The sequence below is a fragment of the Anthonomus grandis genome, chromosome 15 (assembly GCF_022605725.1).
Source record: "Anthonomus grandis grandis chromosome 15, icAntGran1.3, whole genome shotgun sequence".
Taxonomy (NCBI): Eukaryota; Metazoa; Arthropoda; class Insecta; order Coleoptera; family Curculionidae; genus Anthonomus; species Anthonomus grandis.
Window position 1 is genome coordinate 14,715,704 of NC_065560.1, and position 72,089 is coordinate 14,787,792.

General features: G+C 33.5%; 2 protein-coding genes across 2 annotated transcripts in view; one reads left to right on the forward strand and one right to left on the reverse strand.

Moving 5' to 3' along the window:
• The first annotated feature begins 4,786 nt into the window (after positions 1-4,786).
• On the forward strand, positions 4,787-54,820 carry LOC126744910 (uncharacterized). The gene is made up of 10 exons (XM_050452502.1): positions 4,787-5,097; positions 5,227-5,318; positions 6,635-6,744; positions 17,724-17,978; positions 37,283-37,412; positions 43,129-43,284; positions 43,358-43,502; positions 53,865-54,055; positions 54,105-54,305; positions 54,369-54,820. The coding sequence occupies exons 1-10, from the start codon at positions 5,019-5,021 to the stop codon at positions 54,600-54,602; spliced, it is 1,593 nt and encodes a 530-aa protein (XP_050308459.1). The 5' UTR covers positions 4,787-5,018; the 3' UTR covers positions 54,603-54,820.
• Positions 54,821-59,596: 4,776 nt separating this feature from the next.
• Positions 59,597-72,089, reverse strand: part of LOC126744916 (trypsin-like) — a 12,910-nt gene continuing 417 nt past the window's right edge. The window contains exons 2-3 of the mRNA XM_050452511.1: positions 64,899-65,154; positions 59,597-60,050 (exon numbers count right to left, since the gene is read on the reverse strand). Of these exons, the coding sequence (XP_050308468.1) occupies positions 59,693-60,050; positions 64,899-65,154 (614 nt within the window). The 3' untranslated portion in view covers positions 59,597-59,692. The remainder of the gene's footprint in view (positions 60,051-64,898; positions 65,155-72,089) is intronic.

Consider the following 72,089-nt stretch of genomic DNA (forward strand, 5'->3'; position numbering starts at 1 on the left):
CCTGAACATTTAACAAGACATGTGACTAATGAAGAAGCCGCTAGAATCATTGCGCTCATAGAAGATGACCGCAGTCAAAGATACGTCGCTCGGATAATGGGAGTTCAACAAATCACCATACCCGGAGTCGTTAATCGCTACCAAGAAACAGGACAACTATCCTGACGACCCGGACAAGGCCGCAGAAGGGTAACTTCGGCAGTAGATGATCGTTACCTAAGGTTAACGGTTTTAAGAATTAGGCATACCACCTCTAGAAGACTACAAACAGATCTGTTGGCTGCTCGTGATGTCCGAATAAGCCTACAGACAGTTCGAAATAGGCTGAGAAGAGCAGGTTTACGAGCCAGAGTGCCAGCTAGTCCACGTCTTACCAGAGAACATCGAGTAGCAAGATTGCAATTTGCTAGAGAACACGCAAATTGGAATATTCAAGATTGGTCCAATATTTTATTCACGGATGAATCAAGATTTTGTCTATATTCATCAGATAGGCGTTTACCAGTATACAGGGTGTTTCAAAATTCACTACATATATTTTAAGGGCGTATTTCTGAGGTCAAAATAAGACTTTTTTTTCCTATAAACATGGGTCCTAAAATGCACACCCTTCCAGCTACAGCCATCGCAAGAAGTGTAAAAAAAATCGATTTTTTAAAACTGTGTCTACAGTTTTGCATCAAATTTAACGAAATTTGGAATACCCCCGTTATTTTAGGCGGTCTATTTACCCTTTATCTTAGAAAAGGCGTAAAACTAATTTTAAGGGGTAAACTGAGGGGGTGCACACTTTTGACGGGCAAAATTTTATGTACGCATACATTTTTTTTTAAATTAAGCTTCACCAGAATATGCGCCATAAAATCTAAATTTTATGTTTCTTACATTTTTTTGATAATCGTTTTTGAGAAAATCACCGATTAATAAAAGGCTACCAATAACGTAATAATTAAAATTTAAACAGATAATATTAAGTAGTAGGCTGTCACTATTTGTTTTAGGACATTTTTTAAGCGGCACGACATTTAACAATAAATATGTAGACTGGTTTTGCTATTGTTGAAACTTTGATATTGAGGTTTTTTCAATAAATTGATGAACAATTATTTACATTAAAGAATGACGGTTTATAAAAATACAAAAATTGGTTAAAAAACTATTTAACATTTATTAACATAATAATTAATTATTTTTTAAATAAACAATAAACTTCTGAGAAACAAATATTTTTTTAAATAAAAAATGCTCGAAATGCGCACCCTTCGCTGCAATACAAGCCTCCATTCGTCTTCTCATAAATTGTCTTACTCGCTCTAAAATTCCGGGAGTATTTCTTATTGTTTCAAAGGCATCAATAATTCTTTGCCTTAGGACCTCGAGCGAAGGCACTTGACCAGGATTAAAATAGACGAAGCTTTTTACATATCCCCAGAAAAAAAAATCCAGAGGATTGCAGTCCGGGGAGCGTGGAGGCCATGGTAAGGGGCCTGCTTTAGCAATCCATCTCTCAGGAAAGACAAAGTTCAAATAGTCACGCACTGTTATACGAAAATGAAGGGGGGCACCGTCATACATAAACCACATGTTCGCTCGCACATTTAAAGGTACATTGTCTGGTAAACCATTTAAATGGTGCTGTAGAAAATCTAAATAAGTGTCGCCAACTAAAATTCTAGGAAAAAAGAAAGGGCCAATTAGCTCATCTCCCACTAAACCTGCCCATACATTAAGGCTAAAGTGCTCCTGGTGGTAAGATTGCCTAATTTCGTGCGGATTCTCTGCTGCCCAAACATGCACATTGTGAAAATTCACCACCCCTTCCCGCGAAAAATGAGCTTCGTCTGTGAATAGAATACTCGATAAAAAATTATTATCTCTCGCGCATCTTTGAAGTAACCACCTTGCAAACTGTAAGTGCCTTGGGAAATCTTGAGGTAGCAAAGCTTGAACTCTTTGAATATGGTATGGATACAAGCTATTTTCGTGCAAAACCCGCCAGACAGTTACATGAGAAACATCCAAATTCCGAGCTATTTGTCGGGTGCTTAGGCCAGGATCGTCGTCGATGGCATTTTAAATTTGCTCCTCTGTCACTGGGTTTCGTGCTTGTTGCGGTCTGCCTGCATTGTTCCTGGGGGTCCGAAAACTACTGTATTCCCTAAGATGCCGATGTGACTCTGAAAATGTTCGTACATTCGGGAGTCGGCAATTAGGAAACCTTAACTGATACAATCTTTGAGCTTCATACGCGTTACCATCAGCCATAGCCAAGACCATAAACAAAATGGATGTCTGCAAGATGTTCGAATGAATAACGTACATTTTCCATTTTAGCAATGCAGCGTTTAGAAATAAAACATGGGAATAAAAACTACACTTTAAATCTAAAACGGGAAGTAAACTACTGAAATTAAACAAAGTCAACAATGACAGTAAATTTATTTTACACTAAATGTCAAGCAAGTTAAAAAATGTCTAAAACAAATACTCACAGCCTACTACCAAAACCTCAAAAATAAAAATGTCAACAATTGTGAAACACAGCCTACTTCCTAAATTTTTTCTTTGGTTTTTAATTTACGATATTGCTATCCTTTTATTCACCGGCGATTTTCTCAAAAGCTAATAGTCGTATAAAAAAAATGCAAGAGACCAAAAATTTAAATTTTTGAAATGTGCATCCCCTCAGTTTACCCCTTAAAATTAGTTTTACGCCTTTTCTAAGATAAAGAGTAAATAGACCGCCTAAAATAACGGGGGTTTTCCAAATTTCGTTAAATTTGATGCAAAACTGTAGACACAGTTTTAAAAAATCGATTTTTTTTACACTTCTTGCGATGGCTGTAGCTTGAAGGGGGTGCATTTTAGGACCCATGTTTATAGGAAAAAAAAGTCCTATTTTGACCTCAGGAATACGCCCTTAAAATATATGTAGTGAATTTTGAAACACCCTGCATAGGCGACGTGGTGATCAGGTTAATTTTTGTCAAACTGAAAGCTTTGGTGGATGGCTCTATCATGGTTTGGGAAGGAATTACTTTTGAGGGTCGCACGGAGCTAGTACCAGTGAATAATGGAAGACTAAATGCTGACAGGTACATAACCGATATCCTAGAACCCCATGTAGTGCCCTATATCCAATATATCGGTGATAATTCTGTGCTAATGCATGATAATGCTCGTCCATACGCTGCTAGAGTTGTTCGGCAATACTTAGAAGAGGTCGAGATACCCACCCTAAATTGGCCTGCACGTAGCCCGGACCTTAATCCGATAGAACATGTCTGGGACCATCTAGGATGGCAAATTCAGCAACATCCAGCACCAATAAGAACACTAGATGATCTTCAAAATGTTCTTTTTGACTTCTGGGCAAACGTGCCGCAAGAATACCTATCTGTTTAGAAGCCTTCGAAGACGAATGGAAGCTGTAATTAGAGCCAGGCTAACACACGCTATTAGAAATTCATTGGCTTAAAGTTCATTTTTTTTGTATACATGTTTTGTACAATTTTTTTGATTTTTGTATGTTTTGGTAAGTCAAAATGTTTGTCTATTGTAGATTATATAATATCAATAAAATTTTAAAAAACAGGCAAAAAATTTAAAATATTTAAGAAATAATAAGTGATGCGATAATTTTTGTAGGGTGCGTATTTTTAGCGATTAGCAGCGTTGCCGCTTATATCAAAAAGTAGTAGTAACTTTGTTATTTGAAATAGAATACCCTGTATATTATTTTATTTTTTGATCCGCTGTCGTTTATGATTGTTTTTGTATAAGGTTACTATACCTATTTTTAGTGGTTTTCGAGAAATTAATTATTTTCTTTATTTTTTGACCAAAACATAGCTCCAAATAAATGTTTATTTCTACGGCACTGGAATGCACAGAAAATTAAAATTAGGAGCGTTATTTACAAAAGCATTGTAATAAAAATTTGTTCTACATTATACAGGGTTTAGAAATGTGATTTTTTAATTGATTGAAGTTATTTAAAAGAGATCTAACATTAATATGAGGCTGAGCACAGTGCATTCCACAAGAAGAATTATAATAAAAAGGAAAGAAAGAAAAATAAATAAGTTATATAAAAAAAACTCTTTTCACGTAAAAACACCCAACACCAGCTGCCGCAAAATCATTATAAGCCAAAATTCATACAGATTATTTGTTAAAGAGTCGATAAAAAATAAAGTTTATACAAAAAAGAAACTAAAACCGTTCCTCAACAAATATTAATCTACTTTACCGAAATACCAACGAAGGAATTCGTGGTGTTTGACAAAACAAAATAGAAGATTTAGATAAAACAAAATAAAGTTTGGGTATTTATTGGAAAAAATGCAAAAGTAGCAGTAATAACGGATTTCGACCTATAGATGTTTGGCTTAAAGTGTTCTAAATTAGGTCAGCTTTCATCCCCTTAAAGAATTGCATCTACCTTCATTGCAAGTACCTTCCGGACAGTTGTATATATATCGATATAAGAAGAAAATTTACGCATTTAAATAACACAAGGCAATAAACAAATCATAAGTAAATAAATTATTTCGGGAGTTGCAATATTTTTATCAAAAAATTATAAATAGAACCAGGTAGGAAGCATTCAGAGAAATATTATAAGCGAGTGTCTAAGAATGTGATCCACTCAAAATAGAAATTGTGGGTTTTAATGCGTACCAGGGGATCCGTAAATGCGGTTATTCATTTAACTGTGGCCCAGTCTAAGCGTGCATTCCAAAATTTATTATTATGGCGGGAATCCAACAAATTCCGAATGGCGCAAATTGCAACTGGTGTAGAAGAGAAACCCGCGACGCGTACAGGTGAAAATGTGACAGTGATAATTAAGAAAAAAAAACTATGAAAAAATATTGATAACAATTTGGCAATGTTGCGTTTGCTAATAGCTCGTCAACTGTCAGTTAAATACAGCTGTTTTTGACAGTTATTTATTTATTGAACAAATAAATTCACTTTTCAATAGTGTAACCGTTTAGGTGTATTTAATTAAAATGGACTCTCACAGGGTGGAATTGTACATTTACGACTTATCTAAGGGAATGGCCGCTCAACTCTCTCCTATACTTATCGGTAAGAATAATTTCTTAAGTTAATTTGTGTGATAATAATTTGTTTTGAGGTTATACTACAGGCCAATTTTTATAATATTGTAAAGTCACTTAGTTAGAAGAACTTAGTTTGAAGTCTTTATTTTTTTAGGAAAAAAAATTGATGGCATATGGCATACTTCCATTGTCGTTTACAATAGAGAATACTTTTTTGGTTCACATGGTGTTGAAAGCTGTAATCCGGTAAGTTTTCACAGGAAGTTTTATAAAATTATTATAGAGAGTCACATTATACATATTATAGAGAGACACACACATTATAATTTTAGAGACAGTAGTAATTTAGTGAGATTTGATTTATTTATAAATTACAGTTCATATAAGATTTCAAAAAAGTTGCAATAAATACAGGTTTATACAAGAAAAGAGGTTGAAAAGAAGCTACTTACAACAGCAGAAAGAATAAAATATTCTGGTAGCACTGTGTGGAATGAATAGATCTTTAAATATCTTTAAGACTTTCATTTTGGATACTTTCAAATCATATTATTTGGATAGCTTTAAACTCTATTGTATTTTGGAAATATCTTGTGAAAATGATCAAATATCTTATAGTATTAAATCATATATTTAATATGTATTCATAAATTGAATATTCTAGAAAAATTTAACCTACAAATTTTAATCAATATATTATGTGTTGAGGAATATTGTTATTTTAAGTATTAGTAACTCTAAAAATAGTATAAAAATCCAAACTGAAAAGCAATAATATACTTTATTTTATTACCTTATTTCATGAAATATAAAAAAATGGAGATTATAATATTAATAATATTTCATAATTTGAAAATTATGCTGGTGCACTTTATTTTATAGGGTAACATTTGTTATACTTGAAAGACTCAAAGAGACAGTTATGACATTTTTAACATGTTTTTTTATATAAAATTTCTTATCCTCTAAAGCTAACAATCAAGATAAATGAAGACATATACATTATTATGTATATATTTTTTATAATCTTAGAGGTAACTGTAACTGTTAAAATAATCTTATAAAAGCTTCAAATTTCCCTAATAGCTAAAAGCATACTTTACACTATGCCTAACAATCCTTTTAACTATCTTATTCACTACAAAATAAAAGAACTAAAAGGAGCACATATTAGACTATAGGATATATTTATCTCAGCAAAATCAGGGATTTATTTATAGACAACATTTGAAGAGTAGGGTTACAGGATGGCTCTGTTGTGTCATGCCTTTCCTCTCAGTTTAGTGCTTAATGTGAATTTCTTAAATTGGGAACAGTCTATAAATAGGGAATATTTCGGTGTGGTGTGGGATTTTTCTAGTGAATTTAGAGGTAAATATTATCAATTTTAAAGTTTCCAAAAAGATTTTTAGTTCAACTGTAATATATGGAATATGGGTTTATTATAATTTAAATTAAATCAGATTTCCAGTCCAATTTTTAATATTTTCATTTGACACCTTTTTAGTAATTTCTTTAGGCAGTTCAAAAAATTGTTTTCATTTAACTGTTATTTTTTATAGGGTACAACAGCCATAGGACCACCTAAAGAGATCAAATATCTAGGAGACACACAAGTACCATATTCTGTATTTTTTGACTATTTATCAGGACTATCTCATACTACATTTACGTAAGTATTTATACTATAAAATAGTTAGGCTTTTTAATAGTTAATATTTATGACAGTATTACTTCTTGTGCTTTTCCCTGCAATCATATTCAATGGTTGGTACCTTAAATTTTATTTATACTTTACCAAATTCATGAAAATATTTTTCACCAAATTTAAATCCTCACTTTTAGGCTTTGAATAGTTTATGTCAAACATGCTTTATTGTTTAAAGTATAGAAACTTATTAACAGAGCTGAAGGAAAAATTTAACATGAGTATGCAATAAAACCTTAACACTAATTTTGCCAACGACAGATTTCAACTTAAAGCCACTCTATTATATGAAGGTATCATCTTGTTGAGAAAGCATATAATAATAAAATAAACAAGGGTCAAAAAAAATGTTTACAAAACAAGAATGTATAGTTACACCGCTAAACTAAAGTGAAAAAAAAAAAGAAAATCAAACAAATAGAAATACCTAGAGACAAACAAGCAACCTTGAAATATACAGGGTGTCCCAAAATTAGTGGAGGAAACGCGAACCCTGTATTCTTTTGTCAAAAATAACCTCACTTTTTCCTATAAACATATATCGGCAAACGCCCCCCAAGGAAGCTACGCCCCTTTTAAAGGGGGCACCTGAAGACGGTTTTTTCCACTTATTTTCGAAACGGGTAAATATAAAAATTTTAAATTTTGGTATTCTCCCAATTTTGATATGCTGAATTTAGTTGTCATTTCATAATTTTCATTATTTAGTCAGGTGCGTATCATTTAGGGGGTGAGCCTAAAAAAATACTTAAAAAAATTGTTTGCAAAGTTTTTGTTTTTTTTTTCTTTAAATTTTTAAAATTTAAAGCTTTTTATGTAAAAAAGTACCTCTTGGTCAATAACGCTAGGAATTACCATTTTCGAGAAAAACGCATTTAAAAATAACGCTGCATAGTATTATTAATAACAATTTTTATTAAAACTCAATAGCACGCTCCAAAAGTAAATTGACAAATAAAATTGCAAACAGATAAAAATACTATTTTATTTGAGGCAAATGTTCAAACAAGTTTCCGTTTTCCTGAATGCATAACCTGGATCTTTTTTGAATGTTTTGGGTCGATCTAAGAATTTCAAATCAGTTTTCTCTTAGTTGGCCTGCAGCTGCGAGAATTTGCCTCTGAGTATCAATTTCGGTGGCATAAATAATATTGCACATATTTCCCCAAAGATAATAATCCAGAGGATTAAGGTCGGGCGATTGTGCAGACCAGTTTATTGGACCACCTCGGCCTATCCATCTGCCTGTAAAATTATTGTCCAGCCAGTTTCTCACCAGTTTGTCGGCTGTAGTGAGCTGGTGCCCCATCGTGCTGAAAAATCATTTCCAGCCGAGTTTCTATGGGAACATCATACAGTAAATCTCTGAGATTGTTTGGAAGAAAATTTAAATAATGACGACCAGTTAACCTGTGTAGCAAAATAATTGGGCCCATCAATTTATCTCCTATCAAACCCGCGCATAGGTTAAAGGAAAATCTATGCTAAAAGTTAGTTCGTCAAACTACTCTCGGATTCTCGATGCTCCAAAAATGAGTATTACAGCTGTTAAAGCCCTTACTCCTAGAAAAAGTTGCCTCATCTGACCACAAAATTTTTTGACGAAGATTTGGGCGATTTAAAATCCAATGACAAAAGTCTACTCGAGCTGGAAAATCTTCTTCTTCTAACTCCTGAACCCTTTTATAATGGAAAGGATGGTATCCTAACATCTTAGTCATTCTTCCAATCTGAAATTATTTTTAAATATTTTAAATTGCATAGGAAATAAGCCTAAACCTTAGTAAGCCACTAAACATTCCAGTTAGTCGTCAAAAGGATTTGTTTTGGTGTGTTTGATGTTTGTTATAAGACTTATCCAAGTAAATAAAGTAAATAATAATAATAATAATAGTAATTAGAGTATTTTGAAATGAATTTAATGCGATCCGACGATAATAATTAATAACAACACTATTTATACCAATCACAATTTTCAGTTATAAGTACTTTAAATTTAATTTTTTGATAACAAATTAGGTACTTAATTATTTATTTATCATATTTAATTTTACTTACATTTGACTTTGGGATATTGGTAATCTCTTCTAAGGTTCTCAATGATATTTGAGGGTTTTCTTCAATTAAATTCTTCTTACAACTTCTCCATAACCATCATTTGCAATTGGTCTTCCTTGCCCTCGAGCACGTTCGAAGGATCCATATTCAAGTAAATTTCTATGAATTCTAACAAAAACTTTCCAATGTGGAAGCCTTCTTGCAGGAAACCTCCGCCGATACTCTCGTGCAACGGTATGTGCGTTTCCATTGCAAAACCCATACATAAAATGAATATCTCCTTTTTCACGGGTCGAAAAGTCTTCGATAGTTAAAAAGATATTAACAATTTGAATGCAAAATGACAACTAATCAATTACAACAAATGTTAATGTCATTATGCAGTGTGTCAATTTTTTCCAAAGCCTGCTACTAAGTTTTCATAAAAATTGGTAGTGAAAATAATACTATGCAGCGTTATTTTTAAATGCGTTTTTCTCGAAGATGGTAACTCGTAGAGTCATTGACCAAGAGGTACTTTTTTACGTCAAAAGCTTCAAATTTTTAAAATTTAAAAAAAAAAAACAAAAACTTTGAAAATTTGAAGCTTTTTTACATAAAAAGCTTCAAATTTTTAAAATTTAAAGAAAAAAAAACAAAAACTTTGCACACAATTTTTTTTTAGGTATTTTTTTAGGCTCACCCCCTAAATGATACGCACCTGACTAAATAATGAAAATTATGAAATGACAACTAAATTCAGCATATCAAAATTGGGAGAATACCAAAATTTAAAATTTTCATATTTACCCGTTTCGAGAATAAGTGGAAAAAACCATCTTCAGGTGCCCCCTTTAAAAGGGGCGTAGCTCTCTTGGGGGGCGTTTTCCGATATATGTTTATAGGAAAAAGTGAGGTTATTTTTGACCAAAGAATACAGGGTTTGCGTTTCGTCCACTAATTTTGGGACACCCTGTATAATAAAACTAAAAAAAGTAAAAGTAAATTCATTTGCATATTCAAGTTTGTTTGTGGTGTTGTCCACTTTCTTGTTATTGTAAAATTCAGGAAGGAATCTACTTTTATGAAGCTAACTTAATATCAAAAGAAGTGAATTAGCAACTGTGCTTTTACTGTACTCCATTGTCTGCTAATAACCCTAAATCTAGTGGTATTAAGATTTCTTTCTCTGAGTATACAAAACTTAAAAATGTGCAGAGAGAGTTAGGCAGATTGTTAGCCTCAAGGAAGAACTTTTTGAACAGCATCAAGAAAAATCAGGCTGAAATAACCAAGCTTTCTTTAGCACTGCAAGAAAAGGGAAGGCATATTATACATCTAAAGAGAAATCTACACAGGACTTTGAGGGCGAAGTTTATTCCAGCAGAAAGCAGTGTGAAACAATTATTAGATCAAAAGGAAGATATTGTGAAACTCAACAAGTAGGTTCCACAGGTTCTGGAAACCACCAAAATACTCTCAGAACAGATTGATGAATTAGAAATAGAAAAAACAACTAGTAGTGATAAGCTTCAAGACCTTATACATTTAAAGGACAGTTTAATAACTAGCATTAAGTTATAAGAATATCAAAGAAATCATTAATATGTTGGATCTTAAACAAGCTATGTGTAACTTAAAGGCGATTAGGGATACTCAACAAATAAAAGTAGGTATGAATACTAATTCAGAATTATATAGCTTAACCCTTTCGTCTCTGAATTAAAATATTTTAGGTTAAGTAATAAATAGTGTATTATTGTTAGGATGCCTAACAATGAGTTTTTATTAATATAAATTTTTGTTAATAGTCAGGGAATAGTGGAGGGGGTGGTTCATATATGTACCAGCAGGTATTTATGGTGGTACACATGTGTACTAACAGGTATGATCGAAAATTTCATAAAAACAGAAAAAAATGCTATGCCAACATTTATTTAAAAAAATAAATACAAAAACGGCTTTGCAAAGTAGAAAATGAACCTAATTAACTATTCGGTATGATATAACATAAAACAGAACTTGTACAATGGAATATTGCACTCTCGGCAAAGAGTTTTTGTTCTTGTTTGTTTTTTCTCTTTAGAACATCTAGTGCATCTTCTTCTGGTTAATCCCTTTACAGGCAGATGTAATGCTGAAAATCCGTATAATTTTCTTTTTCTTGAAGGAGCGCCTTGTTTCGGTAATGGTAAGCTTGTATATCGTATACCTTCTGCTACTAATTCTTCTGCAAGTGTGGTAAGGAAGGAAAGAAAAGAAATGCTCTCATTTTTACGTCTCAGTTGATTATACATTATCCACGAATTTACTGCACACATATTGAGAAATGTGTAAAACACCTTTTTCCACCACTTTGCTGATTTTCGATCATGATCATATAGCCCAATAAATTGATCAGCCCGATCAACCCCTTGCATTTTTTTTCTGTAAAAAGAAATGGCCTCTGGACATTCGATATTTTGTTGTTCACCGGTTTTGCTTTTTTTGATAATTGTTGTCAAATTGGGCTTATGACAGTTACTCATTAGCAAAACTTCCTTTGTGTCCTGCCACTTTACACAAAGTAATCCAGAAGAAGTGCATCTAAATTGAGATTCCCCTTTTTGGAGTTTGTCTCCCATAGTTGGTACATTCTTGCGATTGGACATGCAAGTTCCCAAGGCTGCATAGTCTAGTGAAAGTAACAAATTCACAGTTGTAAAAAAGCGATCAAAACACAGCACAACATCATTTTCTTTAACTGTAGACGCAAGAGCTGTTACGACTCGCTCTCCTAAAGTTAGGGATTGATTTTTAGCGGGAATTGGGTCCTCTTTTCCAGAATATACATTGACATCATACGTATAGCCGGAATCTGCATCGCAGCGAAGCCATAGTTTTATGCCCCTCTTGGTTGGTTTGAGGGGCATATATTGTTTCAAAGAAGATCGACCCGTGAATTTGGTCATAGATTCGTCGATACTTTGATACTGGCTATCCTGGCGACATTTTGGAAATGTGAATTTGAAACAAGATAATAAATCTTCAATATAATATGTTTTTAAAGCATTTGGGGGTTTTTGAGAAGAAGCAAAGTAAATTTTTGAGCTTAAAGTCATGTAACGATCTCTTGAAAAAGTTTTTTGAATTGTGCTATTTCCCATTGACTCCTTCTTGCTCCAATAATTTTTTAGGCTTGGAAGGCGATTGTAGCACATAATGAACATGCAGCCAAATAATTTCTGTATTTCTCCTTTGTCAGTCATTTTCTCATTCCTTTTTTTTAATTGGTTTAGGATTTTCAGACGTTTATTTGTACAATTTGCAATGTGCAAATAAAGAGAATGAGGAAATACTCTATGAAAAATTTGCATAGGTGTCAACTGCTTGGTGATATCTGGAGCCAGCATACACTCTCTTTCAGATGGAAGGATTTTAGCAGGCTCAAATTTTTCGTCAGGAGTGACCCAGTCAAGAACTAGGTTTCTATCAACAATTACCTGTGGTGGTTGCGCAGAGTTTATGTCTGAGTTTCGATGCACAGTGGTTTGCATTGTTTCTGATAAAGACGACGAAGACATATCGGACGTATCACTGCCAGCTTCTTCATCGGAATCTGGTTCATAATTATCAGTGGAGCCAGCAGAAAATGGTTCCGAATCTGAGGATTCTTCAATAAGCTTTTACAGCTCTTTTCGTGAAAGCGGACGGCGGCGATCCATATTGAAGCTGAAATCAAATAAATGTAATTACAGACCTGTTGGTATACATGTGTACCATCATAAATACCTGCTGGTCCATGTGTAACAGCACTGCACTTGCAATTGAATAATAAATAAAACTTAATAAAAAAACTGCATAAATAAGCACTTTGAGTGTCCTAAATAACTAATTTTATTGCAGCAATACTGCCGCTACTAAATACACCTGCTAACTAAATCCACATAACCACACATTTACCACAATGCATATTGTAGGTACACTGCGGAAGCCTGATACACCGGACCGGTACACATTTATACCAAATAAAACGCTTTATTTTACAAACAGGAATTTTTAAATTTGCCTGGTACATATGCTATGTTAAACTAATTTTATTCCTAAATGATCAAAATGGCTACAAACTGGAAAGTACTTTAAAAAAAATATCATCAAATCTGGAAATACTGTCTTTTGTTAAATCTTATGCTATACTTATGAATCGGGTAGAAAACATTGATATTTTGACAAATTATTTTAGTTTAGATGATCATGTTATTATTGTAGTTGTTGTGAATTATTTACTTCAAAATAAAGTGCCTTTTTTAAAGGTATTAACAAAAGATTAAAGCTTTTGACTCGTACCAATATGTTTTTCTGTTGCACATTTTGAAACCTTCAAAAATAGTAGTAGCAAATCTCTACTAAATGCATTAAGGTTTAACTATACCAATAAACTGGAATTTTTTTAAGTAGGTTCAGCAGAAGGAAATTGTAAGGAAGGAATTTTCTGATTAATATTGCCTAGAACTTTCCTAGGCAATATTAATAAAAAAAGTATTTGCAAGAAAATGCTTTCCAAAAGAAAAAACAAATATTTAATTTTTATAGATCTGAACCAGGAAGTCTCAGCTTCATTCAAAATGCTACTACTAGATGTAAAGCAGTTTTAAATTTTAATGATTCTTAAGAAGAAGTTAATGATCAAAGTATTTATCAGCCTTCTACTTTATCTCTCCTTTTACTTCAGATACTAAGAAACAAGACTGATTGATTTTTTTTTCTTAACCTATATAATTTTCCTAATTTTTTAATCACTGAACACTGATTAAAAGAAAAAGAAGGAGTGAATTTCCTCAACTATACAACTCTAGTTTCATTTTCCATATCAATATCATCTCATGGGGAATGCATGATTTTAGTTAATAATTTATTTTTAAGTGCAAATTTATTCTCACACATTAACAATTTTAATAATCTGCTTGAGGAAAAGTCCAGACCCTACACGGATTTCACAATTTTCATTTACTTTATTTGATTATGTTTGTTAAAATGTACTCAGATCTATTCAGTGTTCAGTGGAAATGCCTCATTTCGATTCCTTGCAATTTAAGTATAATTCCCGCAATTAAGCCAATTTTTAGTAAGTGGAACTACAATAAGTTTTACCAATTGTGTAAGGCACAAATAATGCTTGATTGGAATAATGTTTTTTTGTCAAATGATCTAATTGAAGATTTTTATACAGGGTGTCCCAGCGAAAACGAAACAGAGCTATTTTCGGTATGAAAAAAATTTTTTTTCGTCAACGTCGATTTTATTTTTGAGGGGGACAACTTTTCCTTACCAAGGCACCCTCATACCAGCAACCCCCTTCGAGGGGGTGAAATCACCCCTAAAATCCTAAATGGAAAGAGGGGTCGTATGATACCTTATTTTAAAGGTCTTTTAATTCTGAATATAACTGCCAAATTTGAAGTGGCTAAAATTATTTCTCTGGATAAAACAGCTTGTCAAAATTGCGGAAACAGCGAAAATGAAAAAGGTATTATGGACTCTTTTTTGGATAATATTTTTAAAAGAACAAGGAAATCCTATTTTCGAAGGGGTCACTTATTAATTAAGAGGCCACCTAATACCTGGAATCCTTTACGAGGGGTTGAAAGCACCCCTTAAATCTTAAACAGAAAGAGGGATAGTGTTATACCTTATGTTGAAAGCGTTTTCACTTTAAATTTAAATGGTGACTTCTGAGTGACTGATGGATTTCTTCTGGATATGAAAGCCAAATAAAATTCTGGAAAAAATGCTTTAAATAAACCTTTATGCCTAAAACCCTTTCTTACAATTTTTTTTATTGGATCATTAAAACATGATTAAAAATTTATTAGTATTGTTAATATTATTGTTATTACACATTATCAGCATATCATAAATAAAAACAAAATACCAAATAAAATGCAAACACAAGTATTTAAAGAATTTATTTAGCTTGCTAAATATCATTGGTACTTTTTTCGTAAAGCAGCATTTATTTAAATAGTTTTAAATTATTACCCAGTCTTTTACGTGTTGAAACACTGCTAGCAATGGTTTATTCTACTGCAGAGAGGGTTGAGATGATAGAGTTTTTCTTTCGGGATAACAATTGTGCCAATAGAACGGTACAAGAATTTAATGACCTTCATCCAGAAAAACAAGTCAACAGAAAATACGTTCTAGAAATAGTTGCTAAATTTAGGGAATCTGGCAGTGTCTTAAATAAAAAGCGTGAGGTTCAAAATGCTGTTGTTGTCAATGAAGCAATGCAAATAACTGTCCTAGGTCAACTTCATGCCGAGCCAGGAATAAGTGTCAGAAAATTGGCGACGAGTACAGGAGTAAGCAAAAGTAGTGTTCATAGGATACTTAAGCATAATAAATTCCATGCTTACAAAATTCATCTGGTGCAAGAACTGAATGAGGACGATTTTGACAGACGAGTGCAATTTTGTGAATCGCTTAGTGATATGATAACTGTTAATCCGCGTCTTATTTACAACATTTGCTTTTCAGATGAATGTACTTTTTTTCTTAATAGCAACGTAAATTGTCATAACTGCCGCTACTGATCAAATGCAAATCCGGGCCAGTTTCGTGAAGTTCATACCCAGTTCCCTGAGAAGTTAAATGTTTGGGCGGGAATCTTGGGCGGCTCCATTGTTGGTCCGTTTCTTCTGCCCGGAAATTTGAATGGAGAAATGTACCGAGATCTCTTGGAAAATGCCGTATATCCAAGAATAGTAAAAATAATGGAAGGCGGAAATCATTCTGATGATGATCAAGTCGTTTTCCAACAAGACGGAGCGCCTCCACATTATGCTGCTGGTGTGAGGCAATATCTTGAAGAGATATTTCCTGATCGTTGGATTGGAAGGAGGGGACCTTTTATGGAATGGCCAGCTAGGTCACCCGATTTAACCCCATTAGATTTTTTTTATGGGGGCATTTAAAAACAAAAGTTTACGCTACCCAACCAGACCCTAGAAGACTTACGCCAGAGAATTATAAATGAGTGTCAGATGATAACACCTGAAGTTCTACAAAACGTCAGGCATCGTTTTGAGCAAAACCTGTATTCCTGCATGGAAGTAGGCGGGGCACAATTTGAACATTTAATAAATTGACGTAATTTAAATATACTTGTTTTATTTAAAAGACACAAAAGGAAAAGGGTAGGTATGTATCTCTTATCTCTCCACTTTTACTGGCAGTAAAGATTGTATTTCTTGCTATTTTTATATCCACAAGATATCCATCAGTCACTCAGAAGTCACCATTTAAATTCAGAGTAAAAAGGCCTTCAAAATAAGGAATGACACGACCCCTTTTTCTATTTAAGATTTAAGGGGTGCTTTCAACCCCTCGTAAAGGGTTCCAGGTATTAGGGTGGCCTCTTAATTAATAAGTGACCCCTTTGAAATTAGGACTTCCTTATTCTTTTAAAAATATTATCCAAAACAAAGTTCAAAATACCTTTTTCATTTTTGCTGTTCTACAATTTTGACAAGCTGTCATATCTGGATAAAAAATTTTAGCCACTTGAAATTTGGCAGTTATATTCAGAATTAAAAGACCTTTAAAATAAGGTATCACACGACCCCTCTTTCTATTTAAGATTTTAGGGGTGATCCCACCCCCTCGAAGAGGGTTACTGGTATGAGGGTGCCTTGGTAAGGAAAAGTTGTCCCCCTCGAAAATAAAATCGATGTGTTCGAGATTTTTGTAAAAAAAATATTTTTTCATACCAAAAATACCTCTATTTCGTTTTCGCTGGGACACCCTGTATAATTATGGTACAACTTTTTAATAAAGCCTTCCTCATCAATTAAAATTAGAAATAGTATGGTGTTCCATTCTTTAATAAATACAAGTCATTATATCGAAAGCCCATAAGGGAAGCCAATATTTGATATTATCGAAATCGTTTTATAAATTCGGCAAACAAAAAGAAAATTGGTCTATTGTAAATGACATACACTTAAATAATTATCCATCTTCCAAAATCAATGAAGCCGATTTACCGTCAGACTTAATCAATACATTTTACTACTCTATCGCATAAGACTTTACAAAAGATATCATTAAAAATTCTAATTCTGTTGAAAATTTAAATATAAGGGTTGATAATTCTTTTTTTTGCAGCTACAGATCTGATTGAATTAAAAGAGGTCATGTGATGTATTTAAAATTAAAAAAAATTCTGGAGATGATGGTCTAGCATTAATTTTTTTTTTAAATTACCTGATATGGTTCTTCATATTTTAATATTTACTATAAATTACTGCTGTTGGGAATCAATAATTTTCCCTGATTGTATGCAGTTGGCATAAAGGTGGTGACCTAGAGGACCCATCTAATTTTATGCCAATTTCACTAGTATTCATTCGATCTCTCTAAAATTATTGGTAAAATAAACGAATATGTTGGATAGAAACAAGGTTTTATGTACTCAACAATTTGGATTCCAAACAAGCTGCAACACAAATGATGTCTTTTTTAGGTTTTTAGACAGCTTATATCTGAGTATTAATAATGGGGAGATTGGTGCAGCAGAGGTTTCTGTGATCTTGTGTGAAAAATTTTTACTATGGCCCTTATGCTATCTAGGATGATATATGAAATTTGCTTCTGGGGACTTTGTAGCCACTATCTTTTTAATTTTATATTTTTAATTCAAAAACGTGCTGTTAGATATTTGCAGATGTGGTGCTAGCAGTAGAGATTCTTGTCGACCTCCAAACAAGAGAACATTTTAACTCTGTGTTGTTGGTTTATTAAAGAAACAGCATCACTTATTACTTTTTACACCACGAAACATGACTTTCCATTTTATTCTTAATTGTTCCACTTAAATTAATTTCCTTTAAATGCCTTATAATTTGAAACGCGATTAATCTTTTCAGGGCCGAATCCTACCAATTATTCTCACACAACTGCAACAATTTTTCTGAAGAAATCGCTCAATTCCTGTGTGGGGTAAGCATCCCCAAATATATCTTAGAATTACCCAACGAGGTTCTAAACGCGAATTTGGGTGGGGGAATCGCTGCCCTCGTTGGTCAGTTAGAGCGTAGCGCCCGCCCCTTGGAGGAGGAGTCACGTCAAACAACCAATAGGGAAACCTCGCCTGACTTGTCGCAGGAAATCGAGGAGGCAAGGTCAGAATCTGAAAAAAACTAAATAAGGGAAAAATTGTGTGTCCATTTGTTTGTAAATAACCTGCAGTGTTTTTAAATTATTTGTGTTTTTAAGGTCTGATAAAATTAAATTAAATTAAATTTGCATTTGCCTTGGTTTATTTTTGGTGCTTTTCAATTAACCATTGCTAATGGAGATATCACTGCTTCATTATGATGGTGATAGTTTTGTGTATATTTTTTTAATTCATTGGTAGCATTGCTTTAAACAATTAACTATTTAGATAATTTAATGACGGATTGATTTAAAAGTTCTAAGATGACATCAATATCCTTTAAAAACCGGTTGTATATTGTTATACTGTTCTTTTTTTAGTAGCATATAATTTGATTGGGAGCAACAAGAACTTTATGTAAAATTATTTTATTGAATAATCGTAGTCGAGAGGTGCGTGATTATTTAAATTTTACTTTTCTAAATAGAAATAGGTAGGGGATTCCCTTGAATGGCCAGCTAGGTCCCCAGACCTCTTCCCCTTAGATTACTTTTCTTGGAGCCATTTGAAAAATAGAGTTTAAACTTTAAAATATAAGTTACTATTTAGTTATCTATTTGGTGTTTTTATTATCTGGTATAAATACATTTTAAATACCTGAAGGGTTCACTAAAATATATTTTAATAAATTATTTATTAGATAATTTGTATTGTTCTATTTAAAAATTTATTTCAGTGGATTACTAATAACATAGTATTTTTATGAGGTATAAGACAAATAATAGATAAGACAAAGACCATTCAAATTTATCATAGCACAACATTGAATTTAAATAAAAAGCTTTATTTTAAGGACTAAATATTCTTCAAAATGGCGCTTAATTTGAGCTAAAGATTGCCAAGAAATAGAAATTAGTTTTATTGACTATTAATTAGGTTATGAATTGGAAAACGCTTCCATACAATAGTACTGCAAATGTTCAAAGTGTGTCATACATTGTAAAGAATATCGGTTGTAATTTGGTGGCATTCATTAGTGATGCGCATGTGCGAAGGATTCAGGCTGGGTGTCATACATTTTCGATTTCATTCATTAGCATCCCTTTTCCCATTCCATCAACATGAATACAGAAAGATGTGTAGGAAACAGAGGATAGCAAAGTACTGCAGTCGCAAAGGTCTTTATTAATGACCTAATTTGCGTCACTACCTGTCTCACTTACCCTGCAGTGGTATTTCTGAACAGATAATAAACGTACATGTAGATGTAAAGTCTGCCCAACCAATCTGTAGCTAAGCGGTATCGGTGCGGGGAACGTGGTTGTAGACTAGACCCGCCTCATTTCATTCATGAAATGGCCAGTGACGTGCGAAATTTTGTAAACCGATTACACAGATTTGAATGTATTAAATATTAAAAAATATGGTTTGGTTTTAATTTTAAAATAGGTATTTGTAGGTAAGATATTAATTTGGAAATTAAGGTCTTCTAAAATATTTTATTTGTAAATATGTAATAAAAAAATGACAGACAAGATTAGGGAAGTTTGAGATAAAAGTAAAGTAAAGAAAACACAAAATTTGTAATACACCTACTTAGTTTATTCACTTAAAATAAGAGTGCCGTACTCGATGCCTGGATATCGCGAGGGAAAGAGCACGGCACATAATCCGAATTATGCTGTTTAAACATTGAATTTACTACATAATATGTATAATTTAAATTATTATTTAAATAAGCATAATCAATTTGTACCTGTTGAAGAATATATTGCTAACCACTCCAGTAACAGTCTCACTCTGCCAGCATTTTTTAAACATTAGGTCATTGTCTATCCAAGTTTCATCTAAATAGACAATATTGCGACCTTCGGCTCGGTGTTTTTTTATTTCTCTTAGGTATTTATACCTTAAAGATGTTATTTTTGGAAAATTTTTTTCTTCTGGCAATTTTTGCAACAGCTTTCTGCTAGTAGGCACAACTTTAAACCCATATAAATTCGATTTATTAGGTGTTTAACTATTTGAAAATGAAAGTTGTCGTCTTGTTCCACCTTCGTCATTCGCGGTCTTTTTTTGCCGGGACTAGAAAGCATTTTGTTGGGGTCCGTCCGCATTCTTTCTTCATCTTCTTTGTGAATTTTTTTCACCATTGAAATGCTTACGCCAGTATATTGACATACTCTTTCAAGTTTGCGCTTTACTGGTAGATTAACGAAGTTATTAGTAGCTTCTTCATTGCAAACCCTAAGAATTTGTACAAGAAGTATATAATCCTGATATTCGATTTTTTTAGCCGTCGTTCCAATTCATATTAATTATATTTATAGACATTTTATATTCAAAATAACCAACATTAACTTTGAATCTTTTTTGTTTGTAAAGCAATCGAGCTTGGTTTTATTTTATTGAATATGATTTTTATTTATTACAACATTAGGTACATAATTTTTGGAAATTTAGTGTCGCATAAATTATGATTTTATTTTAATGTTTTTTTTTTCATAACTGTGCTTAGGCTTTATAATTCTCTTATTATCATTTTACTTACCTATAAACATTCGCAATCACTTCCCTTGCCTGGCTATGAATAAAGTTATTCATTTTAACGTAAATAACACAAAAACTGTTAAAAATTATGAACTTTAACAACAAAGAAACAAATAACACAAAACAACAACAAAACAGCAACAACAATAATAGCAAATAAACTAAACTATGCTACACTACTCAAAAGTCATAGGTCAGAAATTAAGTAGGTACCTAAAAATACAGCAATAAAAACAGTTTAATAGCTCAAAAGTATTAACATACGCCGCCGCCACTGAATCCGCAAGAAATCGATATTATTCCGAAAATTACACAAAACCTGGTAGGATGCGATCCAATAAGATAGAGAAAGACAGAGAGCTGCATAAAAATAATAAATTAATGGCCGCGATGTCATCAACCAATCACCTGTCCCCAAACAGCGAGATGCTTCCGCGAAAGCACGACGTTGCCGGCTTTGTAAGTTTTATTAGGAATTTCGGATAAATGTTAGTCAATATTGGATTTTATAATATGCAAAACATTAGCAAATAGAACTAAAAAATATGGTTTAAACTGCATTACATTATTTATTATCTTTTTTATGATTAAATAGCTTAATTTTACCATTATATTTACCTTTTATTCAATACTATTTCATTTTTGTAGTAAGACGTGACAACGCTTCAAAATTTCGCCCGCATTCTTTTCGTAGACACAGATCCGATGGTCAAACTGTACGGGCGGAGTTGAAGAAGGCTATTTTTAGGCGCCATGTTTACCCAATTTAAATAAATTATTTAAATGTAACTACTTTTCGGGGAACAATAATTAATAAAAAGTAAGAAATTAAAATTAAGAAAAAGTGTATACTAATCTAATTCAAAACGTCGTATCAAGAATGAGGCAGCCAATTTAAACGTTAGTTGCGACTTAATTAAGTTTTATTTCGTTTACTTTGACTGTACAATTATTAACTGGGCTTAGAGTAGAGGCGTACATTTAACTATGTACTAAAAAAATACACTCCTATTGAACCAATAATCTAGCAAGTATCGTACCATTTTGAAATCTAGATTAGATACGCCAACTTTTGAAATCTTGCTAAACAGTGAAGTAATTTTCTTTTCCAGGACAGTTAGTTAAAGTTGGGAAATAATGGTCAAAAGACACAAGTTGAGCAAAAATCTGATAATTCCTTAAAAAAGTGTTTGAATTTAGTTTATCGAATAACCATTATTCAGGGTTACATTAAGAAAAATTGTTAAAAAAAATCGGAATTTTGTAACCACAGTATTAAAAAGAAAACAAAACAACACTAGGAGCGTCATAAAGATGTGATTTCAGCACGGTGCTACTGGTCACTATGCCGGTTGCCCAGTGTTGCCAATTTATACAGTGCATCCCAAAAGTTATGTCTAAATTCATTTAAAATTCAGGGATGTGTTCGAAAAAAAAAAACGCTCGGACCCGTCGATTGTTATGTTGTTGCGCAAGTTGCGCATTTTTGTACGTGAAGTTTGTAAAGGAAACATACAGCAGCCTTGTATATTGTTTCAATTGTCCCGGAGACGGGGACAGTTTAAACACATACCAGGGACAGTTGAAACACCATTAAGAATAAACAAAATATTTATTTTAATACTGAAATAACATTCAATTTAGAAATACGAAGAAAAAAACATTGATACATATAATTTTTGCAATTAAAAAAAAGCAAAAATTTTTTATTCAAAAGTTTTAACCAAGATAATAATTATCCTAATGCTGAAATAAAGATAAATTAGCAAAGTAGAATATTTATTCTGACATGCAGTTATGACAGATATACAAATCTTCTTGACGAGTGCATTCTACATGTGACCATTGGTGGCAATCAATGCATTGCACCCATTTTTCCCCTGAACGGCTATTTCTATACGATTCCAAACATACTAGACAAAAACAGTCTTCATTGTCACTGCTGCTATCGTCCTGACTATTCTCTTGAGTTTTTTTGGACACTGGCGCTTTTGATGTATTTTTTGGATCACCCATTTTTTTTCACTTTCTTCTTTTTTTTTTTTGCTTCATATTCTTGTTGAATAGCATCTTTTTCTGGTGTGTCCGTATAAATGGTGGATTTTCTACTTTTGCGTTTCCCTGTAGTTTTCCGAGGAAGAGCTTTTGGTAACGGCCTTTTTAGCTCAGGTGAAAACACATCCAAAGAGAGGTTAGATGCTGACTGGACACTTGTAGATGCAACTGGAGGCGGGGTGCTTGGTGGCTCTAACGAAACAGTTCCGCTCGTTGGCGCTCTTGGAGAGTTAGAATTTACTAATTTTGGAAAAAAATCAGTGCTGCTTAAATCTTTATTCTCTCTTGAACCTACTACCTGGACTTCTTGGGGGATATTTAACTGCAAATTTTCGGGAGCAGGTCTGTCAGTTACATATGATGGAGCAAAATCTAAAGCCGTAAAAATATCTCGATTAAACGGCCATATACCAGTGCACTGGAATCTAGCAACAATATTAGATTGTGTTAAAACCATAGAGAGACTCTGTTTAACGATGCTGGGGATGTCATAAATTGTCATCGTTTTGCCTGGGTTGTTTGTAGTTTATGTGAACAGTGTGGGGGAAATGAGAGGACAACAATGCCGTTTTCTTTGCAAAAGTCCAAGCATGGTACGCTTACATGAGATTGATGGTTATCTATTAAAAGCAAAACTTTATTTTCAATTGAACTGTTGGTATGTGTTTGAAAGTGTCTTAAGTATAGCAAGAATTCATCTTCTTGCATCCATCCACTAGCATTTCCTGCTCCAATGCACCCAGATGGACCGTCACGAACGAAATGATCCTGATATCTTAATCTTGGAAAGATAAAGATGGTGGGATGCTATTTCCAATTGCATTTACCGCTATTGCCACTGTAACCAAAGTGCCACGTTCTCCTGATGTAAGTGCCCCTACCTGTTTGCGTCCTTTTTCCGCTACGATTTTAGCAGGTTTTTGTACCGTCGTAACACCGGTTTCGTCCATATTATAAATGTCCTTGGAATTATATCTGTCTATTACCGTGGCAAGATTGTCAAAGAAAAGTTGTACATTTGTTGGGTTAAAACTGGTCGCTCTTGAAAGGCTTGTAGCCTGGGGACAACGGATTGATAGTCCAGGATTACGTTTCATAAACCCGGAAAACCAATCTTCTCCTGCCAATCAGTTTTTAGTCCATGTATTCGGCATATTCAATGAATATTTTACAGCTATTTGGTAGGCCAGTTTACGTATTTCTTTTGGCGATAGACCGTAAAATATTTGAGATGCCTTTATTATGTATTTAACAATGGATTTTTCCTGCTCAACGTTAATTACTCGTCGTACGCACCTATGAGTTTCAGTCATTGTTATAGTTTCAGTGTACCCTTGTTCAATAGATTCTTTCTTTTTCTTAATAAATCTGCCTAATGTAACATTATTCAGTTCAAAATAATCTGCCGCAGACTTTACGGATGCTCCCTTTTCAATAACCTCGCTATACGCATTTTCGTAAACCAAGTTGGATTTGGTACCTCTATTTGTTTTTCTGACCCTTTCACGTGTCATTCTATAACAAAATAATAGCCCTGATAGAGTTTGTTACAATCAGTTTACGCAAAAATAATAGCAAAAGCCTTCTATAAATTATGTTTCAACCGTCCCCGAAAAATTATTTCCAACCTGAAGGGGACAATTGAAAGTCCCTTCAGGTTTTTTTTGGCAAAATAATATTTTTCTGTAAACTCTTTAATTAAAACTAACAAGTTTAGGCTGCTAAACCTAAGCAAAAACATAAAAAAATTGATTAAATACAAAAAGTGGTGTACTTACACTTAAATTTATTGTTTCCACACTTTTTAGATGAAACGTAAAAATTACTTTGTTGACATAAAATAAGAGAGCCGAGCGCAAACACACTCACTTTGCTCAACTGCTAGTTTCACACTGTCGAGCAGAAATGTGGAATTAGTCAAACGTCGTGAGGCTGCGTAAACGAGTTTTTACCTTCGCGTCTAAAAAAAATGGCGACTGTTTCAACCGTCCCCTGTTTCAATTGTCCCCGGTCTCCCCTACAGGGTTGCTCAAAAATAGATTACGACCATCAACTTTATTTTTTCAAATGAAAGCACCTTTTTTTATTTCATCTTTTATTTCACGTGGAATTCTACGTATGTTTCATGCATCATGTCCTATACCGTTATCGAAAATTATCGAAAAAAAGACGATTCATGTAACAAATAAAAAAAGAACAAAAATTAAATGTTTAAAATGGTTGCCATTCACGTCTTGACAATATCCAAGGCGATCAATAAAGTCTTGTTGCACATTTTCAATCATTTCCGGAGTTATGGCGCGTACTTTTCTGCGAATTCTCTCTTTAAAGTCGTCTAGATTATTTGGCCTATTAACAAATAACTAACACGACTTGAAGTAGGTCAAAAAAAAGTCCATTGGTGTTAGGTCAGGCGACCTACCAGGCCATTCGATTGTCCTCTCCTTCCTATCCACCGATTGGGAAAGATTTCAAGTTGTTCATTTTCATCTCGAGCAGGACGACCAGATTTCGGCAGATCTCTAACATGACCGAAGTCTCTAAATTTAGCCTCTATTCTACTCCCCACCTGTTGACATATCGGAGGACGATCAGGATGGATTTCATTGAATAATTAAGCAGTTTATCTTTGAGTACGTGTTCTATCACCAAACCCAACCATGCACAGAATTTGTATTTTTTTTCGTTCCGTTAACTTTACCATTGTGAAAACCGCAACTTTGCTCGTACACTTCATACTTGACAATATCTGTTTGGCGTACAACTGTCATACAGTTTCCATGAAAATACACGGTCACCAGCCAACAATAAAAAAACACGAATGAATGGAATTTTGCTCTGTATAAAAATTCTCAGAGATAAGGTGACTCGTAAGGTGAACTTCAATAATAATGTTTGGTCGTCTTTTTTTCGATAACTGTTGACTTTAGGTATAGGATATGATGCATGAAACATACGTAGAATTCCACGCGAAATTCAAAAATGAAATTAAAAAAAAGTGCTTTCATTTGAAAAAATTAAGTTGATGGTCGTAATTTATTTTTGAGCAACCCTGTATATACAAACTTCACGTACAAAAATGCGCAACTTGAAATAAAATTCGACGGGTCCGAGCGTTTTTTTTCGAACACACCCCTGAATTTTAAATAAATTTAGACATAACTTTTGGGATGCACTGTATATTAAGCATAATAGTAGAAGTTCCCACAAAATAATAGTACCGATTGTACAAAAATAGTATATTTTTCATTAGATATAAGATACTGTTATTTAACTTTTACCCAATGACAAAACAAGTTTTATTTTTGACATTTGTGTCAGGAAAAAAAACAATTTTACAAATTTTACATTTCATTTACCTACTAAAGATATAAACCACAGATTTAACTAGCTACGCTCGTAGCTACGCTCGTATAAACGCAGTATACCCTCACTACTTATCTATATTATCTGTATTCACATATGCATAATATATTTGAATTACTAAGGTGTTATAACTATATTCTTCTTACATTTAAAATCGTCTACATCAAATTAAGTAGGAAAAGGAAACATTGCTTATGTCATAATTATTTCATTTAGTTTGTTCTCTTTTCTCTTCATTCATCCTTAAACCAAACAGTCATGGAGTGATTCGACTAAGTCACGGCTTCGCTAAGCATATATCAGCCTTTGTTTATCGCATAAGAATAGAACGAGATTAATAGATGAGCACTTTTGCTGTATTATGGTCATGGCATGATTATTCTTTCCCTTTCAGGGTTTGTTTCATTTTCTTTAGATTTTAGGGTTGTTATTTTGTTATGTTATTTTTAAATGTATAGTTTATTTTTCAATACAAAAAAAATCTTTTGTGCTGATATTATGTGTGTACAAAAATAATAGTATTTTTGCCGTGCTATCACGGGTTTGAATAGTATATAATGTTTAACACACACTATTATAATGTACGGTTAGCAACACTACGGTTGCTCGGGGCTACCCTCTCCCACCCCGTTAACTATCATATATCTTATCGTATTTACGTTCAATCTATCTTGAAAATAAACAGATTAGAGAACTTCTATCGTAGCTTAGCAGGAACCGCACCATCACACGCACCAGTGCGGACTGTGAAAACTAAGTTCTCACACAACATATCAATTGAAAACTTCTCACCCTTAATGTATTTCTTGCAGTTAAAAATATGGAAAATCAGAAAGACATGTCAATTTTGTTTGTAACGTTTTAAGTGAATATTTTTAGGCTTTGTTTCAACATCCTAGGAGGGGTAGATGTCACCCTTAGAATCTTAAATTGGAATGGAGGTCAAGTGGCACATCAATCTTCACATCAGTTCAATTCTCTTTTTAGTGGTATATTACTTTGTTGCTTTTTGTAGAGGTTTATGAATAATCGCCTTTCAAACAACGTTCTGGAAACAATAAAACTTGCCTGCGTTGAGATTTTGATTTTCATATTAGTTTTTACACAAAAATTATTGAATGGGTCTTCTTGTAGTATACAAATTGTTAGAAGAGTAGCTTACACCGTTAAAATCTTTGAATAACGGGAAGAAAATTTCTATTTATTGATTATTTTACTTTGACCACAATAACTTTTGATTTGCAGAAAAGACATTTCTACAATAAAACACATGGGATCTATTTACGCAGTATTTTATCAGTTGTTGAAAATTGTCCATTTTCCTGTAAACAATAATAAAGTCTCTTTTCGAACTCGGCCCTACAATTTTGCAAAACTTCACCGGAAATTGCATCGGCATTTTGCTGCAATTCACCTTTTAAGATCAGCAATATCAGCAGGACGTGTTTTATAAACAATAGATTTAAGATGTCATCAAAGGAAGAACTCTAAGTATTTTCCGGTGATTTTGCAGGCCATTTAGTTCGTCAGGAATCTCTCGTTCAACTATTTTCGGACCGGAAGAATATAATGAAGTGGAGAACGATCCTGCTAGAATGTTAACAAAATCCTCCTGTGAAACTGACTTACACTCTGTATCAATTTGAGTTTCTAGCTCCTGGGTGGCAAGAGGACCAATAGCTTCTTTAGGCATATTAAGGTACAGATCACTTGTCATGTTTCCTTTAATAAATGAAGGACCAATAATGGCATTACCAAGAATACCAGCCCAAACATTAACTTTTTAGAGATATTTATTTTAAAAAATATGAATGTTTTCGACGCTCCATTAACGACAAATTTGTTTGTTAAAATTTCCATTTAGAAACAGAGGTCGCAAACATTCGTAGCTGAAACATGTAAGGCAGAATATTATGAATGGCGTTGACTTGACTACTCATCAATTCACAAATCTCTATTCATTGCATTTTATATGTAAGTTAATGGAGTTTATGCATTTTCAATGCCTTTCTTGTTACCGTCATGTGTTATATTTCTGTCTGTTCTGCTACTTTTCGCAAGAAGCTGGGGGGCTCTACAGCAAATAATCCTAAAACCTCAATGTAGGCTGCTTCATTCATCACTCGGGGGTTATTTTTTCTATTACTGACGGTCCTGGATTTTGACACCATATCCAGCACAAATCTGTAACTTACTTCACGATTTCGATTTATTTCATTGAAAACCAATGCTGCATTTTGTGTACACCTAGTTCTTGAATAGAATATAAACCGTTTTCACACTTTAATTAATTAACTAGCTACTAGATGTAGGTACCATCGAAATTTTATTAGAACCTGAAAATCATAATCTCAATGCAGACAAGTTTAATTGTTTCTGCAACTTTGAAATGCAATTATTTGGACATTTTTAGTCAAAAAGCTACAAAGTAGGATACCACGGAAAAGAGAATTTAACGCCCTTTAAAACTACCCTTCCCCGGGGGTTGAAACAAGGAGGCTAATAATACATATTTTTTATATTTTTCACTAAACGAAAGACTGCAAAGGTTTCAAATTGACATCCTGTGTGAAAACCTCAGGAGTTTTCAAAGTTTACACTGGCAATAGTAGGGCTCCTGCTGAACTATAATAAGGATTTTTTTTAAGTAGTAGTAGTAGTGGTGTGGGGACAGTGTCCAGCAGGTAGGCCTAAAAATCCCTTTCCGCCAACCCCGTCATTATCGCTGACCACCCTCTCTAGTCTCCCTAAGCAGGCGACCCGACCCGTCCTCCTAATGAAGTTGAGCAGGCCTTCCCAGTTATAGTTCTTTAGTTCCTCTCGTCGCAGGAAAAGAGCACCCATGGTTTCTCGTCTATAATACGAGTCTCCAATCTGTTTATTTTCAAGATAAATTGAAGCGATAACACCGGGTCGTCTATAGAAATCACGTGTTGACGTTCCTAGTATGGTTTTAGTCTATAGTACGTTGGCTGTAAATACAGGGTGTTCCAGTTTAAACGTTATTAATTTTAACACGTGATAAAGAATTTAAAAAGAAATAGACTTTCATTATAACATTTTGCTCAGAAATATTTAATAACAAACATACAAGGTGTTAAAATTTAGAATAATTAATTGTTTATTTATCGTAACCTTTAAACTACCAACTAAATTTTAATTAAATTTCGCATGCAGGTTATTGTAGCGAATTATCAATTACTGATGAAGCCAATTTTTAAAAAAATTTTCAGTGGCGTAACATACGGAGGGACTTGGTCCTTTTTTGTCTCAAATCTGCGAGGTGATAAAATATTTTTTTATAAGAAGTCAACTGTTAGATTCTCCATTTAATTTGGAAAAAAAGTTACTCTTGCAAAATTATGATTTAAGGCACATTTTTTAAAATATCTTAGTTTAAAAATTGACTTATTATAGATCTGATATGATATCTTACAGATTTGAGATAGAGATAGAGATGATATTTTACAGATTTGAGAGAAAAAGGACCAAGTCCCTCCGTATGTTACGCCACTGGCAATCATTTTTAAAAACTGACTTCATCAGTAATTGAGAATTCACTACAATAATCTGCATGATAATAAAATTGAGCTGGTAGTTTAAAATGTATGATAAATAAACAAATGATTATTATTAGCACTGTGTATCTTTGTTATTAAACATTTCTGAGAAAAATTTTATAATGAAAGTCTATTTCTTTTTTGATTCTCTATCACGTATTAAAATTAATGACGTTTGAACCAGACCACCCTGTAGATTGTAGCAGATATTCATGTGGATATTTCAGACATCAATTTACTAATTATTTTAGTTTACACTCAGTTTAAATTTAAATGCTGACATATCAGAGGTTGCGTATGCACTTCATGGAATATTGGATTTGAATCGAACCAATAACGATAATTGCCGGGTTTTACCGTACCATAGTAGGAAAAAAATACATTTGTCAGAAAAATGGATGTTAAAAGGAGAAAGTGTTGATCGTTTACCGTTGATCATGCCTGTTCAGTTGTAATTTTAAATAATAATTCCAATGTTCGGTCAAAATCGTGTTCATTTAGTTTTTGTACCAGATTTATTTTGTAAGGATGACGCTTTGTTTTTTTAATATCTTCTCTCACTGTGGGTGCTTAAACAATGCTTCTTATGTAGCTTCATTTACTGCAGCTCTTTGCATTTCACATTATTTGTTATACAATTGGAGAGTTCAATAAGCACTTTCGTTGTACGCCAAATAAGTGGAATAATTTGCACCCTCTCAGTAATTGAGCAAACTGTTATCACTGGTATGCCAATTAATTCCACAACGAAATTAACCAATCCCAGTGATCGAAGTGCTAAAGGTGAAGCTAAGAAACTTCCCACGCAGCGTCTGATCCAGAGTGGATGGCTGCAAACAGCGTCTGTTCTCCATGTCAGGAGCGGCTGATATTCACATCTTCCAACCCGTTTAGCCAACGTGGAAGAGTATGGCTAAAAACCCCCGTAAACCATGATGAATTTTAAAACAAACGAAATAGTACCCCAGCTGGGTAGATCATCGCATGACAAATCCCACACTAGTAACAAGGTCAGCCTCAAGGATTCTGGGGGAGGCAAAAATTCATCTCCTCCACTCTTAATACAGAACAAATTTAAACTTCACCTAGCCACCTATATTCGAACAATGAGATCAACCGAACATCTGGAAGAATTAGAGGTGGAACTATCCCATATCAAATGGAACATCTTCGGCCTATGCGAAACCAGATTACCGGACGAAAAATGCATCACACTGAAATCAGGCCACCTTTTGTATCGAAACAACAGAGAGGAAAATACACACATTGGCGGAACAGCGATAATGATTCATAAGAGTATAAAGCGGCTAGTTACTAAGATGAAATCCATATCGAGTAGAGTCATTTACATAGTATTGAAGATATCGAAAAGATATAGCGTCCAAATAATTCAAGTATACGCCCCTACAAGCTCTGCACCCGATGATGAGATTCTACGATGACATTTCACAAGCGCTGACAATAGAAACAGCACACTACAAATACATTATTGGCGATTTCAATGCTAAACTAGGAGTACCAGCGGGAAACGGAAATAATATGTGGGTAAATTCGGACTGGGTTGTACCAATGAACGAGGAGAAAGACTGATCAATTATCTCCAAAAAGAAAGTATGTACTGTATGAACTCCTTCAAAAAATCAGATAAGAGACGTTGGACATGGAGTAGCCTGAACAACACGAAAACGAGATCGACTACGTACTAACCAATAAAAAGCTTTCTATAAAAGACGTTTCGGCCCTAAATCGCTTTGATACTGGTAGCGATCACAGGGTGGTCAGAGCTAAAATAGAAATAAACGTGAAGAGTGAACGAAATAAGCTAATCAAAATACAACCATTTCCTACGTCAAAAACAATCCAGGAAAACCGCCAAAAATTCCAAGCTGAACTCAACAAGAAATTGTCTAATAAAGAAGCACTGAACAGCTTGAATATAAACGACCTAGAAAACAGAATAAGTACTGACATTAGAACGCAGTGGCGGCTCGTGGTTAGGTGAGAGATGCGTTCTGCACATTCATCGATAAAATATAAAAGATTGCAAAAAAGGGGAGAAACGCGGAGAAATCAAAGATGTTTTTTTAAACTAGACAAAATTAAACTTTTCCTTATAGCTTTCATTAAATGGTGTTTATATAGGTATTCTTATTAAAAAAAACTAGTATTAAGTCCAGATATGTGTCTAAAAACAGCCCCTTTTTGACATTTTACCTTCCAAAAATATATCAAATAAACATAAAAAGAACATGCAACTTGCGAACTTTTGCCAACCAAAATTTTGCCTTGTATATATATATATATATATATATATATACATTTTTAAATTTATATTTATAATTACATCGTAACCTATAATAGTTATTTTTTGAAGATTAAGTTTATTCTTCGATTTTTTTTGGCTGCAAATTTGTCTATAACCATCTCGTTGAAGCTTACAGTTTGCGTGACGATTTGCTTTTCCATTGAAAGCATCGATAGTGCTACCAGACGTTCTTCCACCATAGAATTACGTAAAAATGTTTTGATGCGCTTTAAAGTGGAGAAATTAAGTTTACTTTTAATTTTTCATCATTTAGTTACTTTTAATTTTTCATCAGGAAAATAATTAATATAGCTAGCGAACTGGTCAGAATACAGCAATGAAGCAGCTAATAAATGATTTTTAAAATGAAATCTATCCTTAGCGCAATTAATAATTATGTCACAAACTTCCAACGCAGCAATACGGTGATCGAATTGACTGTCATATTTTCTTTTTCTTTTAGGAGGTCCTACTTCACATTCAAGCAAGGATGCAATATCTTTGGCTTCATTAATAATTTCGTCAATTGAACTTCTTACTGTCGTAATGCTCTGCTCAAAAACTTGTATTTTGTGGTTGATTTCTACAGGATCAATTTTTCGTTTTTGTAATTCGTTGTACAGGATATCGGTGTGTGGCATAATACGGTGAAAAAATGTTAGCCAGAAAATAAACTTTGAATCCTGTAACATTCTTCTTATTGAGGAAGCTGCGGTACATGCCATTGAGTTAATAAATGAATTTTCTATTTCTTCCATGCATTCAAGCATAGATTCACGATGTTCAAATACGATGTTAACTGTTCTAATATTAAAATTCCAACGTGTTGGTGCTCCGTGGGGAATTCTTTTCCCAACAATTCTATTAAGCACAGCTACGCGCTGCGGAGAATTTTTAAAAAATAAGGGAATTTCCTGAAGATTGCCAAAAAAAACTCGAACTTGGAAGCTCTCAGATGCTGCCTTAGACATTATTAAATTCAACTGGTGCGCATAGCAGTGTACAAAATGAGCAAATTTGTACTGATCTTTAATTCGCGCCTGAACACCAGTATTTCTGCCACTCATTACTGCTGCTCCATCGTAGCTTTGAGCTATCAACTTATCCTTAGAATTTTCTAAAATGGGGTCTAAGACACTGCGAATATCAGCAGTCAAACTTTCTGCATTTAAATTTTGTGGCTCCAAATAAGTCCAGAACCGTTCAACCGGATCCCCATTTTGGATATATCTAAAAATTACAACCATTTGAGATTTGGCTGACACATCCGTTGTTTCATCTGCTATAACGGAAATATATGGAGCTGTGCGAATCTCGTCTAAAATTTTTTCGTAGCAAACTTCCAATATACAATCCAAAATGTCATTTTGAATATCTTTTGATATACCTTTAAATACACTCGAGTCTTTTAAATGTTCCGCCACTGTTTTATCAAGTTCAGCTGTAAAATTTATCAGACCACGAAAAATACCTGGGTTTTCCGATGTCAAAGTTTCATCGTGGCCCCTAAGCGCAAGCTCGAATAATCCACAAAATTTTATGCAGTCAATAATTTTAGATAACACATACCTGTTTTTTGTTACGTTCTCGTTATATAATCGAATATTTGTCCAATAGGCACTGTCCAACTTTTCACGAATATTAACACTACCCAACAAATCTAGATTCATTACATTGTTTAAATGATTTCTTGATAATTCGTGGCGTTTAATTTTTTCACTTAGATGCACCAGGTCAGTTACACCAACTACAGTCCAAGATTTGTCCCCACCAAATAAAAGACACGGAAAACAAAAAAGAGCATTTTTTTTATTACATCCGCATATCCAGTTATTTCTAGCATAAATATCTGGAGTAAAAATTCTTTTATATGATTTTCCACGGCTTGAACCACACTTTTCTATTAAAATATCGGGCAACGGCCGCTCTTCCTCTTTTAGTTTTATTTTTTCTTCGTACGTAAATTGGGAGAATTGTTTTATATTAATCAAATTATACACCACATTCATTTTTAGAGTATAGAGATCAGCTGACACAGCACAACACACAACGCAAAAAAAACAATTAACAACTAAATGCAAAACCGTCAACAGTCAGCAGAATTACTGCAACTGTTTGCAGCTCCGTTCCGACTTAAAATTCGCTATCTAAACTTATGGCGAAGTGCGTTGCGAGGCGAGGAAAAGGGCTCAACGCGGAGCACAGAACTCGAATGTGGTCCAGCTAGGTTGCGTTAATGGCATTGCAACTGTAGTGATTGGCATGCCAACAGTTTTTACTTGGCCGACTGTAATAATCAGGTGTTCGTTCGGGGCGCGTTGGAGCGCGGATTGAAGGCATTGAGACCTACTATATGGCGTTCTCGGCCGAAAATATACAGTTTTATTATTTTGTTAGGTTTTAATTTTATTTTACTTAGAAAAATATTAAATAATTTCAAAAATAGTTAATCTGTATGAAAATGTTGGGGGTTCTGCAGCTCTGCAGCTCTTATGCACTAGCCGCCCCTGTTAGAACGATAGCCAAAAAGATATGTGCCACTGCCAAGAAAAATAATTCAAAAATAAAAAAGGAAACTAGAGAACTCATGGCGAAGAGAAGAAACTTGGAGAAAGGGACTCATGAATACAATGAAATTAACAGATTGATAAAAAAGAAAACAAGGGAAGATTTAAGACAATACAACACAGGAATGATAACAACTACCATCGAAAACAACAAAAACATGAAAGTACTTAAAGCACGTAACAATGATGGACGCCTCCAAATACATCAACTAAGGGACGCAAACGGAAACATCAAAGAGGACAGTAAAGATTTAATGGATATCGTGGAAAATTTCTACAGCACACTGTACACAGGAGACAACCCAGAAGAAGCAATCGGAGTTGATGAAACGATTCTCAATGTAGGCTTCGAAGATCTTCCTGACATGACCAGAGAAGAAGTAGAACTAGCATTGTCTCAAATGAAAAACGGTAAAGCACCAGGGGAAGATGGAATTACAGCTGAAATGATAAAACTTGGGGGAAGAACTACTGTAGAAGCAATGACAAGTTTTCTTAATAAATGTATGACAGAAGGCGTGATACCTCAAGCATGGCAAAAGGCCCAGGTGATTTTACAGTACAAAAAAGGAGATAGGTTGAGAATCGACAACTATCGACCTATTAGCTTACTCCCCCACCCGTACAAACTTCTGACAAAGATAGTAACAAATAGGCTTACAGCCAAACTAGATGCCTATCAGCCCCCGGAACAAGCTGGCTTCCGAAAAGGTCATAGCACAATAGAACACATACAATCCGTTCGCACTATAATAGAAAAATGCAACGAGTACAATAAACCACACACACACACAAGCTTTTGAGTTCCGTAGAGTTGTGGGCTATTTTTAAGGCCATGAATAATGCAAGAATCGACTCTCGCAGTTTCTCAAACACATATACGAAAATGCGACAATCACCGTTAAAATCTCGGAAGAGATAGAAACAAACAAAATTCAAATAAAAAGAGGAGTAAGACAAGGGGACACCATCTCCCCAAAGCTGTTTACACTGGCACTGGAAGACGTTTTTAAAACTCTGGACTGGAACGAGAGAGGCATCAAAATCGACGGCAAACATCTGAGCCATTTACGCTTTGCGGATGATATAGTACTCTTTAGCCAGAATATAATAGAATTACAGGAGATGTTGGCAGAACTTCAAAGAGAATCGAAAAGAATAGGTTTAACCATGAATTTAAATAAAATAAAAGTCATGTCACCTGACAATATTCACGTACATATAGAAGACCAAATTATTGACAACGTCGAAGAATATGTATATTTGGGACATTGCATCAAATAAAATCAAACTGCCGAAATAAACAGACGTATTCGTTTGACATGGGCAGCCACGGGTAAACTGTCACACGTCTTGAGAAATGAAACTATTCCAATTAATTTGAAAAGAAAGATCTTCAATGCCTGCTTACTGCCCGTGATGTCTTACGGAATGGAAACCATGACACTCACTGTTAAATCAGCTAACAAGCTTAGGACCACCCAAAGAGCCATAGAGCGGATGATGCTAGGAATAAGCCTGAGAGACCATATCACAAATGAGAGTATTAGACAAAGAACTAAAGTTGAAGACGTCATAACACGTATAGCCCACCTGAAATGGAGCTGGGTAGGACACGTCGCCCGACAGGACGACTTGAGATGGTCAAAACACATCGTTCAATGGAGACCTCGCATACATAAACGCAGCGTTGGCAGACCACAGTTACGCTGGCTCGATGATGTCAAAAACAAAGTGGGCAACAGATGGCACCAACTGGCACAGAACAAAGAAACATGGAAGAATATAGGGGAGACCTATGTCCAGGAGTGGACTGTGAAGGGTTGCTGAAAGGAGAAGAAGAAGAAGAAGAAGTGATCAGATAACAATATTTGAATATCACAGGAATATAACTGTTAATAGGACTGCTACACATATTTTAGATAAAAATATGTTAAACAGATTTTGTACTTTTAGTTAGCCACTGAATGAGCTATGTTTTTTTCGTAAATGACCTGGGGTACCCAAAATAGGCTGTTTACTTTTTAAATGGTCACCCTGTATTTACCTTTTTTAACTGTAAATCATAGCTTACCTTATTTAATTACTTTATGACAGGTGCGTCATGAATCTGATTAGTTAATATAATAATAAATACCTCTAAGTTTGATGGCCTATTACATTATACCAAGCTCCGAGCTTAGATCTCAGTATATATTTTTAGAAAGCAGTAGCCTCAAAATACAATCATCATGTAAAAACTTGGATATTGATTTTTTTACCTTGGTGCATTTATGGTATTACTCAGAAAAGCAATTATTTTATTTATTTTTATTTCATAGTTTCTACCCTTAATAAATTAATTACTACAAGCGTTATGACATTTACGAGAAATAAAATAAAATCATATATTTAATAAAAAGCAACCGTCTTTCTTAAAAATCTCATTAAGATGATTTCTTACACTTACACAAGTTAAAATGTGCACTAATTAGAAAAACAATTGAACACTTTGACTGTTAAGCGTTGTTAGAACTAAGATTTTTTCATAAGAGTTTTTTTCATCATGTTTAGCTTTTTTTGATTTTTATTAAATAATCCTCTATTTTACACACCAATACCTAGCTATCAAAAAAGTACCCTGAAAAAGTGTATATCATGCAATATTAACTAGAAATTAGACATACATACACAAAAAATCACGTATTGTGGGTAAATTGATCAGCACTTAAAGTGAATAAACAATTTTAGCGCTTAAAATACTACTCGAGTGTGCTTGACTTAAATTATAGAACCAGCAAGTCATAATTTTCCCTTTACGTAAAGTAAAAATTAATTTGGCAACAAGGTAAGGCAAAATATCGATGGAATTCAACATGTTTGCATTTTTTAATATGTAATTAAATGTTCCCATATTCGCTACTTTTAAAAATATATTTTTTCTTAGATACAACAGTTTTCTATTGGAACAGCGTCGCAAGACTATAACTGAAAAACTCGAAAAAAATAAGCGGAAAAAGGAGAAAAAACGCAAGAAAATACAGAAAAAAGGTGGTGCGATACCTGCTGAATTAGAAGTAAGTATTTTTTTATCGCATTCTTAATAAAAAGACTTATTATAGACTAAATAGACGTATTATAGTAGAGGAGAAGCATTTATGGAATAGAATTTTCTTTGTTATATACACTTTTTTCGTTAGTACATAGAATTAATCCAAATTTAGGTAAAAGGGACTTTACACAAATAAACACCAAAATGTAAAAACAAAATTATTTAATAATTGTAATTATTCAAAACATTTTTTTAAAAATATACTTCGAAAAAAAACTACAATGCGTATGCTTTAGAAAAGATGGTTAAAATATGGAATACCTTAAATACTTAACAAAAACTAAGTTATGATTTCTAAAAATTAAATGTAACTATAACTTCTAGAATGACATATTTCTTGCAACAGCCGCAAAATACTCTTCCTTTTCGGCGCATGCGCAATTATTATGCGTCTACATTGAGCACATCAAACACTGCACCCATAATTCTCCCCTGCAATCGGATGAAAACATTAAACAGCATTCCCCCAAAACATGCATTGACCATCGTTCTCATTAGGTTTCATCGGTCCTGATATACAGGGTGTCCCGAAAGTAATGGGACGTAGAACAACAGTAGATTCCTTACGTCAAAATAATGTGATTGAGGTCAACTTGCCTTATCCTAAATTTAATAGTAATTGAAATACAGGGTGTCAAAGTATTATTTGATTTATCCTGAATTGGTCCTGAACCAATTCACATATTATGAAAACCTAAAAGTGCGATTATTTCGAAAATAATTGCTCCTAGCGACTTTAATAAGGTATACATTTTTTATGTAATATTAAAAAAGGGAAATTATTTTGTTACTTTTCAAACCAATATACGGAGCTGCAAAAAGATTCGTATGTTTTAAATTTCATGTCAGTTAGTCATTTAGTTCAGGACCTATGAGAAAAAAACGATAAATTAAATAACACTTTGACACCCTGTATTTCAGTTATTAAAGGTAGGATAAGGCAAGTTGACCTCAATAACATTATTTTGACGTAAGGAATATACTGTTGTTCTATGTCCCTTTACTTTCGGGACACCCTGTATATTGCAAATCATTCTCAGAATCGTCACATCTTGTTTTCAATCTTAAGTTTCACATCTTGGTTTCAATCCTCGGACTCAGCAGTGGAAACTTGATTCTTTGGACGTTTGATTTTGCACTTTAATTTCTTCTGTTTTTGAGAACATTTATTTTTTGTTTCAACAGTTTTTCTGATGGTTTTCTTTTAACCCCACACACTTTTGTCTCTCTTTCAGTTTTTTTATTTATTGACTCATTTAGTTCTTTTTTGTAAGGTGACGTAATAATCCAAGTAGGTCTAACTTTCTTGCGTCCTCTGTTGTTTTTTTTTTGGATTGTGTCTGGGACGGGCGATATTTTAAACGGTAAAACAAACTGCTGGTTTGTTTTGAGTGAATAAATTAAATCTAAACCAGTTTCTGAGACAAAGGTCTGATCTTCATCTCGGTCAACAGCTTAAATTCTGACAGGTGTATTGCTTTTGAGTGACATTCTAGAGCATGAGGGTTCATCGACAGATGCAATAAAAGTGTATAGGATGAAGCCTCTTTGACAGGAGCAGCAAGAAGTGCAGCTGAGGCTTGGTTGATAGGCGCAGTAGAGGTTTTTGTTGTTTTGACTTCTTGGAAGCTAACAGTAATTTTTCTTTTATATGCTTCTTATTCCGCAGCAACAAAGTTAGTTTAAAAAAACATATTTCATATAAGACGCGAGAACCGCTAGCAGCTATTGTAAATGTCTGAACTTTTTCGTAAACTTCAAATAATTTCATTATATCAAAAGTAGTAAGAGCTCGTTGATTTTGAGGGATCGAAATATGAATTTCTTCACTATACTGAACTTTTGTCATAGTCATGTCATAGTCGTCAAGTATTAACAGGATAGAATTTTTTTCCTTGAGTTGGTTTAGTGGACTCGATAAAGTGGCAAAAGTACTAAGTGAAAATATGAGATTGCACCCTACCAGATCGATTTGCAACTCTCGGGCGAACGTTAAGTCGCGTGTGACGTGAAGTGACGCAGGATGAAGCGAACTGCCAGGCCTAAAGTAAACTGCGTGCCTAGGTTATGCGGAAGATAAGACGCAGTTTATCGTGCACCCGGTTTAGATGAAACGCAATTCTACTAGATAGGGTCCTACTATTTTCTATGCTGTATCCGTATTTGCTTAATTTATTAGACTCAGAATCTGATTCTAATTTGGTTGAAGAAGAAATAGCGTATACAACTTTATTTAAAAGGAAACTTCCAAAAAGATAGCAAAAGCGGAACAACTTGCCTTTAAGCCCTATAACTGACGATACCTTAGTTTATACAATTGTCACACTTGTTTCGTCCACATTGTAAACGTTATTTGGGGAAAAGGGCGTTTGTTTTTTAAGAAGGTCAAAAACGCATGAACTCTTTTGGTTGGCTTCCTTACTGACAATGTTTGATGTCGTTTTAAAAATAAGTCGATCCCTGCTCTGTCTGATAATCATGATACAGCAACCGTGGGTTTTTTTTCTATTTTATTTGTTATGACTTACTGATATGCCATGCGCCTCATATTTATCATTGTAAGAGCGTAAAATTTTGACTTTTTTTGAAGTATAATAAATTAATACCTTCTCCAGCTCAAACAACAAATTTTGTTGTTGCAGCCTGATCTGGTGGAACTGTGTTAACTTGACTCAAACGAAAGAGCATTGTACCAGGAACCCCATAGGTTTTATGTTTTGAGATAACCGACGGATAGTTGTTCGTGGCATTCTAAAAAAATTCAAGTTCTATAGTAACACGATAAATAAAAACGTGGTGCAGATATGGATTACTAGTGTTCCATATTAACAACATTAATATTTGAGGTTAGAAGTATTAAAAAAAATTAAAGAAAATTAATAGTATCTTAAACTATAGTTTATATAGAGGGACATCCCACGAACTTAATAAATATACCTGGACTGCTAATGCATATGGCCATGATACACAAAAATAACCACTGCCTGGTGGCCGCCATTTTTATAGAGGTTGTGTCCCTTGATGTTGGTTACTCTTTGAACATTTTCAGTGTTGCCAACAACAAATATATTAAATTACGGTAATAGAGTTGACGACGCTGATTGACGAATGACGCTGTTTGACGTATGACCTGTCACGAACTAAATTAATTTTTTTCATTGTCATTGTTTTTCAACCATTATTGGGATTCCGACTTTCGACACTTTTTAAGTGTGTGCACTTATACGAATAATTTCCTCTATAACAGGTCCAAAAAAAGTGTTGTACGTGTGACACGTATGTGAGTCACGTGGCCCGACAAGACAAATGTTTGCAAAATATTAGTGTACATTTTTTGGTCTAGAGTTATTGATCTTTTTTTTTGAAAAATTAAGTATTTCCTAGAGTTATCGATGAATGAAAATATAAAATATTGTATTATTTTTCGTATTTTTCTTGGATTAATTTAATTGAATAATTTTTTTTCTGATAAATTGTTGACCGAAGTTTAAATTTTCAATATTTGAAGTTCCTTTTGCAGAAACATCGATAATTAAAAATGTATATTCGCGTGACACGTACATGAGTCACGCGGCCTAATAAAAAAATTCTCTTCGACATATTCGTGATACCTCATATGATGTGGAATAACCATTTTTTATTGTTTATGGATAGATTATCCTAGAAAACAATTACTACAACTTATTAGCCACAAGAACTGAAGATAGAGTCAAATTATTTAATTTCTTCCAGGCACTCCTGTAAGCAAAATGTCCAATATCTGATTTTTAATAAATGAATTTTAATATTTTTTTCAGTAGTTGCTTAAAAATCCCTTGCTTATCTTAGAAATCAATAATTACATAATTTTAACCACTAGAAATCAAGATATTTAGTTGCCAATAAGAGACAAATCATTTAATTTCTTCCAGGCACTCCTGTAAGCAAAACGTCAATATCTTGACTTTTAAAGTATAAATTTTAATAATTTTTTCAGTAGTTACTTAAAAAGCCCTTGCTTATCCTAGAAATCAATAATTACATAATTTTAACCACTAGAAATCAAGATATTTAGTTGCCAATAAGAGACAAATCATTTAATTTCTTCCAGGCACTCCTGCAAGCAAAACGTCAATATCTTGATTTTTAATGTATGAATTTTAATAATTTTTTCACTAGTTACTTAAAAAGCCCTTGCTTATCCTAGAAATCAATAATTACATCATTTTAACCACTAGAAATCAAGATATTCAGTTGCCAATAAAAGACAAATTATTTTATTTCTTCCAGGCACTCCTGTAAGCAAAATGTCAATATTTTGACTTTTAATGTATGAATTTTAATAATTTTTTCAGTAGTTACTTGAAAAGCCCTTGCTTATCCTAGAAATCAATAATAACATCATTTTAACCACTAGAAATCAAGATATTGAGTTGCCAATAAGAGACAAATTATTTAATTTCTTCCAGGCACTACTGTAAGCAAAATGTCAATATTTTGACTTTTTATGTATGAATTTTAATAATTTTATAAACATTAGGCACTAAAATCTCGACACGATCACTCGATATGACTGATTCTAAATAACATTCTCAATTGTGAGTATAGCGGATTGCCTAGTTTTTGGTGATTTTTAAACGACGCTTGGGTCTATCGTCTGCCACAGGCGATTTAGCTTCGTCCTTATTTAATACGTGTTTGCACTGTTTCTCAAAACCGAATTATTGTGAATTGTCTGTCCGTGTTATTTATGATAGAATAATATATAGAGTTTTTTATTTTTACTACATAAACCCTTGCTATTTTTTATTTTATTACTATATAAACCCTCATAAAATCATCTATATTTTGATATTTATAAATGGTTGTACCTATTAATGTAGAAATACTGTATATAGAAGGAAAGTAAAAGTCGTAATAGTAAAAAATAAAAGTGTTTTTTACTGAATTTGTTGAGTAAATACAAGCAAAAATTTAAATGAAGATCATCATTTTCATGGTATTAGGCTTTATAAGATTCAAATTTATCAGAATAATAAAACAAATATTAAAGTGCAAGCATCTATCCCAAGTTAATTGAAATTTTGTCTCATTTTAGGTGAGGATTAGTTTCTTTCATAAATTTTAACAATATTCTTAAAGAAGTACAAGGAAAATCACAGATCTAACGCAACTATGTTAAATTCTTAACTAAATGTAACGTTCTATTTTGTATTCGTAAACATAACCTCTCAAAAACTTTAATTGTTTTATTTCCATACAATTGACACAACTGACATTTGTCAGAGTGACCAACATTGAAAGGACACAATCGCGCAAAATGGCGACTCCCTAGTAGTGGTCATTCACTTTTTATTAAATTGGCAGTTCAGGTATATTTATTAAGTTCGTGGGACATCGTAACAAATATTTAAATAAAGACATGCACTAAAAAAGATGACAATATTCACTTAGCTTAATTAAAAATTGACAGCACAAGAAATTCAGAAACAGAAACCATACTGAAACTGCGCGTGGCAGGTCTCCTCCCAAAAAGGGCTCTAAAAACTAACATTCAAAAGTTTAGTCGTTTTTGTACAGAGGGCGTCAATTGGTTTAGTGAATACCGAGGTATTCTATATTACAAGCATATTCCATATTTGCATTTTTTCTCTAATTTTATAAATTGTATTATATAGCAAAATTGTATTTATTATTGCAAGGATATTCCAATGGCGGACACTGAGGCACCGGTAAATGGCAGATCGGAACCCCTTCCTTCAGAAGAGGCCCTCGCTTTAGAGGAAGAGGAGAGGCGTGAGGAAGAAGAAAAAAAGAAAGCCAGGGATCCTCCGATTGTCTTCAAAGACCTAGTAGATGTAGGTTTTAATACTTCTTATTTTAAGAATTTCAATTAATTATACTTTAATCTAAAATGTATTGTGCTATTAGGTTAAAGAGGAATTTGATGGATTGGTAGCCCTGATCGATGGAAAACTGAATTCTGAGGAACAAAAGTCTACTGAGGAGCTACAGCAATATATGATCGGCGGAGAGGGAAGCTGGGCATTGAGCGACGGGTTTTTGGATTATCTGAGTGAGTAATATTTAAATAAAATGTATCACTTTAATATTTTGATTGACTTACTAGTCACTCGGTATGCCAACGAGCAGTTTCACAACAAACCTCATTTTGTGACGTTGGTCACTTTCTTTTCATTTTGCTTTTTTCCTTAAATTTTTTTACTAGATATACATTTGTCGATTCCCATTTCTATACTTTTTTCTTTCAGCGTGATATATAAAATATAAAATAATATTAAAATATAAATCTTATAGGTATATAGCAGATTTCAATAATGCACAAATTTATTTTCCCATTCAATTCATAATGTCATACAAACATAGGGCATTTTTTAATTGATCAACAAAGTAAGTTATACGATAATTGGAACGTGAATTAGGTAGTTAGGAATATATTCCTTTTCCATTAGTCGAATTCTCGTATAAAATGTTTCTATTTTATTGGAGTAACTGCCCTTACAGGCTCCTTAATTGATCAGAGATCGCCTTCATTTTGAGGTGGTTTTTTATACACCTCTTCATTATAATTACGGTCGAGTGAGAAGTCTAATAGAGTCAGATTATCTGTAAATTTTACCGAACCCTTAATAGACTTCAATTTTTGTTCACATTTTGTTGAAGAAGCAAATCTCGTCGAGACAGTTAATTTCTATTCAGTAATGTAAATATGAATTCCGACGTTACTCACAGTTTTCGTACCCTTCAGAGCTGACAAAAGTCATTAGAATAATTAAATCTGTACCGATTAGATTTTTTGCATTAAACGTGCTCAATATTCCTAAAACGACATAGAATTGAACTTTTAAAATTAAAATTAGTCGAATATACTCCTAGGAAAGTTGCTTTGAATCAAATACAGGCACTATTCAATGTGTGAAAGACTTAAATATCTATTGCTGTGACATTTCTAACAATTCACTTATTTCATTAAAGATTTTTGTCAAACTTTTATAAGCACTTTTCTGATGAGACTTTTAAGCAATTTTATTAAATTTTTCGATTGGCGATAGTACTGCTTGCTTAGATTAGGGGGATCTTATAGCCGCTCCTTATTAGTATATTTAAATATCTATTCTGTAATATGTTTTTTTTGCTGGCTATCCCAAAAATTGGATCAATATTATTCCACTTATAAATTTAAAAAAATTAAAAAAAAAAGCTTTAAACCGTGTATATTGGTAAAACTTGCTAATACTTTCAAAATACAAGAACATTTCAAATTAAATTTCATAACTATATTAATTCGTTGCGTCAAATGCAATGTATCACAAAGCAATCTGCATGTCCTAGAGTTTTAAGGTACCATGCTAAAAGTGACCAAAAGAAAACAAAAATATGTTAATAGATGGAGTCGGGTTAAGGTGACTTTTGGAGTGTCCATTCCAACTAAAGCAATATAATGTAGTATACTCAAGGAAATTTTTGTGTATTTATGTACATAGATAAGATAAGATAAGATAAGATGTTTGTTGGTGTTAATACTACATAACAGAGTTTACACAAGTCAATATTAGAGCCTTAAACGATCAATATTACCCATTAATTCACAAGATTAGAGTGTGAATCTAACTCTTAGATCCAAGGTATTGCTTTAATTTTGTTCTAAACTCAATAAGAGGCAACATTTTAATGTGAAGTGGCAATTTATTGTAGAACAGTGGCTCATAAAAAGAAGGACAAGTTTTAATGCGATGTATTCTGTGAAATACAGTGTGTATATGATTGTATATGAATGTTCGTTTTACCATGCAAGAGACAATGAAATATATGTAAGAAACGGCCAATATGTTAAGCTTACAGAAATGTACTCTACAGTCAGCCCTATAATTTAATTTTAAAGAATTCTTATTGCTTTTGAGTGGAGAAAATACGCTTTGCATCAGCTCCATGACCCTAAACAAGAATTCCATATGATATTCTTGAATGAACACATGTAAAATAGGCTGACTAAACAGCCTTAGTATATACACTATGGACTAAGTTTCGAAGAGCAAAGATACCAGAAGACACCTTCGGACATAAGTAATCAACATGTCCCTTCCAGATAAGTTTCGAATCAATTTTAATGATCAGAAAAGTAACTGATTCATTTGCAAAATCCTGTTTCAAAATTCAAATTACGACTAGTCACAAATAGTTTTTTCAATTCAGTTTTTTATTAAGAATCATGCTTAATTGATTAGCATAAAATCAATTAGCAAGTCTCAACTGCGTCTTGTCCTGTGTCATCTGAAGATCAGTAAGTGTACCGGCCTTCTTCCCCAAAGTAGTATCAACCGAGAATAGGATAAAATCAGTACTTGGATCACTGTCCAAAAATCTCATCCATTATTCTCTAAGAGACCAACATACAAAATTGACGAAAAACAAAGAAAAACACAAAGTCACGGTCTCACAACATCTAATAAAACGAGCTACATGTGTTTCGCTCTAATTAGAGCATCATCAGGCCTAAAATAAAAATATTACTTAAACAAAAAACTAAAAACTTACATAAAACAATAAAAACCTTTAGAAGCCATCCACACACTTCACAGTACATAAATAAACAATAATTTTAAGGTTATAATTGTACAAAGCAAAAAATAAAAAATTAAAAAGTGGAACGCAACAACATAGACTCAACGAGAATCTAACCCGGTACAACTAGGTTAGAAGTATAAGTGTAAAACCTATCGGCTATACGGACCTAATGCTAAAACAACTTAACACGTTAGCCAATGTAAATTGAAGAAAGTTACTACAAGGAAAATGTTAAACGATATTTAGCTAAATTAAATTAGATTCGAAAGTAAACACGTCATTCACACACACGAGAACAAGACTCTTTTTAGCTTTTGTAATTTCCATTTTCTCCAGAAGGTCAAGCTTCTTACCTTTAGGGCATTCATGAAGCATTTCAGCTCCCACCCCTCGGAGAAAAATTATGAGTAAAGGCCAGCAAATGGTTCAACAATAGTTAATAAGTTCTGGAAGTTGTAATAATCGGGAAACAGCATTGGAAGTTGATTCCACAGCCGTGCATAAAAAGTACTCCCGATATAGCGACGATCTAGGCGTCTGCAGATGCACTCGATATTCATGAGTCGCATCTGCCTATCGAGATCTTGCGTGTATAGCTCTAGGTGCATTTACCGTGATGGCATCGATAAAATAGAGTCAGGTCCGCAACCTCCCTTCTTTGAGCAAAACTGTGGAAAGTTTCAGGTATCTCTGGATCTCCTATAAGACGTATGGCCTTTTTTTAAGTAGATATTGCTTCTAACCTCCACGTCTAACAAGCGAACTGACGAAGATAGCACCAAAGCAAATAAGGCTTAGTAGGACGTAATAAAGGGCGGCAGAGGCAACTTCCTTTGAAAATTTAACAGCCTGAGTCTTAGCTGCGTTAAACTCAATCAGAATGAGCTCACCACACTTGAAAATGATGTTAAGGTCGGCATAAGTAGTAAATACCTAGCAGTGCCTATCGCATGTGGAGTCGGCTGAAGTCATCTGGTTGAGCGACTTGAAGGAAGATACCAATGTACTGCCACCAGTAAAGCTGTAAATTGGATTAGAAGTCTTGTCGAGCAGGTTATTGATATATAACGATTGGGGACAAGATGCATCCCTCGTTCTCGAGTAAGCTTTCTAGCCAAGCAACGAGAGTTGGTGGCAAAGCATAAAAATATTCTTAGACAAACTTGTCTAGAGGTTTTTAAGGCAGACCCTATTGAATGCTTTTGAAATATCCATATTTTGAGTTAGCACGGGATTCACCATATTTCTCGATAGTCGATACTCTCGGTCCAAACATGCGTGACAGGCCGACAGATCGCGAGTAGATCTGTATTTTCGATAATCATACTGAAGATTGCTAATGATGTTGGATTGCCGGGACTAAAGCAATCGGACGGTAATAGACGGCGTTTTTTTCCTTTCTTGGGTATCAAGATCATACATTTTGGGTATCTCTTTCATACAAAAGAGACCTCTTTTGTATGAAAGAGAAAACAGTTGGCACATCGGTAGTGCCAGCACCGTGCACTTTTTTAAATTATCGGCCACATTCCATCAGGGCCGATGGGGCCGATTCAAGCCTTTTAAGAATTTTTTCAAGATCTCTGTGACGGAAGACTATTTCTGTCATCAAAGAAGCCTTTCTTTGCAAAGTCGGTGGTGTTTTGCCTTGTGGATCTACGGTAGAGTTTGTTGCAAATATCTGACCCAGCAAGTCTGCCTTTTACATGGAGCCATTAGCCTAGTCATTCTTGAAACCATCTTTCCTAGTCAATCGTAGAATTTTTGAGCTATATAAACCTTGACCAATGCATTTGCTATAGACCAGTACTCTCTTAATCCATTTGGGCAACTGGGAAGTTTGTTCTTCACTCTCTCATTATATTTTTCATTGCAGGTATCGATCGTCTGCTTGCACGCCTTTCTCAAGACAACAAAGTTAACACGATTTGCAGGGCTTGGGTCTTGGCGCCATTTGCGATAAGTTGCTTTCTTAGAACATTGAAAGGCTAGAAGTAGCATGCCGTGGAACTATGGGCAGGTTTGTTTGCTTGCAACATCTCTGATGCAATGATGCCAAATGCTTATAGAGAAATGGCAAAAATCACTTTATAATAGCATAAAAATTTTCAGTTGTTTCCGAAGGCACAAAACAATACTACTGCTCCCCTTTAATAAAATATCAAGCATTTTTTTAAAATAAATTTGGTAAGATATCGAATATATTGAAGTCATTATACCTTAAATAAATGAAAATAAAGTACGAAGAAACGAGAAAACGGTAATGGCATCGCAACGCCGCTCGAACGCATTGTTGATATCACCGATACAAGCACTCTTTACCAGTGACGTCGTCAACAAATATTTACCTGATAAATTTTTATTAATTATTAAAGAGTTTGACTATAAGTAATATTACCATTTATGACCTATTTATGTGTTTTTTTTTTAATGGACTTCATTAGAGGAAGGTCCTAATAAAAGGCAGCATTTTTGTCAAAGCATTTTTAAGGAAATTAAATATTTTATTAATATAATATTATAGATTTCTTAATAAATTATGTTTTAAGACACAAATTTTTAACATTTTGCAAAATTTTATTGTTATTGTTATATTGGACAAAACTCAGTTTTACATCACTTACTTATATCACATAATATATACTTCTATGGTGCTGACTTTTTCAAAGAGACAGTATTGCTTCAGCGGAAAAAGTTAAAACTACAAGGATGTTCAAATTGTGAAGGAGTTGCAGGTTTTTTGTAGGTTATAAGATTTTTATTATGAGTATTTAGCCTATATAATGGTTTTGAGACATTTAATAGTGACCTATATAATTCCTAATACCAATTATTATATCATATTAATTTATACTAAAAAACAAAGCTTACCTAAGAATAAAGACTATGTACAATAGATTAGATAGTTTATTAGTAGTAATATACAAACAAGTACTTTTACAAGTCAAATAAAATATGTAGTATGTTGCCCAACATTTTTTGAAAATCATGTTATTATTTCTTAAGTATTTTAATAATGACTTGAGATCTAATTCAATTTCTTTGGCGCAAATTTGTTTGTTGCAATCTTCGAATTTTAATTTTCTTTATTTTTTTTTCTGGATCTTAATTTGGTGACAAGTGATTTAGCTTTTAAAACGGTGGAATCATCAGTGCTTAGGTCCTCAGGATATCATTTTGATTTTACCCTAGAATAATATACATACAAATATAGTATTACCAAAATTAAAAAAATGTATTATGATAATCCAATTGATCAATAAAATGTATGCTACTATAAAGAATCTTTGTAATATCATACATTTAATTAATATTAAATATTTTAATATTAAACAAATATAACACAATAAAATACTACATCACTTTTAAATAAGATATATTGTAGATTGAGAAGGGAGTCGTTTCGGCTGATCCGCCGCTCAGCACTGCTACCTGTGAGATATTTTGTGCATAACTCTACTTGTCTTAGTTTGTCTCAAAAAGTCTTAGACTTCTGCCGTACAAAGCTATATTTTTGGGAGGTAGTTGTCCCACTTCTTGAGGTGTTGGTTGTACCCCTTCCAGGTACTTGAGCTTCTTGCAGAGTTGGGTCGGGCATTCACAGAGCAGGTGTTCTGCCGTTTCTGTGGCATTGCTGCAGAATCTACATTGGTCGTCCTCTGTTATACCTATTGCCTTTAGGTGATATTTCACTGGGCAATGACCGGTTAGGAGTCCGACTGCTGTTCTGATGTCTGATCTGTTCATGTCTAGGAGCTGTTCAGCTCTTTTTGTAGAAGTGGTTATAAACTTTTTTGCCTGTCTTAGTCCTGGTGCTCAAATAAGATATATAGAATAGGATAATACATGGCAAAAAACTAGTAGTCTATTTTGAGTGTATTTTTACCTTTTCCTTGGCAGAGTCAGGGTATTAGTTATAAATAAAGCTTATATGAGTAACACTAATCCTTTTTATGATGATTTTTTTATACTAGAAAAATATATTTTAAAAAAATTATCTTTGAGGTAGAGCTGATTTGTTTTATAGTCTGGCTACTGATAATATTATCTTCCTTATATAAGAAATCACTTCTAAGGATGTGATCTGAACAAACAAATATGTTCCGTTTAATTGTGTTGATTTCCATTAATGAAATCCATTGTTCCCTTTGGGCATATATTAGGCAGTCTATAATAAGTATTTGATATTTAATCAAAAAGCAAAAAAAATTACAGTAATGAATTAATATGTGGTGCCAATTACTATATATATTATTGTAAGTTGCAATATGGTAAAACAAAAAAAAATTATCGACCAAATTTTAGGGAAAGACAAAATTAACTTTATACATAGATATCAATATCTAAATAAATTTCAAAATTCTTTAAAGGCAATAAAAAATTAGTAATTTCATCTATTTACCTAATGTCTATATTAAAAAAACATAACTATACATAGATAGGTACATGGGTATTAGGTATGCCTTCTTTCTGCCAAAACAACAAAAAAAAACATAAAATCAACGAAAGTAAACAAAAAGCCGTTTGACAGATGACACTACGCGTATGGCTCAGGCGATTAAGCTCCGGTGTTGTCGCTTCAAATTTTTTAGAAGCAGTTTTAGGGATAAGAATGTTAATAATTTTGTTTTTTTTTTGCTTAAGGATATTATATTTATTCTTAAAATAGGTTAATTGTAGTATTTAAACTTTTTATTTTAAATTTTCCTATAAAATACAACACAAATAAATTAAATTAACGTTATAATGGTTGTTAAAATATAGCTAAAAATTTCCTCCGTTGGAAATTTGCGTCGACTTGACAACAGAGAATCGGCAAATATGTTTGTAAACAAAACACCCCTCTTGCCCCTGTGCACATGTTGGACTCAAACAAAGTTGTTGTTTACTAATTCTAGCCTTTCAATGTTCTAAGGTTGCTTTTTTGTTGTTTACTGCCTTGGTGCAACTTTTGTTGAACCACGGTTTGCTGTCTGAACAGCTTTTCAAGGGGTTCGGAATATAAGCTTCGATATCTGCCAAAATCACCTCTGAAATCTCGTTCGTGTGTTCACAATGTGAAGGATTGGTCCTAAAACATACATGATTCCAAGGAAACGAAGAAAGGAGCTGTTTTAAATCTCTCCAGGTGGTTGATATATAATGTTACAGTTTACGCGGCGCCGGTGGATCCTGAGTTTTCATTTCTATTTCGCATGTGTGAATTAGCCCGTAAAATTAATTACAGTTTTAATTTTTGATCTTATGTTGCGCATGTCCGTTAATATTGTACGAGTTAGGCAATCCTTATCATCAGAGAGTGAGAGGACAATAGTAAAAAGATTATTAAATCCTTAGAACATTGAAAGGCCTTTCAATGTTCTAAGATTAAATCAAAACTAATCTAGCTTCGAAAACAAATGCATCAAACATGCTGACACTAACAGAACAACAAAAAGGACCAAACATTTGTTACTAACAGCATTTGTGATAAGAAGAGGTATACTATTTAAAACATTTTAATTATGCTATAATTTAAAAACAAGTGAGAATTGTATGAATAAAGAACATATGTGGCGCCGCACGACGAAATCCATCTAAGCGTCCAAAAATCCAATTTTTAATTTATTCATTCTTATAGATTTTTAGCTAATTTTTAACGTTGTGCAATCGGAAAATTTGTATTACTTTAAATAACGGAATATTGAGTTTCAGTTTGCTATTTTCTGCTGTTTTTCAACGCGGGAGCGATCTTTTTTCCGCCTTCCATTTACAACTACTCCTATTCGTCTCGTGTGCTTGTGTAGTCGGTGCTTTCGGGTATGCTCATTTGAGAACTCATGCCACTTTTTCATAGCCGTCCTGTAAAACTTTTCTATGGAGGTGGGTTTCCTTGTGCGAGTATGAGTATATAGTATGAGTGTTAAAATTATTTCCACGTGTATAATACTGACCTGGAGTTTGGTGCGTTCCTCCAGACTCCCTCTGAAAGAGTTTTTGCAGTTGTATCATCCATTCCAGAGAACTCTAATTTTTTGGGTGGCATATTGTATCCTTTATTTTGCTTTTGTTTTTTCCATAATTTTATTTTTATTAACTAACTTTTGGCTTGTTTGGGTATAGTGTTCATTAAACATTTCACAAATTATTAAGAAATAGTTCATACTTACATACAGTGGGGCCGTAGATTAAGGTAAAATAACAATCCTACAGTTTAAAATAATAACAATAATATATAAAGGGTTTGTTGACATGGACTCAAACCTTGGTGTGTATAATAATTGATGCTAATCTTAAACTTTTTCTCCTTTGATGATGGACCGAAACATGTCGGGAATTATAAAGACTGAATTATTTTTAATAAATAAGTGGAGGGAGACTGTAGAATTTTCATTTTACCTTATTTCACAAATTTATAATTTATTTGTAATCTATTGTCAGATAAAATGTTTTCAATACCAGAAGTTGTTATATTACTTACTTTTCATACTTTTCATACTTTTTTTTTGACATATTCAATAATTGTAGACCATATTTTTTTGGTCTGCTTATGTGAGTATTTAGTTTATTTTTATAATAAATTTGCTTTATTCTCTTTATTAAAAGTTCTATATTTGTTATATTTATTTTTATAGCCCGATTTTTAAATTCTCTGTAAATAGGATCCCTACGTTTTATAGAGTTTATTAACTAAGCATAAATAAATCTTTTGTAGTTTTTATGTTAGCAATAAATTTTAAATCATGTGTGAGTAATATGATAAAACTTGTTAATAGTAAACCACTATTATTAAAGAAAACAGAAAATAGCAAAGTTCCTAAATTTGATCCTTTAAGTATTTAGAAGTAACCAGAAATGTCTTTGAAAAATACACATTGATTACAAATGAAATACACACTAATGATATATTAAATATTTTAAAAAGAAGTAAATCATACTCAATCACCAAAAAAGTCAATCATACCAAAAACCTTTGATATATCCAGTTATATCACATCGACTTGTTTACGTTTTTCAGCTTGGTTAAGATAGTATAACCAATTAATAGAGCCAACGATTTTTTCGAAAGCTTTTGCAAACTGAATCCATCATACTTTTTTAATGAATTAGATATGACCTATAAATGTAAAACTCTTGTTCAAGATTACACCCAAAGGCACAGATTTACAGAATACAGATGCGAAACTGATCGAAAATACGCGTGCGAGCGCCAGACTTCAGACACGCCTCCGCGGGTGATGGATTTCCATCACCCGCCTAGTACGATGGCAAGGGGTTTAATTTGCTGCAAGCATTCGCGCCGCGTGCTTCTAATTTTCTTTGCGTAGTAATCGTGTTTATGATTAATAATTAAATTGAAATAATATATTTGTATTTTTTTTAAATATTTTTTTTGTATTATTTTTGTTGAAATGGGGGGGTATAAGTGTGTATATCTTTATTGTTCCAGCCACAGTGGTGGAAGAACGACGTTATTTCCAAAAGATGAGTTAATAAGTTAATATTTCGAGATAATGAAAAGTATTAATTTTACTCACCCATGTGATAACTTTCCTTTCCAGTATTTAATAAAATTATTTATACGACTTAAAATATTTTATACTTTAAAATTCGCCAACAGAGATTTATCATCTGCTGTATTCTGTAAATCTGTGCCAAAGGTATTAAGCCAAGTATCCTGAAAAAGGATGTTTAGGTCTGACTAGACTTCAGTTAACCTCAGTTTCATTAACTTATGATTTTAGGATCCTTTGTATAAAATTCACAATTGTGTAAAATCGTTCTCTGAAATTTCTCATTAAAAATATATCCTTGACATTTTATTAAATTCTCAAATTCTAATTTTAAGTAATATGAATCTTAATTATTCCAGATAGATTATTGAACGATAAACAATTACCAGTTGAAGTGCGTGTAAAAATATTGAAACTCTTGGCAATGGCGGCATTAAAAGACGACATTATTCTTGTCCTGCACTCCGATAGAAAAGACCACGTTCTGATGAATTATGCTTTCGAAATTGACCGGTTGAGTAAGGAGGAACAAGAAGCCCTGGCTTTGTTTGTAAGTCGATTAAAAAGGTTTTTTCACATTAACGTCCAAGGCTTTTTAGATGGCGAACATGTTTGAAAACTTAAGCTCTTCGGAATGGCTATTATATATTTCCGAGTGGCCATTTAACAATCAACAAATTAGCAACATAAGGGTGACCACCAAAGTTGCGGTGCATTGCTTGTTATCTGAAAATGTGGTGTTGCAAGACAGAGGCTCAGCCATTATTTATAATTTGGCCGCCAAGGAAGTAAAAACTGTGGTAAGTTTAAGCGACTATTTTTTACCTAAACTCGTTTAAATGTAACAGGAACTAATTAAACAGGTTTTTGATGATATAGCAGTAGAACTTACCATGGCCATTCTGCAATACTTTTCAACAAAACCGTCGGAAGAGCAACTTTTCCGTTGTATGAAAGCTTTATCTAAATTTGCGGAAGTATCCAGGCAAGAAGTGCCCCAATTAATCCAAATGATCGGACCGGATCCGGCAAGTTTTAAGGGAGTTAGCGAGAGAGTCGATGCTCTTATTGAAACGATTTCGACACGTTTACGTTAATTTTTTATTTATTTATTTTTTGTGTTTGTGCATTTAAAATTATGACAATTTTAACTTCATCAAAATAACAAGTAATTATAAGATTAAAAAAGTCATTGTTTTTATAAATTAGGATTTACGTAATTATATTTTGGACTGTGTTAAGATATTTTAGGAAGATTTTTACATCGTTGTTAATTTTATTATTTATTGTGTTTGAATAAAATTTAAAAAAAATAGCAGTCTCGTTCTTTTATACAACAACCCTCGAGTTTAATGAATATTTGAACTGTGTGTAAATAATTTGTTCTTATTTCAAATTATTCAATCAATATAATAAAGTAAAGACAGCATAAGCTATTGAAGCATCGCTAGTGGCGCCCTCATGGATTTGGCGCACAACACCTTCAGTCGCCTCGATTCGTTTCGATGAAAATTTTAAGAATTAAGTCGAACTACTTCTAAAACTACGATAGAGTTTTAATATAAATGTTTGTCGGTATCTAGAATGAATATATTAATAGAGTGAAGTCTAAGAAGCTCTTAGGAAGCACATTATGTTCACTGTTATAAATATACCTTATAGCACGTCTAGCCTCAGTCAGCTGTAGGCATTATACCGATATACTCGTATAACTGTTGAATACTTAGACCTTAAGAAATAAAGTTTGTTAAAAACGAAAATCTTACAGTCGAATTAGTCAATTGGCGCAGTCGGGTCAGATTTCCGGAAAATCGATACGAAACGACGATCGATTTTTTCGTCTTGTTGTGATGTTGGCGGGCGTGTTATACAGTGATTCTTTTTCCAATTTCCCGAAGTTCCCAATTTATCGAAGAATTGTAAAATACATCTAAAGGGACTACACTGCTCAACCAGAACTTCGTCATTCCGTCCCTCTGCCATTTTGAAGTTTGCAAAATAAGCTAGGAACCAAAAAGTAGTATTTAGGTTGCTAATGCTGTGTGCCAAATTTGAAATTTTTATATAAACGCATTTACAAGATAAGAGAGGGGGACACTTAAGAACCGCACTATATAAAGCTTTAAATGTAGAGTCCATAAAATGAGAGAATATGCCGGTGACGTAAAATGCGCACAAACTTAAATTTAAACCAAAAAATCAATAAAGGGAAGGCCCCATATTTCCCTGATTAGGTTTACTTGACCGTGAATACATGCATCTCTCTCTTTCACATCTGCTAGAATTCTACGCTTCTACGCTTAACGATAGCCAGCTTAGATGCGCGAAGTCTGACGTCACCGGCATATTCTCTCATTTTATGGACTCTATATGACAACTGGACGCAAGGTGAATTACGAGGAATAGAATGTGCGGGCCGATGATTCGACATCAATTTGTTGAAATATAATTCTCTTAGCTTTCCTGCCTCACGTCGAATCCGACTGAGAAAATAACAATGAAGTGATTACTTCCCAGCCAACGCCACTCATTTAATTCAGCCCCTTGATGTGACTGTATTTGCACCAATAAAAAGAAAATGAGCGAGATTCTCAATCAGTGAACCAAGAAGTCTTATTTCCAAGGCGGTATCCCGAAAGAACAATTATTTCCGATCTTATTGGATAGATTTTGAAAAGAAGTAAGTTAAAATGTGGCAGTGGATCTCAAATAAGGATTTAGAGCAATTTTTTGGTTTGAATCTTACAAAACCTGACGAAGTTTTGAATCGCATCCCTGTTAGACTAGAAGATGCAGCGATCAAAAGAATCTTAGACAACAGCTTGATTGATTTGTTAAAAAAGCAACGGGAAACAGTTAAGAAAAAACGTAAAAGGTGAAAAAAAGTAGATCTTGGAAGAATATGCGTCTTGTATTGTTACAGACTCTAATGTTTCTGAGAATCCTCTAAAATCTCGAACTAAAGAGGCGGAATTGATTGGATGCAATGCACGAAATGTCGCGCATGAACTTGTAAACCCTGTAATAAAGACAACATAAAGCAAAGAGCCTTATTTGGAGTGCGAATGGTGTGAGGCGTCAGAAGATAATTAATCTCCATTCGATGACAGCGATGCCGACAAGGACTTCCAAGTTGACAATAATTAGCCAGTGTGCTTTTTTGCTACATTTGTGATCTTTTTTTAACCCTGAACTACTACCGACACATTTTTATTACATATGTACTACTGATGGGTCCTTAGGACCCATAATAATAAAATTACCATAAAATCAATAAAAAAAAACTTTTATTCAAAAATTTAAAATTACTTGGGTATATTACAGTACATAAACCGAAAAAAACCTAAAATTATTTTTCACAACACTTAGGGCACAATTTCTTGCAGCATTGATTGCAAATGGGCAACTTACATATTTCACACTGGATAGCAGTTTTCCTATCCTTGTTGGTGGGGCATATGGCACACCTTTTTATTTTACTTTTTTCAGGAGGTACTTGAGGCTGCTCAGAAAGTAGATTCGCAACCCCCAAAAGTTCAGCAATGAGGATTCGTACATTTGAGTGCACGTTCTTGTTGGCCATTCTGAGTCGCAAATGTTCATCTATTAATCGCTTCCCAAGAGTTTTAATAAATGAGTATCGTTTTATTTCTTTACCTTTTGATGCAAATTGGTACAATACTCGAGAATTTACACCTGCAATGTTCAATATAGCAAAAAAAATTGCCATTGGCTAATGGTTAGTTCTTCTGGATACTGAATACAAAGCACATTTCGCATCTAATGCGTCAACTCCAGATTTTGTTTCATTATAAAAATGAATTATCTCCGGCTTTTTGGTTGTTTCGTTGACAGAATTGTCATGATGCATGCTAGAAAGTAATATAACGCTTTTACTTTTTTTGGCACATAGCTCACTATAGTGGTTGAAGAAGTAAATCCAAACGTTGATGAATGAATTACACGTTTTCGGTTCTGGAAAAATTCAGGTGGTACAGTTTTTTATTTTTTCGTTCGAAGGTTCCCACGTACGTCAAACTGTTTTTCTTGAGTTCGTCGACGAGTTCCACTGAACTGTATCGGTTGTCCCCGGTGATGTTCCTGTTGGTGCCTTTAACACACTCCACAAGCCTAAGAACCACTCTTGTTGGATTTGATAATATAGGCTTTTTTGCACCATCAACTTTTATTTCGGAACCGGCATAAATCTCTGCATCTACGAGATAATGCGTTTTAGCGTCAGCCAAAACATGCACTTTAATTCCATATTTGGCAGGTTTGTTCGGAATATAGATCCGAAATCCTCACCTTCCTCGAAACGGTACAAGCATTTTTACACAGTTACAGTTTTTACTCTTTCTTTTCGGGTTTCTACATTGTCAAATCTGAGACAGTTCAATAAAAACGAAAATCTAGCCAGACTCATAGTAGCACGAAAAATAGGTCTTCCCGTCCCATCTGTTGCCCACATAGAACGGACGTCTTCATGATTAGATTTAAAGATGGACTGAAGATACAACAATCCAAAAAACGCCTTGATTTCACATATTATGTTGGTATTTTCAGTAAACGAAGGCCAAATTTAGTTTGTGACTGAGCAAACCTTTTAGACTTTTTATAGTTTTCTCTAGTAGAAGTTATCTTCAAATTGGTAAAATCAACTAACTTTTGTATCATCTCATTAGAAATTAGTAGACTCCAAGCATCTACAGGCTCACGTGGAGGATTATTACGAGCAGGGCCAATAAGGCCAGGCAAGATAGTAACCAAATTATGAGCAGGGGTCCTACCTCTAATACCTGCTGTTTTTGACCATTTGGTATTGTCTTTCTCATACCAACTGTTCCTGATGGGCAACTCTTCTTCTTCCGAATCGAAGTTTTCTTGCTCTGTTTCGGAATTGTGGTCGCTCAGTATTTCATTGTCCTCTTCATTCTCGTCACTAAAAAGATTGACTGAAGAGAGTTCAGCCAATCTTTTTAGTTCCTCTAACACAGCTTCTCTGTTTGCAACACCAACGGATACACTTTTCTTGCTCGAGCCCATTTGGTTTGAGTCTTCCATACTTTCCCAAAAGTCTTCAGACTCTAAAATATTTCTTAACGCATCTTCTGACAATGCCCTAGAACTGGACGCCATTGCGTTGCATTTACTTAAAGATAGTGAAAAAACACATTTTATATCTATTAACTTATACCTTATGGCCACTAGTACCTATTCTTGTGAAATAGATAAATACCTTGCAAAAAATAACAACGAAATAGATACTTTCAAACCAATAAGCAGTTATTAACTGGTCACGTATTTACTACTGATAGGTCCTCAGGACCCAGTAAACACTGCCTTCGAACTTCGCCGACACGAACGAATACTGAATTATGAATCTATGCCGGCGAAATCACGCGTATGGTATTGCGGAGGAGTACCGAGACAGCGAGTATCCAATGTTGCCAAACTTAAAAAATATACCTTATTTAAAAATAGGATGGGTCCTCAGGACCCATCAGTAGTAGCTACGGGTTAAAGAATTTCCCTTATCTTATCAAAGTTTTAGTACGGGAAAGTTTGTTTATTTTTTTTTAACTTGTTATTAATATTGCTAAGGTTTTATTTTTAAGTTTCATGTATGTTAATAAAAAATATATTTTTTCTTTATAAATATTGGTTTTTAATTAATTTGAGCGGTGATCCTTGTTATAAAATAGATTCCCTTTTTTTCTACAGGGGTAACATGCATTGAATAGGCTTTATAATGCAATTTATTAACTTTTTTCCATGCATGTGAAAGTTGCTCCTGGCACACCCCAAAAACAATTTTTTTTTGGGACCCATAGCTGAATTATTTCAATTTTTATACCAGCCATTGATAGTCCTTGAATAAGTTGGTACGATATAATTTTTCCAAAGTTGTCAAGTTGGAAGTCAAGGTGACAGTGTGGAAAGGTTGCAAGTAGTCCAGTTTACGGTAAATGGTTTTGCACTGGTGTATGATTGTTAATGTTTTGCTAAAAAAACCTCTTTGCAGAAGGTTAAATTGAAAGAAAACAAAACGTAATTTTAAAGAATACTTAATTATATTTTAAAATGCGGCCCTTGCTAAGAAGTATATAAGTTACATTGTAATAGGATCAATATTATTTAAATATGCCGGAAACCTTACTTGTGGATAGACGACACTATAGAGATTTCATGGCTTAAAACTAGCTCCAATCCTAACATCATTCTGCTTTTCCACATCTTGAAACCATCGCTGAAAAAACGACATCCGAGTAAAAACTCTGGCCGTAGCTCTTTTAGCGCAATTAGTCTCAAACGAGACCATTCCTATTACAATGTTACTTTGAATTAAGGGCCCGCCAGAATCGAATCTACAATCAGCCGTGTCAATATTATAAGCGCACACCATTGTTTCGTCTACATGGTCGGCTTTCACCAAGGTGCGGCAACGTTGAAAGGATATTAGGTTGACGTCAATAGTGTAAAGGGAGGATTTGGTAGAGCTCCATCCTAAGGTGCTTGCCGACGTGTCTGTGATGTAACGGTACCTAAAACCACAAATATTTTTAACTAATGTATTTTTGTAATGCAGCATTTTGAAGATATGAAGAATGCCTAAAATTAAGTCTGCACTATTAAGTCTGTTTACTTTTTCATTCCTGAATAAATACAGGTGCTTAAGTTGGCAAAGTTGACATTTTGCAACACAGTTGCTTGGTTCTGCTGAATATCTTGTCTTTTTTATTTAGGAAAAAAAAATTCCCTCGATTGATGTTATAATGACGTTTTCGACTGGCTACACTAAGCTGCACTCAATGCGAACTCGAACTTACAACGAGAATTAAAATTTTGACTGGTAGAAACCACGAAAGAGCAGTGTTAAGTGCGTATTCGACTCGCTTTGCACTGACCCGGTGCGGATTGGTTTTTTGTTTGGCTGCATCAAAGCAAATTCGTAAACTAGAACTCAGTGCAATTATTTTGGAACTGTCTCTTATGAGGATTTCGACTGAGCTGCACGGTTTCTAATCGAATACTCTCGGGGCGAGCAACTGCTCATATACAGAGTTGCATTTGCACGGTGCTGGAGCGAGCTCGAAAAGGGAATTCGAAAAACCAAACCTCTTGGAGCGAATTGAACAAGGTTTGGTTTTTCGAATTCCCAGCGCCGTGCAAATCTAACTCTGTCTGTATACGAGCAGTTGCTTCCCTCAAGAGTATTTGAATAGAAACCATGCAACCCAGTCGAAATCGTCATAATATACATGGTATCCAATTTAAAAAAAATGTTTTTTTTTCTTGCACAGTTTGAAAGTGCGAAGTATATTGTTTTGGTTTTCACTTTTTATTCAGAGTAAAATATGAATTCAAAATAAAGAAACCATTTTCATACGTTCAGAAACTAAGAAGTTCCGTAATCAGTTTGCTTTTTTGCTTACTTCGAATAGTAGATTTAATTGAAAAATAAGTGAGACCTTCTTTGTAGCCAAAAAAGCTTTTTGGTTACATTGATCAATCACACTCCATATATATTTCTAACTTTTTATATTTTTGTACAATAATTTATTACACACTAAATATAATGACTTGAGTTGGTCATTTTTTGCCTCAAATCTGCGAGGTGATTAAATATTTTTTATAAGAAGTCAGTTGTTAGATTCTCGATTTAATTTGGAAAAAAAAGTTACCCTTACAAAATTATGATTTAAGACACTGTTTTTAAAATATCTTAATTAAATTGTTCAGAAATATCTGCTAAAATGTTGCAAAAACTTAGAAAAAAAAGAAAATTAGACTTCAATCTTAAATTAAACCTGTCAAATGAAACCTTAGGTCATTTAAGGTAACTTTTGATCATCTTTTATACTCAACTTTTTCACAAATCCAAGCCCAATTTCATTTTTTTATAATTTTTTGCAACATTTTAGCAGGTATTTCTGAATAAATAAATTAAGATATTTTAAAAACAGTGCCTTAAATCATAATTTTGCAAGAGTTACTTTTTTCTCCAAATTAAATGGAGAATCTAACTTTGAACAGTTGACTTCTTATAAAAAAATATTTTATCACCTCCCAGATTTGAAACAAAAAAGAACCAACAACAATGGAACATACGGAGGATGTTACGCCACTGGCAATATTTTTAAAAATTAACTTCATCAGTAATTGATAATTTGATTTTTTTTTTCGAAATTTAATTAAAATTGAGCTGGTAGTTTAAAAGTTATGATAAATAAACAAATAATTATTCTTAACTTTAACAACCTGTATCTTTGTTATTAAAAACTTTTATAGTGAAAAATTTTATAATGAAAGTCTATTTCTTTTTAAATTCTCTATCACGTATTAAAATTATTGACGTCTAAACTGGACCACCCTGTATAACATGTGTACCATTATTCCGGAACATTCACTAACTTTCCACATACCTTAGACTTAGAATATTCCCAAATGCCTAAGAATAGCTGTCAGTTAATATTTTTACACTACCCCCTTCCTTAGATCATTTCGTCCCGAAATGATTCCAAAGATGATGAGTGTTCGCATCGGCAAAAGGTTCCTCTCTTGCATCAGGACCTCTTGACCTCTTGTAAATGTAAGAATCCACACTTTTCTTCAGAGAACGACATTAAGTAATAAAACAGCATATCAGAATTTGCACACCTGTAGTCTGAAGACTACTTTAAACATGCTGCGATCTTAGACTACAAATTACCAGTCCGCATACCACCTTGGGAATTGCCAGTCACCTCAGGTCCTCGGTAAGCAACTCCTTCTTAGAACAAAAACGTCATAATCCTTATAGATTGACTTCTGATGTGACGCCTCTTTGGTAACCAGATAGAAAATCTTTCTACCAGCCTCTTTATGAATTATTTTGAATGCTTGCCCGGCTCTAGGGTTAGATCGACGTAGATCTTAAATTTTTCCGAACTTTCTGCTGAAAACCTCGGATAAAGAGATAATTTAAGACTTTTACTAATCTTTAGACACACTACATGCTAAAGCACACTTAACTGACACTAAACTGATCTTGCTGCATTTCACAGGTCACGCCATACCGACTCTTTCAGTCATTAGAATAATAGGCCACGAATTCATCGAATGTAAAATCCGACTCTAATTAGATTTACCGCAGCTCAACGTCTTCGTGTCTTCTATAATTAGGAGCTAGTTGGTTAAAGTGAATACCTCGAGCTTTACCCCATGGTGGGTACTGTACAGTTTGTTTTGCTAGAATGTTTTAAGTTTCCGTGACATACTTTTTCGTCTCTTAGGTTTGTGAAGTCTAACCAAGTCACCTTTGTTGTACCTCTGGCATTTGACGTTGATATTATTTGCGTCCTTTAGACGATCACTGGCGTCTTAAATAGAAATGCGAAATTAAATATAAAATACATTCATCTTTTACCTTCTTTTACATTTACCATCTTTTACATTCACCTTCTACTCAGCTCACTGACGTAGTCCTCTACGGCAACATCGGTTCCTGGCGAGCAACCAAATTTCAGATCGCATGCGAGACAAAATTCTCTTTCCATCACTATTCAAGCCGGATACTTATCGGCTATCTATGAAGGCCGATAAGCCAGCAGGAACAAATGGAGAAAGTTATCTCAGTCTCTTGGTTAAAGACTATTTTGAACAAATACCGTTTTGATTCTGAGCATCTTATAGATACTCTGGAACAAATTAGAATGGACTGGCAATCATAGCAATCTTTTTAAACGGACTTCCGTTGTACTGGCGCATCAAAACCTTCTGTTTTCTCTGCGACCCATTACTTGCCGCACATAGAACGAATTTCCTGCACCAGTTCCTCGCGTCTGTATAGCTATTGACCTAGTTAAATCGTTCTCTCACTTTTTCCAGGGCCTTTGTTATTTCAAAATGTTAAAACAACGATTGACGTTCTTTTCTCTTTGTCATCAAATATTTTTTTCCGCAAGAGTCTATCTTTCAAAATTAAAGTGTGCCATTGTGGCCAATAAACTCTTCTCTTCCTTTATCCAGTTTAGAACTGTCTGGATATAGAGATCTTTCTCTTAGTCTTTTATAAGAATTCCATTTTTCCAAGTATCGTCGGCGATTCAGGTTTTTAACATATAAGCATCTTTCTCTTTTGCCGAGGAACGGCTCCTATATCCACATCGCTACCGATGTTATCCAGTACAAGCTTTGCTTCAAGTAGGGGATTGTTCAGGATCGTTAGCGCTTGTCAGGGCCTTTTTTAGGTGATGGAAACTATCTGACAGTGTTGGAACATTAAAATGTTCGCTCTTTTATTAGTCTGGTTAATGCTTTTGCGATGTTGACAAATCCTTCCACATAGCTTTGGTAATAAGTGCATAATCCCAAGATTCCATATGGTTATGCTTGTCCTTGGACTTTTGCCTTGCCAACCGCAACTCTTTGACTAGAAATGATGCGACTCAGATACTGCACAGCCCTTTGAAACATGACATTTCTTTGGACTTAAGTTAATTTTAGTTCAGAACCTTGTAGCCTCCGGAATACTTCCTTTTCATGTGGTTTTCAAACAATTTTCTTACCACAATAATTAAGGTATGCATTAGGAAAGTCCTTTTAAAAATCTGTTTTTCAGGTCTAGCATAAAAAAATCTTTGATCCAACCAGGCTATCCAAATCGACATTCATGCGACGAAGAGGGTAGCTATTCTATTTGGTGACGTTATTAAACTTTTGATAATCTATGCAGAATCTGGTGGACCCGTTTTTCTTCTTTACCAGAACCACCGGTGAAGACCATGATGGTTCTATGACGCCTTCCTTAGCGATACGCTCAACAATATTATCAGGCTCCTCTCTCTTGACCAGCAGTAGTCTTCGAGCTGTTGCTGGATGGGACAAGCATGTTCCTACTGATTTTGTTTAAGATTATGTTGGTCGTCCATCTTTGGAGTATCAAAGCATCTCGATATCTGCCTGAGCCTCCTTTTTTAGTCTGACCTTGGACCGGTGCCTGACTGACTCTTCTAATTAGTCTAGGAATGTCTTCTCGGTTAGTTTTCGCAGTCGCAACTTGTAAAATATGTGCTTTATTATCTCGTTTTCATAGTTTCATGCTTCGACTTCTTCTTAGTTTCATTTTAAAAAGATTCATTTGTTGTAGATTTCCTAACAAAAAATCCACAGTACTAGGAATCATAACTGATTTTGTTAAAAACGTTTTTATTTTTGTTTATAAAGAAATTATTAGTTGATGAAAATATTAATTGGAACAAATACTAAATTAAGGCAATTTACAAAAATGTCGTAATAGTAAGTGTTTCAAAGTAAAGACCTCTACTAATTTTTTTAAAATTTGTTAATTCATTAATAATATTAACTTAATGTAAGGCAACTAACTTAATTATTGTCATTGTTATACTTACTCGGAACTAGCAATCGGCATCGGCTGTTCATTAACCTCCTTAAATGGCGATCCAACTTTTATTAAACAAACATTGAAAGCAGAACTTTTCGCAGTGTAGTTAATATGCCTCACTAAATTTTCAATCGAACGTTTCTTGCCTCTTTTCCAATTCTCAGAGTTGCTGGTGATTTTTAGATTTTCAAAGGATAGGGACCTTACCAATTCGCAGCAGTGGGCGGTAGTTAAGACCCATGTTTTGCTGATAATTACAGTACCTTAAAGTGAAGTTAAATACTAAATATTAAGTGGATGGAGTAATAAATTCTAAATATTATATAGTTTAGGGAATTGAGCATTACGCATAGAGCTATGCTTAAAGGCGAAATATCGCAACAGGCACGCATGCATTTGGTGCGTTCTGTAAACAATAAGTTAACCGATTATAAAGACCATTTCGTACTTCTAAACAGTTCACAGTTCTGGTGAAATGGAATTGACACATTCAATAATTTTTTCTCGCAACTCCTCTAAATTTGTTGGCTTATTAAGTTCGTGTTTGTGAATTGTCTCATTAAGGTAGCCTTAAAAATAAGTCATTTGGGGACAAATCTGGAGATCTAAGATGCCATTTAATATTGCCAGTTCCACTAATAAGGCGGTTAGGAAAAGTATTTGTTAACAATTCTTTTACCATTATGAGCAGGACAACCGGCTTGTTGAAAATAGATCCCAGGTCTAAATCAGGGAGGATTTAAATAGCGGGAAAAACTTTGTTTGGCAGCAACTCGGGTATTTTTGGGTGTTTAAATTACTATCAATAAAAATTGCCCTATAATATGGCCGCCCAAATTACTAACTCAATCATTTAATTTTTGAGGACACTTACTACGGAATTCTTCTGTGATCATTTTCTCGAGACCAGTATCGAACAACGTAAGATTGTGTTTCCTATATAATGAAAAAGAAGATTCCACCTTACCCTGTTTGAATTGGCTTCTTGTCTACTATACTTAAGCTATTATATAGATCATATAGCTCGTTGTTCATGCGCATCCTATACCGCAATGTTTTATGATCCCAGGCTGCTTCAAATATTTTCCTTTAAAAACGATTGAGCAGTAATGGGTATTGTACGGTTATAGTCCATATCGCTAGCATAAAGTACGACTGGTCTTATAATAGTTTTATATATATTTATTTTCTATTGTATGGTCACGATTCTTAATCGTAATAATTTCTGGTTTGCGAAATAGTATTTATTTCCTTGTAGTGTGCGCTGTCTTGTTTCTTCTCTAACGTTATTATCTCATGTTATTATTACCCCTAAATATCGAAAAGACTGTACGTGGTCAAAGGAAGCAAATAAGTGATTTTAAAAAATCAATTATATTTAAAAATGCTATTATATTAGGGTTTATATACTTAGGGTCCGCTATTGTCGAGGATACTCATACTTACTTTCGGTTTCTCTTATCAGCTTCTCGATTTATTCTAAGCGGGTCATAGTGCATCCCCTTATTTAAGACCACTTGTTATACCAAATATTTCGTAGTAATGAATAACGTTCTATTTTAAATGTACGATAAGATTCTTCAACGCATACTGTAATCATTCTTATCAGTTTGATGGGTATTATAATTCTTCTAGTGCTAGCCGTAAGCTTGCTCTGAAGATAGTTCTGTTTAATAATAATACACGTGTTTAAAGTCTACGAATAGATCGTGTAAATCTCGTTGGCGAATTCCCAGCATTTCTCTAACAGTTGCGTTGATGTAAATATCTAATAGTTATGGCATGACATTCTATGTCCGTTCTCATGTGTTGGTATAAAAAACTCCTTCTAAATAAAAATAATAATAATAACATATTATTATTATTAATTTATTTCATTGGTTTAAGTTTAATTTTGACCGACTTTAGAAACTAGTGACTAACCATTCCTGGTCTCAATGGAAGTCGGCTCTCGGCATTCTAATCCTCAAAAAAATGCGAAAAACTATCTGCTTGATGAGCTGCTTCTGTGAGCTATAGAGAAGCTTGTGTAACTTCTGATTAAGTCAGACCTGGAATATACAACCTATGGAACCAGCGTATCCCATAAAAACAGCTAATTCACTTATCACACATTAAAAAGAGCCAACCGTGGTATGAAGACAAGCGTACTTTTTCTAGACATCTTTAAGACCTTTAAGAAAATGTGACATTACAGATTAATTAACTCAATAATTCTTTGCTGAAAAAAAACTCACGCCAACTGAAGATGGAAAATGGCTCTTTTTTGTCCGTTTTACCCCAAGACACTTCAAGACACGATAAGCCTACAAAAGAAGACTTTTTATATTATAGGGCACTGCGGCAAACTAGGTAACTACAGAGGGACATCATAAAAACTCAAAGACACCCTGAACATATTTGAACATATTGGATTGTTTAAGTATGCCCTGTTTTAGGTTCAATGAAAGTAAGTCCCTAATCAAAAAAACTCTTTTTAATGAAAGAATTTAGATTGCAAATAGACATCACTTAGTATGCTGCCTATCGCCTGTAATGATATACTCATAATCACTCAAATATTAATTATATGGTAAACATTCTCTTTTTTCATACTCTTCATTTAGCGGGAATAGAATTTAACCTAATGAATCAATTGTAGCCGTTTGCTTAAAAATATGGAAGAGAATATCTTTTTTGTGAAAGGAAATAAGACAAGTTTCGGGGCTTATACTAAAGCTCAGCTTAATGATTGTAAGTAGACTTTTTAATATTAATAAGTATATTTTCCTAAACTAATCATAGATCTGAATATAAAAACCTCTACGATCTAGGCAATCTACGAGAACATGCCCGCAGCAGATATATGCACTGCATACCAAAGTATACCATATCCAAGTGCCCATTGTATACCAACAAGCTTCTGAAAGTTATCAAGATCATCAATCAGTCAGCCATAAAAAAGATTGTGGAACAACTGATTTTAAAAGAGCTGGAATCTATAACCTAAGGAACCAGCCTATATCTTGGACAAACTTTGACCGTTGATAAAATATTGCATTACATATTATTTAACGTAACAGTTCGCATTCCTTCTGGATGCCTCAATGAAGCCACCTTTGAGAAGATTACGCATTAATTAACTCAGCAAGACCCTGCTGAAAGCCAACTCTCTCCTACCAAATGACCACTACAGGGTCAAGATGGACCTGGATTAGACTTCAACACAATTAAAAAGTCTATTATATGAGCCGATTTTCCGCGATAAAATGGTAAGAACCGCGGTTACTCTTTTAGTTGAGAACTTTGACAGGTAAGTGTAACGTATTGTCCCCCACCACTTAAAAATTCCGATCTAGAGAAATAGTCGCTAAAATGAATATTGGTTATTAGGAATTAAAGAGTTTATGTTTTTGGTTTTTCTTTTCTGTTTGTTTCAAAAATAAAGTCGATTTTTTTTATTTTTCACAGCCTTAACCACTCTTTTCTCAGGAATAAACTATTGTGCTTTTGTTTACAAATTGTTTGTTAATTTTGTTATACATTGGGGATCATTATATATCCTATTAATTTAAATTTAAAGTCTTAAGTAATCAAATTCTGTAACTTAGAAGGATTTATATCACTTCTTTAGGTCATAAACACAAATTTCCACACGCAAATCAGGAATATCAAATATGTAAATACGGTTAATTCATAAATCAAAAAGACTGTCAAATGTCACTTACGTCAACAAATATTATTTTATTATTTATTAGGAGTGGCTACTGTACTAGTACGATTATCGTATTTTTCTGTCATATCTCATTATAGGTAAGTATTTGTTTATTTATAAAATCATAATATATGCACACGAGGCGGTAGTCCGTGTTTTATTAATAAACATATTTATTGTTTTGACTATAAGTTAATTTACATTAAATCTTATCGTTATTATTTACCTATTAATAATTAAATATCCTAGAATATGTTTTTTTTTTCAAAATTATCATTAATTATCATTAAATCATTTCAGGGTCATTCTGTTAGTGGTGCTCTAGAAATTGCTAACACATTTGCTGCATATTTTGGGTCAGTTTTCCGACAGTCTCAGGAGCCTAAATTTGAAGAATGTTCCGGCAGTTTTATGTTTTCCTTTATATCTGACGACAACATTAAAGCAAGTATCAAAAAATTAAAGCTAAAAGAGGTCTCTGGTAACGATCACATATCTTATCATCCTATATTTATAAGGGATGTTCTGATATTTTGTGTGCTCCACTAAAAACAATTTTTAATCTGTGTCTAATGACGAATACATTTTCTGAAATGCTGAAGTATGCAATAGTAACTCCAATATTTAAATCGGGAGATGTATGTTTGGTTAACAATTATCGACCAATTAGTGTTCTCAATTCTCTTGTAAAAATTTTTGAAAACATTCTATACCAAAATATCTTGAACACCTTTATAAATAAATTTGCTCTGCAGCAGCACGGTTTCTTGCCGGGAGTCTCGACTGTCACCAATCTTGACCTTCTAACAGAGGCAACAGCTAAGGCTATTGACAATAAGGAGCAGTTAGATGTGATCATGACGGACTGTGAAAAAGCTTTTGATAAGATTGATCACGGTCTGCTGATCACTAAACTAGGTAAATTCGGTTTTTCTCTGTCCGCATGTAAACTTATAGCTTCCTATCTAAAGAAAAGAATTCAACGAGTTAAGATGGGTAGAGAATTACCTGTGCAGTACATGGCAGTGTCTGGAGTGCCACAGGGCAGTAACCTTGGTCCATTACTGTTTGTGATTTTTATTAATGACTTGCCAAATTCTGTAGAATCTTCTGAGTGTGTCATGTTTGCAGATGACTTTAAGTTATTTAAACATATATCATCTATTGAAGATTGTGATGAGTTGCAGAGTGATTTAGACTCAGTGTCTGAGTGGTTTAAGGTCAATAGAATGTCATTAAATGTTGGTAAATGTCATGTTTTAACTTTTACACGAAAAGTGGAATGTACCAGGTTTAATTACATGATTGATAATTTGTCACTAAGCAGGAAAAGTGAATGTAGGGACCTTGGTGTGTACATGCAGTCAAACTTTAAATTTAACCAGCACTATGAAGCTATTGTCAATAAAGCATATAAAGTTCTTGGATTTGTAATAAGAAACACTAAAAACTTTAAACAAATAAAATCAATCATAATGTTATACAATACATTGGTTAGACCCCACTTAGAATAATATGCCTCAGTTATTTGGTGCATATTGATATGATTGAAAAAGTGCAAAAGAGGTTTTTAAGGTATCTATACTTAAGAACTCATAATACCTCTCCCTATATGATTTCTTATGAAAGTATGCTGATTGAATTTAGTATTGTTAAATTAAGTATTAGACGAAGTTTAAATGATAAAGTATAAGAAATGTTCCTTAATAACTTTTGTGGTTCCTAAAGTAAACTTAAGAATAAGAAATAAAAAGCTGTTCCAATGTTTAACTCCAAGTAGTTCACCTATAAATCGAATGATGTACCAAAGTAATGAATCCATACAAAAGTGTGATATAGATTTCTTTAATAGTTCTGTACGACAAATTAGATCTGTGATTTTAGGTAGTTCAAAGTATAAGTAGTACACATATTTGTTTTAGAACCTGCTATATGTATTTGTATGTTTTTTATATTTTTTTTATATTGTTAATTTTAATTAGTTAGTATATTTTAGTTGTAGTCTTTCTTTTTCTCGCCTTTACTGGCTTAGTAAGCACTCTTAACATGTAATTACATTTCCAATGTGTTTGTGAGAGTGTAATAAATAAATAAATAAAAATATGAAAAAAAATTTATACTTATAATATATTAAATTATATAAAATATCAAATAATTTAAATAAATAATACCTATTTTTTAACACCTGATAAATGTGTTTTGTTCATGTATTGAAAAATCCAAATATATTATGCCTTTATCTAAAATTGAGTGCACAGCCAACCCATCCAACTAAAAAGTGTTCCAGACAAAACAAAAAAAATCTACTGGGGACATAGTGAAACAACTCCAATTTTTGTCGATAAGGTTGACAAAGGGCGCGTTTTTAAATTCTGCTTGACTGATGACGTAAAACAGCTGATTTGTGATGGAAGATCAACCGATGAAAAAAGAAACGCTTTTTTGTATTATTGTGTGTTTTGCTTTCCTGTTTTGATTTGACTTTTCAGTTGATTTCCAAATTTATTTTTCCTCCTTAGATTTCCTCTTTGTTGTTATGTTTTAAGAGGACTTCACGTAACGTGCTAGGGTGCGAAAAAATATTACCCCTATGCCCTTGTATCTTGCACTTTGTAAAAAAAATCTTAAATTGAATGCAGTTAAAAGTTAATTATCTTGTTTGTTTCGGACAAATCAAAAATTAATAAAAAAAAATATAAAATGTCAAAGTCAACATCAACATTTCCATCACATCATTCCACCAAAATGAAAATACGATGGACCAGTGATTGCCATCAGCCAATCATTGATGGACCCATCATAATATAATAAAGAAACGTGATGTGATGGAAAGCAGATAATTTAGAAACGCAAATACCAAATTTTGCTTAAGCGGTGGATCGGCTGCTGAATTTAATAACGGGCCCTTGTTTTATTTTTCGTGGGTGTAAATTACAAACTATGTAATTATAGGGGTATAAAGCAATAAAGAATACTATAAATTTACAATTTTTGCCCCAAAAAATTCCAAAATTGCCCCAATATATATATATATTTTAATTATAGCAAAATCAAAAGCTAAAAAACCTTGTGCAAGCCGGTAATAATTACGTTATTAGCGTATGTAAAAAAATCTCCATAATTTTTTTTAACTCACTTTTTTATTAATATTTTGACCACACTCACATTCTATGTAAAAATTTTCAAAAAAAATTGGTCTTTAGATGTTCCTTTATTTTTACCGGACTCCAAATTATATTTTATTTTCTACATTTTTTTATAATATGTAAAATGATTTTAAGTAACACAATACTTATAAAAAGTATTGATAGGTATAAAGTAAAATAACCATGAACACAGATACGCTAAACATTTTAACATAATATTAATTGGATATGATAATAGCACTAAACCTAAATTGTCAGGCACATCAGTTAAACACTTATTATGAGTCTCTATCCCTAATAAATGATTGCCGACAATAACTGAATTATTTCTTCATTATAATATTTGATATCACATTAC

Excerpts from the sequence above, each read along its gene's own strand:
- LOC126744910 (XM_050452502.1), top strand. The coding sequence starts at position 5,019 with ATGGACTCTCACAGGGTGGAATTGTACATTTACGACTTATCTAAGGGA. Across the intron at positions 6,745-17,723 it reads CTATCTCATACTACATTTAC|GGCCGAATCCTACCAATTAT; the intron begins GTAAGTATTTAT and ends TAATCTTTTCAG. Across the intron at positions 54,056-54,104 it reads AAGAAGCCCTGGCTTTGTTT|ATGGCGAACATGTTTGAAAA; the intron begins GTAAGTCGATTA and ends AAGGCTTTTTAG.